At 36.9% G+C, this 72,089-nt stretch overlaps 1 long non-coding RNA gene across 2 annotated transcripts; it reads right to left on the bottom strand.

The window, feature by feature from the left end:
- Positions 1 to 37,616: 37,616 nt before the first annotated feature.
- Positions 37,617 to 52,611, bottom strand: LOC134486731 (uncharacterized). Of its 2 annotated transcripts, XR_010066103.1 has the most exons (5): positions 52,581 to 52,611; positions 48,210 to 48,322; positions 42,175 to 42,263; positions 41,820 to 41,883; positions 37,617 to 39,241 (listed from the first exon to the last, which is right to left on the bottom strand). It is a non-coding gene; the product is annotated as an uncharacterized LOC134486731 (long non-coding RNA). The 2 variants fall into 2 exon arrangements; XR_010066104.1 differs by lacking the exon at positions 37,617 to 39,241 and having other exon boundaries at positions 39,752 to 41,883; positions 52,557 to 52,610.
- Between the last annotated feature and the right edge of the window lie 19,478 nt (positions 52,612 to 72,089).

Here is a 72,089-nt window from a genome sequence, read left to right on the forward strand (position 1 = left end):
GGTCCATACCTAAACATAGTAAAAGCCTTATACAGCGAACCAGTAGCTAATACTAAACTAAAAGGAGAGAAACTTGAAGCAATCCCACTAAAATCAGGGACTAGACAAGGCTGCCCACTCTCTCCCTACTTATTCAATATAGTTCTCAAATCCTAGCCAGAACAATTAGACAACAGAAGGAGATCAAGGGGATACAGATTGGAAAGGAAGAAATCAAAATATCACTATTTGTAGATGATATGATTGTATAGTTAAGTGATCCCAAAAGTTATACCAGAGAACTACTAAACCTGATAAGCACCTTCAGCAAAGTGGCTGGGTACAAAATTAACTCAAATAAATCAGTATCATTCCTCTACATAAAAGAGAAACAAGTCAAGAAAGAAATTAGGGAAACGACACCCTTCATAATAGTCCCAAATAATATAAAATACCTCGGTGTGACTTTAATCAAGCAAGTGAAAGATCTCTATGATAAGAACTTCAAGCCTCTGAAGAAAGAAATTTAAGAAGATCTGACAAGATGGAAAGATCTCCCATGCTTATGGATTGGTAGGCTTAATATAGTAAAAATGGCCATTTTACCAAAAGTGATCTACAGATTCAATGCAATTCCCATCAAAATTCCAACCCAATTCTTCATAGAGTTAGACAGAACAATTTGAAAATTCATCTGGAATAACAAAAAACCCAGAATCACTAAAACTATCCTCAACAATAAAACGATTTCTGTAGGAATCACTGTCCCTGAACTCAAGGAGTATTATAGAGCAATAGTGATGTAAAATGTATGGTATTTGTACAGAGACAGACAGATAGACAAGTGGAATAGAATTGAAGACCCAGAACTGAACCCACACACCTATGGGCACTTGATTTTTGACAAAGGAGCCAAAACCATCCAATGGAAAAAAGACAGCACTTTCAGCAAATGGTGCTGATTCAACTGGAGGGCAACATGTAGAAGAATGCAGATCGATCCATCCTTATCACCCTGTACAGAGCTTAAGTCCAAGTGGATCAAGCACCTCCACATCAAACCAGATACACTCAAACTAATAGAAGAAAAAGTAGGAAAGAATTTAGAACACATGGACACTGTAGAAAATTTCCTGAACAAAACACCAATGGCTTATGCTATAAGATCTAGAATCGACAAATGGGATCTCATAAAACTGCAGAGCTTCTGTAAGGCAAAGGACACTGTTGTTAGGACAAAACAGCAACCAACAGATTGGGAAAAGATCTTTACCAATCCTACAACTGACAGAGGGCTTATATCCAAAATATACAAAGAACTCAAGAAGTTAGACTGCAGGGAGACAAATAACACTATTAAAAATGGGGTTCAGAGCTAAACAAAAAATTCACAGTTGAGGAATGCTGAATGGCTGAGAAACACCTAAAGAAATGTTCAACATCTTTAGTCATAATGGAAATGCAAATCAAAACAACCCTGAGATTCCACCTCACACCAGTCAAAATGGCTAAGATCAAAACTCAGGTGACAGTGGATGCTGGCGAGGATGTGGAGATAGAGGAACATTCCTCCATTTTTTGGTGGTATTGCAGACTGGTACAACCATTCTGGAAATCAGTCTGGAGGTTCCTCAGGAAATTGGACATTGAACTACCTGAAGACCCAGCTATACCTCTCTTGGGCATATACCCAAAAGATGCCCCAACATATAACAAAGCACATGCTCCACTATGTTCATAGCAGCCTTATTTATAATAGCCAGAAGCCGGAATGAATCCAGATGCCTTTCAACAGAGGAATGGATACAGAAAATGTGGTATATCTACACAATGGGATACTACTCAGCTATCAAAAATAATGACTTTATGAAATCATAGGCAAATGGATGGAACTGTAAAATATCCACCTGAGTGAGGTAACCCAATGACAGAAAAACAAAACATGGTATGCTCTCATTGATAAGTGGATATTAGCCTAGATGCTCGAATTACCCCAGATGCACCGAACACATGAAACTTAAGAAGGATGACCAAAATGCGATGCTTCACTCCTTCTTTAAAAGGGTAACAAGAATACCTTTATGAAGGGATAGGAAGGCAGAGTTTAGAACAGAGACTGAAGGAATGCCCATTCAGAGTCTGCCCCACATCTTGCTCATATGTGTGTGTGTGTGTGTGTGTGTGTGTGTGTGTGTGTGTGTGTGTGTGTGTGTATATATATATATATATATATATATATATATATATATATATATATATATACAGCCACAAAACTAGATAAGATGGATGAAACAAAGAAGTGCAGGCTGACAGGAATTGGATATAGATCTCTCCTAAGAGACACAGCCAGAATATGGAAAATACATAGGCGGAATGCCAACAGCGAACCACTGAACTGAGAATGGGACCCCCGTTGAAGGAATCAGAGAAAGAACTGGAAGAGCTCGAAGGGGCTCGAGACTTCATATGAACAACAATGCCATCCAACCAGAGTTTCCAGGGACTAAGCCACTACCCAAAGACTATACATTGACTGACCCTGGGCTCCAACTGCATAGGTAGCAATGAATAGCCTAGTAAGAGCACCAGTGGAAGGGGAAGCCCTTGGTCCTGCCAAGACTGAAACCCCCCCCCCCCGTGAACGTGATTGTTGGGGGGAGGGCGGGAGAGGGGAACACCCATATAGAAGGGGAGTTAGAGGGGTTAGGGGGATGTTAGCCTGGAAACCGGGAAAGGGAATAACAATTGAAATGTAAATAAGAAATACCCAAGTTAATAAAGATGGAGAAAAAAAATAGGGATTAGAGTACTTTAACAGTTTTCAATTAATGCCACTCAAGTAGATTCCAGTGGAGGCTTGGCGGGAGTATTGGCCCTCCTCACTCTCTGCCCCAATGTTCTGGGTTCCGGAATGAAAGACATATACACACAGTGTTTATATTTGTGTATGCCTTAAACAGCTCAATGACTGGGCTACTTCCTACCTCCACGTGGCATATTCAATCCCCTCTATATTCCTGAGTTATTAATTACTCAAATCTATTTCAGTAAGCCCTCTTGGGCTGTGTTCCCCTGGCTCCTACATGGTGATTTTGTTCTCTGTCCCCCATGTCTTAGCCATGACTCTTAGTTTTCCTTCTTTCTGCATGGCAGATCTCTTTCTCCCTTTCTGCCTCCTTGGTCCCTGGCCCTGGAATACTAAAAGTACTACCTCTGTCTTCCTGCCCAGGCACTGGCCTCCAGCAACTTTGTTTACCAATCAAAACCTGTTGGGGGCAGGGTTCCCTCAGTGTCTCATGTGAGGGCATGTGAATTCTCATGCAATTTTAGGGGACCCAAGTTAACATAATTCAAGTAATATGAGACCAAACACACACCAAGTACATTTCATAAAATTATGAAACCACAATGATGTGCTTTCTGTTCCACCAGGAGCCCTCTGTGTTTGTACACACTTCTCTAATGATATCCCTTGGAAGACAGCATCACCTACAGCATCTGGCAATGTTGTGATGTGCTCAGTTTCATGACCTTGTATTTCCTATATGATGGTGGCTGATTCCATTTTCATTGCTCAATGTCTTCATGATTTGCTTTTTCTTTCTCTCCCTTCACTTTGTGTACTAGATTCAAAGTACTAACTGTTTCCTACCCTTATAAAATCCAAGACTATTAAGTAGTGTGAAAAACAAGTTCAATATAAAGCAGTCACCAAGTTTGTTTGTATTTCTGTAAAAGAAATATAAACATTCTATTTCTTGTATTATGTTTCTGTCAAAGCTGCAGTTTAATATACACCCATTAGCATTTGTTTACAAAAATAAATTAACAGAATCATAAATTAAGGCTCATTAAAAATTTCTGTTCAGGAACCATATTCTCAAGGTTGGAGTTTCAGACATGGGACAAAGAGCCGAGTTTCCCATTTAACCTACGAAAGTTGACCTGGCCTCCAGGTTCTCCCAGGAAGTCCTTACCTGGAATACCATACCCTTTATCTTGAACTTTCCATCCCAGGTGCTGGGCTTCTCCTCCCCAAGAAGCTCTTTCCTATATAATCCAGACATATTTGTCTTTCCTTCCTTTTCTCTTCTCTGCCCCTCTTTCTCCCTTTCTTATTCCCTCCCTTCTGTCTCCCTCCCCATGGTGACTTCCTGGTCTTTTCCTTAGGACCAGTGAACGCAATTGAGATCTGTTTCCCATTATACCTACATTTATATACTCTAATTTGGCTTGAATTGATTTTACCAGGGAAGAAATAATATATCAGCCAGGTGACAAGGGCTAGTTCTTCACATGCATATTATTAGAGATATGCTAAATGCAAATATTACACATTATAAAGTAGTACCCAAGTTAAAAGATCATCTAGTATTAATCATTTTATTTCATGATTATGAAATATGCCACTCAGATACAAAATCATTTTTGTTGTTTTTTGTGTTATTTGCATTGGCTTGATATAATAAGAATAATGTTATCTGCTATGTTTGAACAACTTGTTTTACTAGTCAATATGTCAGCATTTATAGCTCTCTTTTCTCATTCTTCAAGCCAAGACTGGCAATGGACATGAGGTCTCTTTCTTGAATTAAACTGACTAAGCATGTTTCTAGCAAAGAAGGAACCACGAAAGGGGGAACGTAGATGTGTCGTCTATGAATTAAACCGCCCTTTTTAGGCTACGTGGATGCAAAAAGCAATGTCGAAGGGACTGAAGGAGAATTGCATGTCCTGAGAGCCAAGCATGTTGTTTCATAAGAAATGTCATGTTAGTATGATATGGCTAAAATAAAACTCAGTAAAAAAGACTTAACTAAGAAAATAAAATTATTTGATAGATTTCAAAAGTCAATGTATAATTTCAACTTAGTTTTGCTCTCAGTGTTTGAAATTACAAGCCTTAGGGACTGTGGAGGTAATTCAGTCAATCAAATATTTGCCACACATGCGTGATTTTGTATTCTCAGAACTCAGACAAAATCCCATGTACAGAAGCAAATGCAAGTATACCGAGTGTTTAGAATGCAGACAGGAAGTCTCCTGGGGTTTCATGACAAGACAGTATAGATATATTGGTGAAATCCAGACACAGGAAAATATTATGCCAGAATAAGTGAAGTGGTAGAAGAAGATAGTCAATGTGAGCTGCTGGCTTGTACACATATGCACACACACACACACACACACACACACACATGCACAAATACACAAAAACAGAGCAAAGCAAATTACAATATATAAAAAACAAAAGAATAAATAACATGCTATTTAGTGAAAACCTAATAAACTAAATATAATCACATATAGTTATATATAAATTTATGAAAATTTAAGGGTTGAATCAATAATTTGTATACATTTGTGTCTTTTGTCTTGATATTCATTACTGAATGATGACTAAGTTTCTATAATTAGTTATTGCTCTATTTAAAACTCATTTATCAAACCTTGACATCCTGAAGAGTAATTTTAAGAACTCAAAGGGTAAAATAAAGATTAATTTTTTGTCTGTAATATTAATTATTTTTCAGTAATGTTGGAAGCCTATGACAAGTATGAATTTTATAAAAGGATACATAGGCAAGCAGAAAGAATGTGTACATGTGCTTTGAATAGAAGTAGTATGAATGGTAAATGAAAGTAATATCTAGCTAATGTGGTCAATTAATAATCTGATGAAATACATTTGTCCTATGGGTTCATTTTAGACTGCATTAAATTAATATGCATTGCATTTCTCAGACAGTGGATTATACACTGGAAGATTTTACTCTTAGCATTACCTTTATAGTGAGATTCATGACTGCTGCAAAACTGTAATCCGATCCTTACATCTTAAGCCTCAATTTTTCTTGTGTGAATTAATAAAGATGCTTTTATATTTTTAGTACCAACTGTTGTGTTTTATAGAAAGATAAGGAACCAGAGTTGTGTTTGGTGGAGGCACTGTATGATGTGTGGGAAAGAGGAGCCTTTGTGGGCCTATGCTGAGGCATTTCCTCCCCCTCTGAGGTACCATCTACAAGAGAGTATAGTATACAATAGAGTTTATTCAGGGAAAGGAAAGGGGAGTTGAGAGGATAGTAGAGTCACACACACACACCACACACACACACACACTCTCTCTCTCTCTCTCTCTCTCACTCACTCACACACAGAGACAGAGACAGTCAGAGAGACAGAGAGATAGAGAGACAAAGAGACGAAGAAGAAGAAGAAGAAGAAGAAGAAGAAGAAGAAGAAGAAGAAGAAGAAGAAGAAGAAGAAGAAGAAGAAGAAGAAGAAGAAGAAGAAGTGCCAAGAACACATGGAGAGAGATGGAGAGAAATGGCAGGGGAGTGGGAAGAGAGAGGAGCAAGAACAAGAGGGCAATAGAAAGAGGGGGCAAGCAGTCCCTTTTATAGTGCGTCAGATACACCTGGATGTCACCATGTAACTTTGTGGTAAGGCCTAGACTAAATACCAACACCAACCTCCTATGAAAAGTGGTATTTGACTAGTCTAAGGTCAAGACCTGTTATTGCACCCAAAGGACAGATCCCAGAAGCCATGTTCATAAACCAGAAGTATGTTTTACTAAACAAAGATGCCCAGCTTCACGTGTGGGGATAGGCTTTTTCTACACTGAAGAGGCAGTTCTCATGAACTCTTGTTTCTAAATAGCATATTTCTAATAAGTCAAACTGTACTTTTTTCCATTTGAACACTAGCAGACTTGATATTCTCTCTCTCTTTGTCTCTGTCTCTGTCTCTGTCTCTCTCTGTCTCTCTCTGTCTCTGTCTCTCTCTCTCTCTCTCTCTCTCTCTCTCTCTCTCTCTCTCTGTCTGTTTTGTTTTTGGTTCCTCATATTTTGAGATTTCAAACCTAAGCTCATTTTCTTTAGATATTTATTTTAGAACTTCACTGAAGTACAATGTGCATAATATGAAATTAATGTCAATTTTAAATAGTTAATAAAATGACAAATATGTAAAGTATCTTGTCAGCATCTCAGATGAAAAAATAAGTTATTTGAAAATAAATAAACAACATCATTTTTTAAAAGAACATACTCCTTTTACTTACTTTGTAAGTACAATTAAGGAAGTTAAGGACCTGTATCTAAAAGATATTATGTTAAACAATGATAAATTGAAGGAAGCACAAATATCAGCAAGTTAATATGTTCATAAATGAAAATATTTCCTCTTTACAAAATTCTATCATAGAGAACAAACCATTGTTCCAATTTAACAATTAATAAAATTACATTTTTCACAAACATGAAAATAATATCCTTATATTCATGTGGAGCATTAGAACAGAGGATGCCGGTTAATAAATTGCCTCCTTAGAACAGGGTGTGGTGGACACACCTTTAATGTTAGCATTTGGGATTAAAGTTTCTGAGTTCTAGGCCAGCCTGTTCTACATAGAGAGTTCTAGTACATACAGCTGGGTTTACACAGAGAAATCCTGTCTCAAAAATATAATAAAATAAAAAATAAACAATTTGACTCATTTGAAAAAAATTTATGTGAAATGAAACAAAACTACAGCAACAAATAAAAGATGGCCAAGTAGCGAAAGCAGCTCAGAACAAAAAGAACAAAGCTCGAGACACTTTATTACTCTGCTTCAAATGTACTGCAGTGTCTTAGTCACCAAAGTGGCCTTTCAAAACCTTTAAAGCAATAGAATAGGACACAGAGCAAGGGAGGAAAACCTCCAAATTTACTGTTGGTCATTGTAAAAGTTTCAATTACTCACAATGGGAAAGCCAGGTAAAATTTTAAATACATGAGGTCAGGAAGATATGACATTGCATGTGGAGGCATGAAACTGGCATGAATGAAGATGGAAGTGACAGTTAAATGACATGAGACTGTGCGTGATTCCAGCTGAAGGCACATTAATACAAGTGTAGCTTCTGTCATTTGCAAATGATTTCATAGGTTCAATGTGAATCATGGTTAGTAAAGATACTGGGGCGGGTACACATATTTTTGCATGAGTTATTTTGTTGCTACTCTATGGTCATTAAGCCACAGTTTGGGAATGGGGATGGTGCTCAAGATCTTTTTGGAATAGTCAACGTCTGCATACCAGTTAATGTCTGCCTACTTCCATAAGAAATGTAAAATAGAGAGTAGAGATCATTTATTCTGATTTCTTCCTGTTTTTTCTTCTGTGTGTGTGTGTGTGTGTGTGTGTGTGTGTGTGTGTGTGTGTGTGTGTGTGTTTGCTTTAATGGATTAAAGACTGAAGTGATAAGGAATTTACAACATGAAATGCAATTAGTAGCTTTCCAGATAACCATGTCAGAACTGAAATACTGCAGAGAAAACTGACATCCAGTCTGTTCTGTTCTGATGAAATGGATGTTCTCAACTGGCATGGGACTGTGAGGTCCAGTTGCCTTTAATGAGACAGAAAATGGGGGCAGGAACTTGCGTGGCATACATCGTTCTGGGATCAAGGAACAAGGGCTGTTTTCATTTATCTTTCCTCCTAAATAAGTACAGCATATGAAATCAGCATGTGTCCCCCAGCTAAGCTCAGGAACTTTTACAGTCGTGCGTGTGTACATGCAGTTGTGTGTGTGCGTGAATGTGTACGTGTGTGTGTTTGTGCATGTGTATGTATGCTGTGTGTGTGTGTGTGTGTGTGTGTGTGTGTGTGTGTGTGTGAGATGGGGGGGGGCGCCAAGCTTTGAAATGTAATAACCAGGAGAAAACACCCACTGCCCATGGCATCATTTTAGAAATTGTTAAATGCACTAGAATTATTTTAAATTTATCAATGTATTTTAGTTCAATTTTGTCTTAAAATGGTTTAAAGCCTTTAAAGCCTTTAAAGTCCTTTTTTTCTACAAGTTTATGGATGGCCAGACCAGATGGATTGATTATCAGATCACAGACATTTTTTCTGCTTCATGCTTCAGGGATAATATTTTTAAAAACGCAGGTACTCAAGACATTCTTATAAATATAGTAGATAATACATTATAATCTTGAAACAAAGAGGAAAATGTTATCTAAGAAATCCTCAATTTTATCTAAAAAAAAACAAAAAACAAAAAAAACTCTTTCCACAGAGCAGAGATGACATGAGAGAATTCCTTTAAACACAATACTTTATGTGACCTGCCCTGCTCTGAGTTGGAATATTGACCAGAAGTTTTAGTTTCTGTGTAATTTTAATGTGGCTAAGTTGAAATTCTCATATGTGGTGATTGGCTACCATATTCTTATTCAAATGTGTGTATGAGAATAGTATAAGCATTCTGAAACCATGGGACATTTGCTTTTTTAGCCCTCCTTCATGATCTAAAATGTATTTGATCTTATACTTCTTTGTTTTAAAAAAATCGATTTTTTGTGAATTTTCCATCACACACCCTAGTTGAACTCATCTCCTTCTGGCAAAATAAAATAAAAATAAAAATAGAAAAAACAAAACAAATTGAAAACATATCTCACCATGGAAGCTGTAGTGTGCCATACTGTGTCACAGCATACACTTTTGTCCAAACAGCTTTGCTTGTCAATTGCAATGAGTTATTGGCCTGATTCAAGGCCTCTGGCTTCGCTCAATACTGTCAATACAGCCCCTCACCAGGACTTCTCTTGTATATCCTGTTGTTGCCTTGTGTCATAGAGATCCATAAGTTTTGGTTCTATAGATCCAGCCCCTTCGTGTATTCCAGTAGTTCATAGATGAGGTAGATGTTGGTGTGTGCAAATTTAAAGTCCTGGATCTCGACCTGGGTGGTAGCTGAATTGGTCATCCCATTATCTGTCCTGTGCCTGTGTCATATCGGTCTCTCTCCCACCCCAATGCCACCAGGGTCAGCTCCCTAGTTCTCATGTCTTAGGGCCTATTTCTTTGTGCCCACAACACCAGAATCAGCTCTTACCAAGAGCTGTCCAGGTAAAATGAGAGACCTGATCTCCCAAATACTGCAGCTGGTGACAGGCAAAGCCAGCTCTCTTGCACCAATCAGGAGATGGATGGGCCTAGTTCTTATGAACCCTAGCCATGAGGATTAGTGCTACTGTGCTACTCAGGCAGAGGACAGGGCCAGCTGTCCTTTACACGTGCCACTGGAACAGGCTTCTTGGAGGAACACACTCCACCACAGGCAGCTCTACTGTGCTGCCCAGGAAAGAGGTTTGCCCAGCTCTGTGCATCCCTCCGACATTAACATAGCACCAAGTTGTGGTAACATCTGCATGATGGTAACTTGGTCCACAGAAAAAAGCACAACATTTAATAAATTTGATGTTCTTTCAAGTTGGTTTGTTGCCTAGAATGCATATGGTAGCTAACCACTATAACTCCAGTCCTAGTAGGAACCATGCCCTCTTCTGGCCTCAAGGAGCTTCTACATGAATGTGGTATACATAAGTAGATATATAAAAACAAAAAGTGATAGTTTTAACACATAAAAAGATCTAACAATACCTTTATCACAAGTGAAGTAATAACATTTATTATGTAATAATTCTTTCTAAATTTTCCGGTTATCAAATTAATCTTTGTATAGTTTGATTTGAAAAATTTCAGCAAGATAGCAACTGCATTTGCCTTATTTGACTATTAATGTATCTTTTTAAAAAATAGCATGGCAACTCCCCCCAGCTTTTTTTTTAAAAAAATTAAAGCCCTTTTAATTTAAATTAAAATTGTAGGTACCAATTTAAACTCTAGGTACCATCTTGTACAATAGATTTGTAGGTTGAGTGTAGTAGAATGTTTTTATAACATATTCAACGTGCGTAATTTAAACTTCTTGCTACTGAATAGTATTTCCTCGTTTCTTCCTCTCTGGCAAGCCTTGATTCCATGTGTTTGATTCTCAAATATATATTAGAAATATGACTGTTAATTTATTCTTTTATTACTATACTATTTCCAGTAAGAGTGTCTTAAAACTTCAACCATGTTATATACCACATGACAAAATTTGCCTCTTTTCTTCAATGAGTGATAATTTTTTGTAATATGCCTTCCTTATTTATTTTCAGTGGATGGTTGATTGAGTGATTATGGTGCTAGGTATTGTACCCAGATGATGCTCACATGCTCTGCCGTGAGCTATATCCCCACCATACCCTTTCCTTTTAATTTAATGATATAGATCCCTCAAAGTAACTCATTTGTATGTGTTTAAGTGTCTGAGTAGTGAATTTGCTTAGTGATATTCCTTTTATGTTATTTAATATTTGCTTTTCTATCTTCTCCAGTTGTTTTATACTCACTGTAAGAAGGCATTTGTCTTACAAGTTCAACCTTTGTTTCATTTGTAAGATTTTCATAGTTCTAGAGAAAAATGAATTGAGACACCGCTACTATTTTAACAAGTGTCAGACTCAAAACATTTCTCAACATTGCCATATCCTTTACTTCAAACATGAATTTGTTATTTGACCTACTACATGATAATTACTGTGAGAAGAAGGAATTACAATGTTAGGAGTTTTATTTATCATATTACAGCATCATTAACTTATGGATGCTAGCACATCCTAGCCAGTGAGAGACTATCTTCCAAACTATAGAAAAGGGCTATTGATATGGTTTATTAGGTAAGGGCACCTTCCACTGAGCCTCATAATCTGTGCTTGATTCCCAGGACCCACATAGTGAACAGAAAGAATTGACTCCACAACGTTGTGTACTGCCCGCCATAATACTCAACCATAGCTATGTTACACCACACACACACACACACACACACACACACACACAAATGAATATTTGCCATTTCTTTTTAATAAGAGAAAATGCAAGTGGACAGCACTTGAGAAACAATGCTCAAAGCTGTGCTCCATCAACCCCATGCCACACAAGGCACGCACACATCTACAGAAGTGCAGAAGGTCCCCTAGATCAACATTGTGGATTCACCATTTTAAGAGTCCCACCTACTCCTAACATCTTTGAACGTAATAATGTTTGTTTGTTTGCTTTGCTTTGTTTTTATGTTTTTAAATTTTGTGTATATAAGAGTGGCCTAGTACTTATTTAGGGACACATTGGTAGGCAGCCCTTCCCCCCAGTGTCTAAACCAGCTGGTCCGATTCACTGTTCATGAAATGACCTGTCTAAGGGTTGCCGGGATGTGGTGATCTGCGATTGTCTTGTGAACCATAGCTGCATGCCTCTAAAGATGAGCTTGTATAGTACCCCTGAGTCAAGAATCTCAGTAGTGGTCTGTCTTCATTAGCTTTTGCAGTTGGACTCACCACAACTAGCACAGCAGAATACTGATTATATCACAGTACAAGCTCACTCCAAAACTGGTAGATGGTACAACCTCACTGTTCAAGTCTTGGCATTATAAAGACTTGAAATCCCTTCCTGTCATTTCTACAAAACAGCTCTGAAGCTCTGCAGATGTTGATTGCTTCTGACTCCACTGCCCACCTATAAAAAAGGCAGGAATATTATCAGTCGTAGAGCTGCTGCAACAATTAAGGAGATTAAGTATGGAAATGGTCCAGCAAGTATTTCAGTACCTTAACATCACATGATAGGCTGGTGCACGTCCTGACCTTGACAGTCCAGACTGTGTTTTAAGTGTCTGGTGACCTTGGTGGGTTCCTGGACAGTAGTGAAGTGCAAAAGCTTTACTAATTCTTTAGAAATTATCAGTACATTTGCTTTTATAATTTTCTGTGACTAGATAAAATGTAGGTTGTAAAAAGCTTTGGAGATCTTTGTGCAGGGACAAAAAATAACTATAAAATCACCTAAACTCCCATTGTGTGTCAGGACATAGAAGACCTTTTTTCAAAGCTCATATGGATTGAGGTAGATTTTTGCAGGGTGAACAAGTTCCCTTTGTCACCTGTATGCATCATTACAATCCAGTGCTGATGTGCCTGACCACCTGAGGACCATTTTAGTATTTATGTTTTAAAATAACTCTAATTAGGAAAATTGACTTGAGTGACATGTGGAAGAAATAATTGAATGGTTAGTAATACCATCTTGCAGCCAAGAGTTCTAGCATTTTGGCAGATTATGGGCATTTTCCCGTGTTGTCTTATATCATGAAATGAAACTGGAGTGTAGGATTTTTTTTTTTTTGTGCATTCTATTCCTCTGAATTTGTACTGCACTGCCCTCTGGAGGAGAGAACTTGCTATAGTATATATTGTAATTTTAAGAAAAATTTACACTCTACTTAGATAAACTGTGTGGATGTATGATTCATGATACTAGAATCAAAATGCAAAATAAATCTATTGTGTATGATTATAATATGTAATTTAAATTATTGAGAATAAATGAGTAGCATTCACATTGACTATTTTATCTTTAAATACTTAAATTTATCTCTTGGTTGGCTTTAAAATAAGTCTAAATATTTTAGGGATCTTATAGTAATATTATGAAGTATGAATTTTTAATATTTGCTTCACTGCTATTGAGTTTTCCCTTTATTTTGAATATACATTTGATTCTCCATTTAGGGAACAGTCATTTTTTTTAATTCACTTGCTTTTTCACACACATTCAAATTTTAATCGTTTACCACACATATTGTTCAAAGTATACAGTGTATATATGTCCTTAACAATGAACAGATAGGCATTGGTTAGGTTATAAAAATGAGCACTGACAATATTTCTGAAGGATATTGAGTTTGACTGGCTAAATAAAACCAGGAAAAAAGCATGGTGGTATACTTTAAACAGAGCTTATTGTAATATTCCTGCTACACATTGAAAGTTGATTCCATTTTAATGACCATTACAGAAATGTACTCTGGTTGACTTTCATGACACGAACCCTATGAAAGTGGAAGGTAGTGGCCCATCTCCTCTGTACCATTTGGTCACTAATTTATTGTAGCAGGGGAACTTAGGTAAAGTGACATTACTTGTCTTCCAAGGTTCTTTTATAAGCAATTTAAAAATAAATTTGAGATTACAGTGTAATTACAATATTCTCTCTTTTTTTTTCATTAATCCTCCTTCTGAACCCTCCCATAGGCCCCTCCCCATTCTCCTTCTAATACATGGACTCTTTAAAAACTAATTGTAATTGCACATATATTTACATATGTATATACATGTTTCTAAATATAACATGGTCAGTCTGTACAATGTTACTTGTATGTATATTTTCAGGGTTGACTGTTGTCATTGGACAACCAATGTGTGTTCATCCCTCGGAAGTACCATCGCTCCTTCACCTCGTTGTACTCAGTGGCCTATAGATTTTTGTGTGTGGATTTTCCACATCAAGTTTGGCAAGTTCATGGGTATCATCCTTGCTCAGCTCATATTGAGTAGTCATGTTAGTGAAACCTTCTGATATTACTAGAACACACAGTCTCACAGTAAATTCCCTAGTGCTCTGGCTCCTATGATCTTTCAGCCCCTTCTTCTGCAACACTAACTGAGCTCATAGCATGCACTATCTGTTCAAGGGTGTACCACACCGTCTATTGTCAGAGGCTAATAGCAAACAAGCCATACAGACACAGATCATACCGCTAGTTAGTAGAAACAAATAATAACATGAATTTCCAAATAACACTCTCTGGGCTTATGTTATAAAAGAAAGTGGGGTGGGAGGCAAAAAAGAAAAGTAGGGATACTTTTAGTAGTGCATATTTTACTAGAACAACCAAACCTTAAAACAATTTCTAAATAAACTGAAGTTTACAGAGCAGTGGTAGAAAAGGTCTCCACAGGTTTCTTCACTTGGTACTTTCTCTACCTACAGCTAGGGCTAAGCTGTAATACTGATCCCTTGGACTTTAATGTTGAAGTGAAAAATGCCGTAGTTCTGTGTCGTTGTTTCTAGTCAATACTTCTCTTTTTACTTCAAATTTCATCACACAACTAAAATGTGGATTTCAAGACTACAACCAAAATTACCATCTTATATAAATCAGAAGCAGATACAAAACTATATATTATGTTTAGACTTACTTTTACATGCCATGAAACCATTCTTTAGCAAACTTTCTGACAACATTTATCATATTTATTCTGGTTTCAGACCTTTTATTATAAATATCCACTCTACCTATCAGATTTAACAGTACCTTTATTGTGTGAGGAAGTCCTGGAGTCATTACTGTGTTGTGTAAATTAACTTTTAAGTACATTTAAGCTTTCTGAAAACAGATAATTTTAAACTTAGTATTATCTGCAAATTTGATTCATCCTATTCTGGGTACTGAAATATTTTAGTAGAGTGATGATTATAATTTTACAACTGATATTCATAGTAATTTCAATAATAAGAAATACCTGTATCATTTACTTAATGCTAGTTCTATGAAGGAGCTTGTCTTTTGACAATTACAGACAAGTCTATAGCATACTGTTTATTGTTTACTCTTACAGTCTATCATCTCTTGACTTTGTCTTACTCATCATCTTCTCATTAATACAAGTTCCCTTCCAACTTTCATGACTTTATGTTTTGTTTCATAACCCACTGATGTGAGCCAAGGGTGTCTATGTGCCACTCTGGAACAATATCTTGGTTGGGAAGACTCGTTTGATATATAACTGGATTCAACAAATGTCTCTTCTTCAGAATCCATTTGTTGCCATCAATTTAGCAGGCTGAGTTAAAGTCTCCCAAGTTCCTCATATGTTCATGACTGAATGTTGACAGGCCCACATTGGTCAGTACCATTGAGGGTAACTGAGATCATGTTTGCAAGGTAGCATTTTGCAACACTTCTTTCTATCTTCCAGATCTTATGTTCTTTGTATAGCCTTTACATCAATGTTCTCTGACCCTTAAGGGAGGGCAAAGGTCTATAAATGTCCTGAGGCTAATTCTTCAACATTATTTATTTTCATCATCTTGGGCAGCAATGAGTCTCTGCATTCACTGCTGTTTAATGCTAGGTAGAAGCCGTTCTGGTTAAGGAGGAGAATAGCCTTTGTCAATGGGTAGCAACATAGATATTGAGACTCCTGTGTCAAGTTATTTTAGCAGTGACAGTGAGCTATTTCATACAGTCTATGACCTCTCCAGCTATGGGGGTTTTATCAGTCTACAGTACCAGGTCTGCATTTCCTCCTGTGGAGTTACAGTCACATCCTATCTCAGAGCAGCTGGCTACCCCCACGAAGGTCACACTGTGATTGCATGTCGCTGTGAGCTTTGACTTTCTAGTTTGCAGGGTTCACAGCTGGATATCACCATTCATTTCATATCTTCTCTAGGAGCTAGCACAGCATCTCTGCCCTCATGAAAGGCAACCAGCAAGGAGAGAGGTTTGCAGTTAACCTTCAGATTTCTTTCTCTGCGGCTTGAAACCAAAGTTCTGTGGTATCTTCAGAAGCAAAGTCTTATTATCTAGTCCTGATGGGCAACCAATTCAAATGTTAATGGCTTCTAATATAGCTCTTGATCTAATAGAAGTTGCATAAGGTTTCTCAGTCTTATCTAGGTCCTCATTGAATTTTTATTTTGCTTAGAATTATCGTATGATTTTTTACTTTCTATGCTTAATTAAAATTAATTAATTTTATTTTATTTAAATTATGTGCATTCATGTGTACATGTGGATGAGTATGGGCACATGAGTGCAGGTACCTATGGAGTCCAGAAGAGAGTGCTGTATGCCTTGGATCTGGGGTTACACTAGCTGTTGGTCACCTGACTTGGGTGCTGGGAATCTGATCCAGCTATCATATTAACTGTTTAGCATGTGATTGCTATGAAAATACATATACAGGTAGATTGTACTGAACTTTAAATAGATCTAGACAGGAGCTTATTCAATACATGTTTAAAAATCTAAGCCACTGAAATAAAATACATGATTTTCCTTCAAAACTTTCTTTTCATTCTATTCAATGATAGGACCACTATGTATACAAAAGAAGAAATATGTTGTGGTACCATGTATTGAATTTTCTTAATTATAATATACTTGTTTAAAATTAGCAATCAAGCAATTCAGTTTACCCTTTAGGAACAGAATTACATGAGTATCCAGAGACCATAAACTATGGGGAATAAGATCTGGTGCTAAGCTTAGCTAAAAATGATATTCAAATATTTAAGAAGTTTATTTATTTGATTAATCTTACTTCTCCAATGCTCACATTTGGATTAATTTCAGGTTTGGACCAGTGGTTTTTAATACCTCTGCTAGACCTAGGCACAGTCAGAACAGAGAGCTGTGGCATCTATTAAATGTAGGAATTGTCCATCTCTTAAGTTGTTTAAGGACTTCAAGAATTGCCCACAGAGAGCATAGCCTATTAATGCATTATGGTAGCTTATGTAACGAATGGTGGAAGTTTTAGCAGATATCCATTAGAACAGGAAAACTACTCTGACTCTGCAAGGTTGATAGGATGTATTTGATTTTTAAAAAGCTTAATTGAAAAATACAAGTTAAAATATGACCTTATGCATTTTAGTTTGAATTTATCAATAATGACTTTAGAAAACACATGAAGAAGATTACTTGTAACTACTTTTGAAAAACTCAAATCTACGAATTTGATAATTCATTACACAACTGAAACAACTTTAAGCTATATATGATTTTCATTTTTATAGACATTGATCACTGCATGTAGTACTGATTTTTGTATAGTAATTTTTACAAAAGTATACAATGTTTTTCTCTTATAACTCCCCATAGTTTTAAACTTTTCCTCTCACTCCCTTACTCTTCTTTATTAGGCTATTTTCTTTCACATTGGGGCCGCATATACAGATATAATTAAGCCTATATAATTATTTTTGTTTATCAATGTAATACTCTTCATTATAGCTTTCATTCTTCTAGAAATAGTAGTATTTTACTTCTCAGCATTCGAATTTCTCACAACTAATTCTAGAAAAGGAAAGAGATTTAACATTAGTGCTAAGAAAACTAGATATCATATGCAAAAAATAGATGGGTCTTCACATTACCACACATTTTATAAAAATTAAAATTAATCAAAGAATTTTGTGGAAACACAAATGCTCTTAGTAGAAACCATGTTAGGAAGTCTTCATGGCATTTGATTTAATAATTATTTCCTTATGATACTGAAGATTAGATAACGTAAGAGACACAAGATAATTGGACTCCCTCAAAACTTGAAACATTTATGTGCCAAAAGAAACTTTAGAAGCAAAAATGTCAACTTACAAAAAGAATTTACAGATTATATAATTTATGAGCTTAGTATCTATGTTACTAAAAGTTGGAGGAAACTCAAGAGCAACAAAACTTTCTTGGGTTTTAAATAGTCAAAGATTTAAAGAGGCCTAACTCCACAAATGCAGAAGAATTTTCACAAATGAGGGCTAACATTACAGAGTCTTAGACACATCGAATGGACCGACTGAAAGATTGCTTCATGGCCACTAGAATGGCTGTTGTCAGACCAAATGAAAAGAGTAACAAGACTTGGTTAGCACTGTCAACTTAACGTAACCTAGAGTCTTTTGAGAGATGAGCCTCTGGTCATGCTTGTGGAGGATTGTTTTAATTATTGATAGGTTTAGGAAGAGCTCATCTTAGTTGTGGACAGGACCTGGGAAGTACCAGAGGAGAGAGCAAAATGAAAACTAGAAAGCAAGTATCTACTACTACTCTCCTCCTGAGGGCAGAGATAAAATTACCAGGAACCTGGTGCCCTGACTTCTCCTCTGTGACTGATGGTAATCTGGAACTCGAGGCTAAAATAATCTGTTAACCTGGATACTATTTTTGTCAGGGTACTTTTTCCATAGCAGCAGCAGCAGCAGCAGCAACAACAACAACAAACAACAGCAACAAAAACAATAACAACAACAACAACATCAGCAACAACAGCAACAACAAAAGAAACTGGGATAGATAACATATATTGGAAATTGGAACATTTTTGTACCTTTAATGGGGGCAAAACCACCAAAACCACCAACCACCTCACAGCTGCTGCTGAAAACAGTATGGCAGATCCTCAACAATTAACCAGGAGATTCACTACACCTTCTCTTTTCTGATGCAAAAGGGCTGAAAGCACAGGTTTCTGCATGTTTTAAGCAGCTTAGTTTCTAATAGAAGTATAGTTATAGGTGAACGTTCTCAGATGGTTGAGTGAACACAGGAGGAGTATTCTTACTGTGTTGATTCATTGTGTGTGTCGTTATAGAGAAGGTTTGCATTAAATGAGCACTAAACTGTTGAACCTTTAACAGATAATTCTTAATAATTGGGATGAGTCTCATCTAATCAGTCAAAGAGAAGAAGGAAACAAAAAGACTGGCTTCTTATACAAAGTCAGTTCAGCAGATCATCTCCTGGCTTCCTGTGTGCCACTAGCCCTCCTTGGACTTCAACCTGCTGGACACTGAGCTGTACCTGTTTACCATGATTATTTTTTTTAGGTATTAAATCCCCAACCATTGCTACATCTTGTGTCTCTCTCTGTCAATGATCATGTAAGCTAAGTTCGTATAATAAATGTTTTTTTTAATATGGAAAACCATTTTGTTTCTCTGAAGGACCCTGACTAACATATGAATATTACTAAATCTTTTAAAAAAATAGACTACTGTCTAAAATACAAAAGAACCTAAGAAACACAAAATGCAAAATGAACCAGCTCAGACTCCAAAGGATGAATATTGCAATGTTCCCTTTATATAAGTTACCAAAAGTAGCAATTTGCATAGCTATATAATAAAGTAGCAGACATCTATGACACAGATTTGGGGAGGTTGTAGAGTTAGTTAAACAATAATATGAATATATTTAATGCCTTAACAATAATGTGAAAATGTTTAACACATTTAAAATTATTTAAGTGGTAGGATATTTTTATACCATATTGTACTGAATTTTACCTGAATTATTGAAAACTAAAAATCCAGGCAACTAACCTTCTGTTTCGATGAACTACAACTATATATAGCACATTGTAATAAAATAATACATTTTAAAAAGTGGTCTTAGCAGCCATAGCAACCAATCTCTTATTTTATATTATATGTTTCTGCTCAAAGGTTCTGCTGAGATGATATTGAGGAAGAGCCTGTTCTTAGGCGGAATGGATTTGGGTCACCTGCAATCTTTAATACAAATCATATTTACCTCACCAAATGAATTGTACCTATGCATTTCTAGACTCTCAGGCCATGCCCTAAGCAAGACCAAGGCCTGACTCAACCTACAGTTGTTCATGAGGGAAAACAGTTATCAGGTGTCATATGTCATTTCTGTTCCTACTTATAAGCCCCTGGTTATTTTTCAGTCACCCAAATGGTCACATTCACCTTAAAGCAGGCTCCGGCTTCCCTTAGGCTAATATCTTTGTTCACTTCTCTTCAACCACTCTGACTTACCCTCTGATCTCACATTAAGAATACTACTCCTTAGGCATTCACACCCTCCTCCCAGAGAATCCATACCCCCACTATTCACATAATTCATATGTTTACCTCAATGTCATTTTCTTCGAAGCCAGCTTTACCTCTCTGTGGTAAACGGTAATGTGCCCTCATTTGCTCTGCTAAACTTGACCTTTTAACGCTACTGCATTTTCACCATAGTTCCTATTGCTTTCTAGATTCAATCTAATTATATAATGCACTGCACAATTAAATTATTTTATTTAACATATCGTAGTATCTCAACACCAAATATTAATACAAGCTCACCAGGCAGAGGTTTTACCTAATTTGTTCATAGAGCTGTCATTTGTATCTAAATAGGCACTGGCTGTAACATTTATATTATATTTTATGCTTTTATACATTTAAAATATGTATGAGGGTACACAGATGGCTCAGAGGTTAAGAACATTTGTTGCTCTTGTATTTGGGTCCTGGGCTCAGATCCCAGGTACCACATGATTATTCTAAACTATTTGTAACTCTAGCTTTAAAGGATCTGGCTCATTTTTCTGTGCTCCATGACAATGAGGCTTGCACAAGATACAAACATGGAGACAAAACACTCATACACATAAAATAAGTAAATCTTTTATAAAATTAAATATATGCATGAAATAAAAAAGAGATCATATTTTTATAAAAGTAATTATTTAAGAGTATAGATTTGGGGTTCCACTAAAGAAATTATCTAACCTTTGACCTTCAACTCGCACTTAGTTGAAGGTCACCTTTGAAAATGATGGATAAAAAAGGCTCACCTGGCTTTTCTCACAATGATGTATATTTCCCTACAAAATACCTCCTGGTAATCTTTCCAGCGGCAGAGTTGCCATTCTTGAGTAGCATTCTACACTCCAATTTACATGCAGATTCCCCAGCAGATTCCCTCTGACTCAACTGCAAGTAACACTCAGAAAGATCAAGGGATCTGAGAATTCTGACAAACATTGGGTGGATAAAATCAAATGCCTTTCTTTACAAACCATTAGCAATTCTCAAAGTCTTAATAGGTTAGTGGGCAATTTAATAACCCTCCAAGTTAAAAATACAATGGGCTGTGCTTTCCAAACTTAGTTTAGAAATGGGTCTGCTTCACTCAGCTTCTTAGATGAGCAGCTTTAAGAGAGAGAGAGTTAGACACTTGAGTAACTACACTGAGGGTGACCATGGGTAGAAAAGCAGTTGAACACTTGTTCCTTGTTTCCTAATTCTTGGGTCCTGTGTGCCTGTGTCTCTGACCTTTCTCACTTGCTATTAGCTGAAAATATCATCCTCAGGAGAGCCTAATGGCCATTGCTGTTATCCATCCCTTTCCTTGCAGTCAGCCAGTGCTGAATTTGTAGCTCTGTTGCTCTGATATTCCAATACCCCACGCTTCTACTAAAATGTTCATAATCATTATGGTGTGTCTCATTTCAGGGACCAGCCACCCATCACATGTACTTTTAATTGGCCACTAGAACATCACACTCCTCTATCTTGCCCGCATGCTTTCATTCCTCCACCGGCGCTGGGGCAATCCCGTAACCTCACCACTCAGTGTACATCTGCCAACTTGAGATCTTTCAAGTCTCCTGTAAAAAAGGAGTAGTGGCTCTCCAGCTGTTACAGAGGTTAGAGCGCAGTGCATGTGGGGTAAGGGAGAACAGAGTTCCTCTATGGTACTGCCCCATACTGTGTTCGGGCTTAGAGGCCAGGAAGGCATGGAGGTGTCCATCTGGAATAGATTACAGGCACCAGAAGCTGGAGTGTGGGCACACAAGAGGTTTGTAAGTTATGTTACTAAAACTTGGTGACATGCCATTGATCTTTAATTTTATGAGGTCTGATGATCATCATTATGATAAAATGTATTAATATGAATTGAATTCTAGGATGCCATACTTCTTCAGTATTGCACACTATCTCTCTCTTGAAAATATTACCACTGTGTCTTTTGAGGAGTGAACAGCCATCTCCTTCTCACGTGCTCAGCCTTAGAACATAAGGACACAGTTTAGCCATTAAACATAAATTTCAGGTAGATTAAAAAGTATGATTTTACTGCAAGTAAGGCCTGAAGAACTACAACATTAGCTATTATTATTAATTAGACATTCTGTCAGTGTCCGCATCTGTTTGGCAACCTTTTGTATACCTTCCAGTTTTGCCAACTGAGCCTATCTGGGACTTTTAAGTACATTTGTGAAAATCCTCATCAAAGGCATGAGTGGCCTCTGCTTCTCAAACCTGCTAGTAGCCTGTGTCCTCAGCCTCCTGTTTTTGATTCAGCCAACTGACAGATGTTTGTGTTCTGATCCAAAAACTTTTGATGCTGCGTACTATTGGAAATGAATACAGTACTCTGCTTGAGATGGGATTGAACAAAATGGCAGACTATGCTTGCGTTACTGGAACCTAAAGCCAATGACAGATTATTTGTTGCTTCAGCACCTCTTTCACTGATATGAATTTTTACAGAATTAATACTTTTACATTTAGTATACCCCACTGAATGTGTTACACGTGATCTTCCTAACGAGCCTTGCTTTGTTCTTGGTCTTCCGTAAAGATCATACAATTGCCCAGGTTAAATCTCCTTCATTACTTCTAATGAGATTTCGATGAAATAGTGTCATCAGAATTTAAAAGTACCTGGCTGTCATTGTATGCTATGCCACACTCTAATTGAGGTGGTTTTGGCCTGTTAATTCTTAGATACCTTCAGATCCCTGTAGAAGTTTGATTCTTTTTTATGCATTTCCTCAAACAGAATTACAAACAATAGCACTGGGTATTTTGCTTTGAATTTTGTTTTGAACTCAGTTCTTCATTTTAGAGGATCGGGAAGACCCGGGTTGTGACATGGCTTATCTATAATCATATACACAGCACAGCAAAAAGTCAAGGACCTACATTCTCCAATGAAGTATCACTTAGACTACTTCAGCATTATTTGGCAAATGGGCACCCTGCCATCTAGTGGTCTACAACCTGAATTGCAGTCAGAAGTCCCTAGGCATGCTAGCAGGATGGATGAACAGATGAGCTGTTTTGTCCCCCCCCCCCCATCAAAAACAAAAGCAAACAAAGGAAACCAACAAAAAGGGAAAAATATGAATGGAGAGTTCAACTTTCTATTTTCCTTTATGTTTTAATCACGCACTGTATACTCGATTTTTCCAAACTAAGTGATAAGTACTATTTCCTAGAAGCCAAAACAAGTTTTAAAGCACTGAAGACATGAAATCATACCATGCTCTTTCATAATAATTTCTGACCAGGCAATAATTTAAAATTGATCACGAACATGGAGGCAGTCTTTGAGGGTAACAGGCAGATTCTGCAGAATTACACCTAATATCCAGACATTGGCTGTTTGAACTCATGGACAAGTTCTCGTTGCCTTTGTATGCTATGAAGATGGTTGACGATCTTGTTACCATTCGCCTTAAAGTTGACTTCCACTGAATTAACACAGTGGTATAAATTTTCAGTTGGTTGAAATGTCCGGGTAACTCTTGTCATCCCGATGTTCTTAGCGTTGCAGTTAAGCTGCGCAGTCATTCTCCTTGAGCGGAACTAGACAAAACATAAACCTTTCAGAAGATCTATGTACCAGTCCAGTTGTACTGCAGTGATCACTGGACTTATTTCTAGCACCTTCTTTTACTTACTTTTTTCGTCGATATTTCACTTAATTTTTACTCGAGACTTCTAATTTTCATTATCACCTAGTGGTTTAGAAATATTTTATATATTGTTTTCAGCATTTATATTTTTCATTTTTTAGCATTTAATAGAATTTATTTAGGACCTGGGGAGGGGAGTTGAGAGAAAGGCAAAGAGAGAGGAGGGAGATAGAAGAGGGGATGGGAGGGAAGGGAAGGGGAGGAGAGGAAAAGAGAAGAGAAGAGAAGAGAAGAGAAGAGAAGAGAAGAGAAGAGAAGAGAAGAGAGGAGGGGAGGGGAGGGGAGGGGAGGGGAGGGGAGGGGAGGGGAGGGGAGGAGAGGAGAGGAGAGGAGAGAAGAGAAGAGAAGAGAAGAGAAGAGAAGAGAAGAGAAGAGAAGAGAAGAGAAGAGAAGAGAAGAGAAGAAGAGGCTGGCCATGAGCATATGGAGAGAGGGGGGAGGGGAATGGGGAGAGAGGGAGAGCAGGAGAGATCTTTTTCATTTTTAATGCCATTTCTTTCCATAAGTGAAACAATAAATATCTGTCATCTTAAAACATAAAAATAATGCTTAAAAATCCTTCTCCTGTTTTATGATTGTTACTAATATTTTACATAAAGGATTTATAATTTTAAGACTATATCTCTATAAAACATTAAAAATTTCTATAGGGTTAACTTTATATCACTTGTATAAAGGAAAGCTACTGACTTATTTGGGTTAATTTTGAGTCAGGGGCAGACACTTAGACCCAACCAATGGGCAGAAGCTGGGGACCCCTGTGGTTGAATTAGGGAAAAGCTGAAATAAACTAAGGAAGAGAGCAAAACCATAAAAAGACCAGCAGTCTCAACTAACCAGGATCCCAGAGATCTCTCAGACCCTGAAGCACCATCCCGGCAGCATACACAAGCTAATATAACACTCCTGACACATATACAGCAGAGGACCCCCTGGTTTGGCCTCAGTGAGGGAAGATGTACCTAACTTGGTACATCTAGGTCCCTAGGGAGTGGGGACATCTGATGGGATGGGGTGAGGGGATGGGGACATCCTATTGGAGATAAGGGAGGAGGTATGAGATAGGGAGCAGTCAGGGTCCTAACCAGAAGGGTGTTGCTGTAAAAATTTAAAAGGAACATATTCTATCAGTTCCTACGAGCCAGATCTGCTTGCTCCAGCAGCTACTCTGCCAGTCAGCAATGTCCCCACTCAGAGCTGTCTCCCTTTTAGCCTCCCTATCCACGCAGTCCCATAGGTGGTAGTACCACACCTGACTCTCACACACACATACCTAGTTCTGTGGACCATGTGCATTCTCAGTCTGTGCAGCCATCAAAAGCAGATCCGCATGCTACAATGGCCTGTCGGCCATTTCTTTCATACTGTCCTCTTTAGCCTTGTAAAATCAAAGTTACAGAAACTTGTAAATTAGCAATTACATGTACATGTTAAATTCTCAATCCACAATTCATCCATACAATAAATTTACTGCCAATTGATAGCGATATTAACCGCCTAACTAGACAAGATAAAAATCGATCTAGTTCACCTAAATCTGAAGCATCTTCCTCTGTAGACTTTTGTCTTGATCCCCCTCTTTCCTCCTCTCTCCTGCCTTACAAAACCTTTGTCCCTGCCCTACTCTCTACTGTCCAATCATGTATCACCTTGACATCAACCTACACATTTCCCTTTCTGTTTAATTAAAAAAAAAACTTTTCTCTCAAATGTAAGTTGTGCACAACTATCACCATTTGAAAATCATCTAAAGGACTGTTTTCTCAAAATTAATTAGTTTGGGTAGGCTATAAGACTAAATTAGTCTTTACCTCCTTCAGAAATCTGAAAACGATTAACATTACCTGAAATTGTGAGAAGCACAAAAATTAGTTTCTTAAACTTAGCCAATTTATAAAGACTGCTGATCACCAGAACAGTCCTTCATTCCTCAAAACATAGGAGCATCAATCTTCAGTCTTCTGGCCCATGATCATCTGACAGAGCTTTGTAATGCAGAATTTTCAAAGGCAGATAATTCAGGCTTGGAAAAGATCAGTTGACTATTCCGCATAATGCGCCCCTTTCTTCTTAATTAAAAAAATCTTTTTTCATCAAATGTAAGCTGTACACAACTATTACAACTAGAAAATCATCTAGACAACTATGTTTTCTCAAAGTTAATTAGCTTGGGCCAGCTATGAGACTAATTAGTCTTCAACTCCATCAGAAATCTGAGGATGACCAAATATCTACAGACATAGGAAGCCTAACACAGCTTCTAGAACTGAGACAGGATTTAGAGACAAATTTTCACTAGCACAGTCCCCTGTTAGCAACAACAGTTCAGAAATGCTTTGCATAAATCAAGTCTTCAAAGACATCAGAAGTATACAGAATATGCCTATAGATATTTCTTTATTAAAGATCATTTGACTAAAGAGCTATGGAGTTGCTCCAATTGTAGTGAGACAGCCACTAGGCAAGAATTGCCTCAATTCATCTAGAGACAAAATACTGTCCAGAAATAGGACAAACTATGCAGAATAGTTGACTGATAATCTCTGCCAAGACAGGGTAATCAGCTCATCAAAATTCTGCATTACAAAGGTCTGTCAGATGATTCTGGGCCAGAAGACTGAAGACTGATGCTCCAACATTTTGAGAATGAGGCAATCAGTGGTCTCTATAATTGGGAGCTATGTTATGTGCTTCTCATATTTCCATGTAATACTAGTCCTTTTTGGATTCCTGATGGAGTTGAAGATTGGTTGAAAACCAAGCTGTTTAGCATTGAGAAATATGATATAGACTTAAGAAGATGGTTTTCAGGAGCCATACAATCTAAACCAGTACATATGTCAGGTATAGAATTATAACTCTTTTAAGTTAGGATAGATGGCAGAGTGCTTTATTGGTGGACTGGGTGTTAAGTGTATCTTATACTTTATAAGTTGTAAAATGGTACTAATGGTATTCAACTTATATCTGAGGGGAAAAGCCTTTTAACTGGACAAAAGAGGGAAGTTTGGGGTACACTAATGTTGTTTGTATTTGGTGCAAATTATGCTTCCCCAAGAGGAGCTGCCTAGGACAAGGAGTGAATCACCCATTCAGGTGACTTCATCAGAACTTTCTCTCCATTTTAACTTGTAAAATAAAGACAAGAGCTGGTGATTGGGCAGGGAAAGGGAAGGTGGAGCTGAAGCATTGGGGAGAGGGGGGGAAAGAAGAGGAGAGGAGGAGGAAGTAGAAGGAAAATGGAACTGATGCATGTGGCCTGAAAAAACCACAAGTTGTAAGGAATCTCATAGCTGGGCAACAGAATAGTGTAGTGGTAGATCTGCCCATAATGTTTTCTTAATTGTGTTGTTTAATATGCCCTTCAGAAAAAAATAATCACAGCATTATCAGATTTGAAAAATGTTATCATTTTCACTTTTTTTCTTTTTCACTAAATTTTAGTAATGTACTAATTACTTAGCTGGATATGAACATCTATTTTACTTATTCACGTCTCTTGATGCTTTGAAAGCATCTTGTAATGACTGTGAGGCAGGTTGTTTTGTTTCTTTGTTCCATTTTGCTTGTAACAGGATCTCACTCTGTTGCTCCGGCGGTTGGCCTTGAATTTATGAAGGGGTGCCCTGGTCTCTAAAGTCCTGGAATTATCACTATGGTCTTTTTAACCTTATGATCTACTACACTCTCTTTATAGAGGTTCTTGGGAATACTCAGTGTTCAGTTCTCAGTCTAATTGTCTTTCTTTAGAAAAAGACTGTTTTTTCCCTTGGAACTTTGGTTTGTTTGTTTTTGTTTTTTTGGGGGAGGGAGTTTTATAGTATTGGCTGTGTATTTAATTATATTCTTATTCATTCAGCTGGACATGTATCACACTTCAGTATGTAATCTATTTTTCATCTGAATTTGACAAACATTCATTCAGACAGTGTTGCTAAAAATACTGATTCCCTTCTGGTCTCTATCTTTCAAATCATCTTGTACATTGGTATAGGACCCTTCATATAGTTTTTAGATTATATTTTACAATATTTATTCATTACAATGATTAAATTTCTTTACCCATTTTACTATGTTAAGCAAACCAGTTATGTTTTTAAACACTAGTTGTCATGCTGCTGGAGTATCCAGTAATATTATTAAATACTAGTCAACCCATTGCTGTGACTGTTTTGTGGAATGTTTAACATTTAAATCAGTAGACTTCCCACAAGACATCATACATTACTATGAAGGTAGGCTTTGTCCAATGAACTGAAGACCTTAAGAGAAAAGACAATACTTCTGTCCTGGGGAATCCTCGCTCCAGAGTGTTCTATCTTGAGACAGCAAGCTGACTTCCTCTCAAGCTCATCAGTTTATCAGATTTGGGGTTTGTTTGAGTGCATGCCACAAATCAAACCTTTCATTACCTATCCATCTATATATTTGAGTAGGTATGTTTTTCTATAACATAGATATTTAGCATATCCATATATTCATATATATATGTACATATATATATTAGTCAATGTCATGCAATGTGATATTAATTTATCATTTAAAATACTTTATATATTTATTTAAAATATCTAACTTATGGTATTGGGTTATTTACTACATGCAGATTTGAGGGAATGGAGCCAAATCTTTTGGCTGGTGGCCCCTCTAATCTTTCCCACGATGGTTCTATTATTGATGACAGTGAGGCTACCTATGTACAGGTTCTGAGTTTTAAGTGCTGAAGTTGTAGTAGGAGTTCTTTTCTTGGAGTCTTTGGCATTTCTCTGATTCTAGGATAATGGTCTCATTCTTGTTTCCTTTCTGAGAACCACCTCCTATATTCTTGTGCTATCCATTGAAATCACTCACTCTAATGGATAATACTGATTGTCAAGTCGAGAACCGACATAATCACCCAGGAAACAAACTTCTGCTCATGTTTGCAAGGAACTTTATAGATTGAGGTTATTGACTTTGGGAGATCTAACTTAAATGTGGTCAACTTTTTTTCATAGTTTGGGGTCCTGGGCAACATAAAAAGAAGAAAAAGTGGTAGCATCCATTTCTGTCTGTTCTCTGCTTGTGTATTCAATGCCTCATGCTCCTATTGCCATGAGGGCCTTATCATAATGCACTGTACCTGCACACTGCGAATCAAGTAGCCTTTAAGGGGCTTCTTGTCAGGTATTTGATTTCATCAATAACAAATCTAAGAAGTAAACCTACTATTTATATAGGGTACATTTTCATTATCTTCTTTTAGAATATTTTTTTTGATATTGGTTGTCTGGGTTCATAATCATACTACTAAAATTATTTGAAAAATATTATATAATTCCATCACGTTTTATGAGCACACACACACACACACACACACACACACACACACACACACACATAGGGCATAGTACTAAACACAAAATTCTTACCCATTAGAATAAAGAACCATTCTGCTATAACATGAATGTCAATGTAAATCACTCTCTTTTATCTTGCTTTTACCAAGCAAATCTCTTGGGGAAGTTTTTCATTTAGGTTCTGAATGGATCATATTTACTGAAATTAATATTTCATCTTATGACTAGTTGGTGACTGAAACATATATGTATAGAATCCTGACCTTTTATGGAATTTCTAAGTTCTTGACATTTTAAATTTAAGTTTAAATTTAAATTTAAATTTGGTACAATAACCAAAGCTTTCTATTACAAGTTCACAGAGGAAACCATCCTCCATTTATAGAAATGCTAAATCAGAGAAAAGAATATGAAGCAATCACCACAGAAGCCAAGTGCAAACTCGTGGTCACTTCTCCACGTGGGAGACTGCAGTACAGAACCATTTTACTGCTTGAGTCTGTTCTTGGATTCCAGGAAGTTTTTGAGCTTTTGAACACTTGTATAGGAAGCATTTCTTTAAAGTGGATTAATATTGTTTTTATTTGACAATTTAGTGGGCCTCCTAACTTTGGAGTTTAAATCAAATTTGAATTCATTTTCTCATATTTTTAATATCCCTGTGTACTGAAATCCTCACTAAGTGGTATAAATTTAGCCATCAAACACTACAGTGACTAGAGGGCACTCCATACTGGAACTCTCTCTCTCTCTCTCTCTCTCTCTCTCTCTCTCTCTCTCTCTCTCTCTCTGTGTGTGTGTGTGTGTGTGTGTGTGTGTGTGTGTGTGTGCGTGTGTGCTTGTGCTCACATGTGCGCACTTCTGCAAGTGTATATGTATATATACTTGTGTTGGCCCCATAATTTTGATCTAAGTATTTTCCATAGTAGTAACTCTTTGACTATTCCTTTGGGCATCTCTAATGAATAATTGGTGCCATCACTAAATCAGTCATTAAATCACTTAGTTGTTGAATATTTATGTTTCACTATAGATGTGAGAGTGTGTGGATGAGTGGATAAACACTTGCTGTATGGATACAGATGATAGATTTAGTCTATATGTAGCTGATCATTAGTGACTTCTGAGCAATAAGTAAATTTTTTTTAAATATTCAGACTTTGACATTAAAACTAACCAAGTCTGTAGACCCTATTATATAGTCTCATTTGTAGAGAACTTGAATAAATTTTATTTTATAACTTAACTACTTTAACTTATCATAAGATATAAGTATAGCTTTAATCAAAAGCATGATTTAACTATTGCAAATTTAATGGTGGTCAATTGTAAATGGTCAGTAAATTTTTTCTCTTTCTTTCTTTTATGTTTTTTTTCTCTCCTAGCCTCATAAATAGTCATCTGGCATTAAATATTTGTGATCTAGGCCAGTAACCTTTTTCAATCTCACAGGACCTTTTTTAATTAAACTATATCTTTGTCCCATGTCTGTAATCCGCTCACTGACATTTTATATACAAGACACCTTGCTGAAAAAGGTCAAGCAGTACAGTTATAAATGGAAAAGAGATTAAAAGAATTCTCAAGCCATGAGGTGATCTAACAGTGAGATAAATATGGAGCAGTTCTGAGTAGGGTAGGCATGCTCAACAGACAAGGCAGAGTCCTCTGGGTAGATTTTAATGATTGGGGAAACAAAGCAAATGAAAATTATTTTAATGGCAAAAATAAAAAATACAGCACGTTTTTTAAAGAGGCCACAGCAATTATTATGAATGACTTCAAGGCTGTCACCGGCACCAAATGTGATGGGAAATAATAGCAAAACTCATGGTGTTTGTCCAATTCTTGCCTAGAAAGACACTTTCGTTGCTCCAGTAAACCTCGCAAATGTCAGGTTAAGGTTAATTAGCTATAAGTAAAAGGAAGGCATTGAAACTTACGTACATCAATGAAGAGTAAGAAAGGAATGTGAAACTGAATAAGAAAGAATGGATCCGAAATGACCACGTTCCTGGAAATTCTCTTTTAGCAGCTACATACTGAGCAGTAGTTGTGCCACTCAGAAGGTAAATATCTTCACAGATGTGACTAGGATTATTTTCACCAGAACATTAAGCAGAAATTGAAAACGGATTTTCCCCCCTTAATATTCTCCAGCTGGCATGTTATGACTAAAACTTGCTGAATCCGTGCCATACTGTGATGCATTTAATGGTGAACATGGGTGCAACTAAACAACACATTACTTGTAACGTCTGAAATAACCCAACAAAGCATGGTGTTCAAGTATTGAAGTACACTGTCTGATTGTCAGGGGTCATTTAGTTATATCCGAGAGGCCACACTTTTCTAAAAAGCCTTTACTGCTAATTTCTTCCTGTCACTTTTATACGGCCAGTCATAAAAAGGTTCCCTTTCATCCCCATGTCATCAGGATGCTGTTGCTTAGATTTTCTGCAGGTGGCAAAACCGTTGACTTGGTGTTTTAATCTTAGGAGCGTCCACGGTTATTAGTGCTTGTAAACAGTGTGCTGGCTACAGTCAGCTATCTTTCCAGTTCCGTTTTGATATTTTTAAGCACAATGTTTAATACGTACAAATTAAACCACACCTAAATCTTGGACCTAAGTGAAACCCTCTCCGGTGTTTCCCAAGCTTTGGGTTTCAGGCAGTCTTTTTCAATGCTAAACGAAAAGGTTACTCTTCGAATCCTTTAGCTATTATAAGATTGCTGGCAGTGATGGAGCTGTCAACATCCAACAGGCCAGCCCTGCCTGGAGTAACCGACGCTGCCCTGGAGAAATGTGATAGTTGACAGGAGGATACAATGATGCTTCTGACCCGGCCACATCATAAGCCTCAAACCAGCGAGCAATCCAGCCCCCGAGGACTGCTTCTATATTAAAAGAGAAATTGTTGGTTTGTGATTTGGCTTTGTGGGGAAATTCTTTAACTGGATAAAGTTGGTTAAATTTCTAGAACACAGGCAACTCAAATCCATCAAATTGTATCTGTCTTTTTGACCATGTGCTGTTGTAATTCAGTTTTTTTTATTCTTAATATGATTTTTTTTCTAGGTACCATAGTCAACTTAGTAAATGGAGAAATTTAAATATTCAGTTAATAAGGTGCTTGTTTTTCTAAATAAAAACTAATTTTCCGGAGTGACAGAAAGGATTAATTTACCATCGATTTTGCTAGAATATTGAAACACAGAAGTGTGATTTCTTTTCCAGAAATCAGACAATATGAATCAGTCTCCATCAATTGGGAATTTTTAAAGCGTTATTTTTACTTTATATTCTTAAAATGTTTACCCGCCAGAAAGAAAACAAGTTGAGTGGTAAATAGATCATGAAAAATAATGTTCTGAGTTGTATTCTGAACTAACATATCTTCTTAATGACCCTGCTGCTGTTGTTGTCATTGCTGACATGTTGATGCCCAGGAAACTAAGACTCGGGGACAGTGTATAATTTACCTAGAGTTATAAATATCGTACATTGGTTTATCTCCAAACTCACGCTTCTCTGCATACAATGCTCTCTTCCATTTAATAAGCTGTCTGCCCTGCCGTCAGAGATATTGTTATAGAATAAGACCTTCTCAGACATGGTGGCACATGCCTATAAGCCTATCACTCAAGTGAGGGCAGAAAACACACATATTTGGTGTCAGCTTGAGCCACATAGTAAAATTCTACCTGAAAATAAAAACTAATTAAAGAGTAATTAGAAAGTGGATTCACTAATTTCTAATTTTACCACAATGCCTGCCTATAAGACAGAGGGCTATAACATGTATCCATAAACCAATGAGATAGAAGTAAATGGGGATCCCAAATGCTACTACACAATATTACAACGCTACTCTAGGAGCTTTGTCAAAAAGAAAAAAATAGCACATTTTCTCTTAATGCATAGGGACATAAAAATAAGCTGAATTTAACAGTATAAATATAGAATTACTTCTTATTAGTGACCTTTAGGAGGTTATAAACTGTAATTTCTATGCCTGGATAAATTTTGCAAAACATATTCACTACTACATACAGAACAAACTGTTTGTGATGTAAATACACTAGGCTTTTGCTAGATGGTGCTGCAACATACTTTTGCAAAGCTCTTGTGAGTGCGTTTTCTAATAGAAAATTTTCTTACAGTTAAGAATATTCAGATCCGCCTTGATATATGAAGATGTCTGATATATGTATTATTTTTAAAAAAGAAATGTTATGCTAGGTCCCATGACTTTATCTAGATTTCACCTAACTTCTTGAATTTGGCCTATATTTTGAAACATAACTTTGTCTTCTCAAGAATTGCAGACATTAAAAGGCACTTCTCTAAAGAATACATTGATATTCCAGCTATTATGGGAAAAAATGTCCTGCCTCAATAATCATCAAAGAAATAGAAATCAAAACCACGATGAGTTAACTGCTCCAGTTCAAAGAACTATCATCAAAAATACCAAAAGCAAAATGTTCCGGTGAGATGTAGAAAACCAGAAATCACACACCAACTAAACTACTTCTTCCCATAGTAAACAGTACACAGTGCTTTTAAAAATTAAGAACAAAACCACCACGTGATTCTGTGCAGCGTGTGAGACCTTGTTACCAGACAGGCATAAGAACTGGTAAGGTTAGAAAGACTCAGACTCTGAGGGATTTCAGAGACTTGAGATCAGCATGAGCCCAGCCGCTCCTTTTCTGTACCTTCTTGGTACAAATAAGGACACCCCGTTGAGAGGACCCTGGCATTCAGTCACATAACAAAAACACCCGGAGTCCTTCCCCTTGCAAATAAAACATCATTAATATCCTGGACTGGGCCAGGAGGAAACAACTACCTCTAAATCCCATCCCACTCTTAATGTTTATAAAGTCCCTGTCCACATGAAATAAAGCACGTGTTACTTCACTGAGGATCATCTGTGAGTGGCTGCTTTCACTGTACTGTAACAACTGGGGAAGAGTTCCCTCTCCCCAAGCATTTATCAGTGGACCTTGGACCCTCCTGGCTGTCCAGGCTCATGCCACTGCTCTGTTGCCGCCAAAAAGGCAGAAGATGAGAGATCCTGGCTGCCCGCCCTGCCCAGGACTTCCAAAACTCCCTTGCTTCTTTTCTAAGAGCTGTAACACTTTATGGCATTCCTGGAGGGACACAAGCCCCTTGGAATCTATTCAGACGGTTTGCTTCCGGCTTTAGGTGGACAGAAGATGCCAGGAGTCAGCGATCCAAGTGTAGATACATTTTTAAAACCAATTGTGATCAGTATATCAGCGACACTTCTTTCATTTGTTTTATAACACTACTGTAAATAATGCAACGAAGGGAAAACTGCTTACATAGTCATCATCTGATGCATATGGAAAAATGTGATAGAATATGTAAATGAATAGGGGACTGACAAAGAACTACGAAAAGATTATCACCCGTTAGTAAACTCACAAGCAAAAACTGATGTCACAGAAGTTACAATAGTAGTAGTTACCAAAGCTTAAGAGAGAGCAAGGATATAAAAGTGGGAAAAACTTGACCGAGAGGTATTAAGTTATAGCTAGATATGAAATTTGAGATCCGGTGTTCTTATTCTAGAGTAACTACACACATTAACAACATGCTATGTGTTTTAATAAAGTAGAAGAAAAATTGCTTTCACCACAAAGAATTGAAAATGGAAGTGGGAATATAAAATCCTTTTCTTTTAGTTTTAATAATAATGAAAATGACCTAAAGAAGAAATGACTTTTGTACATCATAGATTTACTTGCTTAGAAGCTTTATAATAAAGTCTATAAAATTAAAAAGGCAAATAAAATTTGAACATGATACATATACTTAATATCTTCAGTTGATCATTACCCAATACATTATGGATTTAACCATCACGTTATACCAAATATGCATGTGGATATGGTAGCTAATGGAAATAAGATTGCTTATGTACGATTCTGGAGATCCAGCACAATGCTTGCAAATATTAGAGAGGTGTTCTCTCTCACTCAGTCAAAAATCCAAATACATGCTAACTGAATTTTAAACATGATAATTCAGAACCTGGTCAAGCAACTTCGAGATTAACTTGAAACACTAAATTATTCATTATTTATCAGTTTTCTCCCTTAGCAAAGCAAGTGTGTTATCCTTTCAGAAGCCCAGATTTTCAGAATAGCAATAACATGTATGCCACAGCAATTAGCTTTACTCATGCATTTGTGATGCTCAGCCTGCATCTTAGGCAATGTTCTGCGAAATTTTCTTTTCGTAGAGAAAAAGATGCCATATATAAATAATTAGTGGTGATATATATTTGCTAACCCAAATTAATGCAGATATCAAAATTATAACTGTTCAAAACTTCAAAGCACTTGGGATCCCTCTGACCTAAAAATAAGAAATTTGTAGAGTAATGAATTCCTTCAGGCTCTTAGATTCATCACTCAGAAAATCTTCCCAATCAGGATAACCTCCCGTGCTCTCTCTTAAATCCAGGGCTTCTTTTTCTATAAGTGCAAATGGCTCAGTCCTTAAACCACTATTTGGATATATGTGATTTTAGGACTGACCTCTTAATATCAAATGACAAAGAGGGAGAGGTCTTCTCTGTGGAAGACCTATTTATTGATTTTAGCATTCCTTAACTCACTGTATTCTAAAGTAAAACATTAGAGTAAAGTCTAACATTAGAGCCTCATGAGCTTTGTCCCTTCCTTGGTAACCTGTCTATTGGTGTAGTCCTTATGAGCTTTGTCCCTTCCTTGGTAATGTGTCTATTGGTGTAGTCCTTGTCCACTCCTTGTTTAGACAAGGTACTGAAACTGCCTTCGTGCAATTTGTAGGAATGCAACTTGAAAGCAGAAACTCCCATACATATACAGCCACCCAATTAGACAAGATGGATGAAGCAAAGAAGTGCAGGCCGACAGGAGCTGGATGTAGATCGCTGCAGCCAGAATACAGCAAATACAGAGGCGAATGCCAGCAGCAAACCACTGAACTGAGAATAGGACCCCCGTTGAAGGAATCAGAGAAAGAACTGGAAGAGCTTGAAGGGGCTCGAGACCCCATATGAACAACAATGCCAAGCAATCAGAGCTTCCAGGGACTAAGCCACTACCTAAAGACTATACATGGACTGACCCTGGACTCTGACCTCATAGGTAGCAATGAATATCCTAGTAAGAGCACCAGTGGAAGGGGAAGCCCTGGGTCCTGCTAAGACTGAACCCCCAGTGAACTAGACTGTTGGGGGGAGGGCGGCAATGGGGGGAGGGTTGGGAGGGGAACACCCATAAGGAAGGGGAGGGGGGAGGGGGATGTTTGCCCGGATACCGGGAAAGGGAATAACACTCGAAATGTATATAAGAAATACTCAAGTTAATAAAAAAAAAAAAGAAGAAGAAAGAAAGCAGAAACTCTGATTCTCTGGGTCATGGACTCTTTCTGCTTCTACTGTGCTGTTCCCTGAGACTTCAGTGCATGGTTTGTGTCATACAGATTTACTAGCTGAGGCTGGGAACAAACCATCACCTTTTACATTTTGATAGTTTGTCATTGTTTGAAATAGTTTGTCTTTGATCCAAGGAGATGATCCTTTTCCTCAGGTGTGAGAGACACACTTACCTGTGAGCATAAGAATGAACATTAAGGCTCTGCTCCAAGATCCATGACGTCATTAGTACCAGACATCATTTTCCTCTTGATGAGTTGGCATTGAGCCCAAGTTGAGAGTTATTGGTCATAGCTCAGATATGAATGCTGCTACTGCACCCTTGGGATTCAGGTGCCATGCTGGTATTTGTGGTGGGTCAAACGCGTCATGTTTGGGTACGAGTATTACTTGCTTTCATTCCTTGGAAGCTTACGTGTCACTTTAGAGTACCGTGAAAGCTACTCCTCAAGGAAGGCGTTTTCAAGTCAAGTGTCGCTTAATTCTTCTAAGTCCTGTGTCCTTCGTTAAAAAACTCAAGCAGGAGATTCCCATGCCTGATACAGGGGAATTTGTTGGACACTCTATGGCTCTTGACTTGAGATTATCAACCAGGATGGAACTTTTCATTTAAACTACACAGACACAGATACACACACACACACACACACACACACACACACACACACACACACACACACACACACACGGTTCAGAAAGACAGAGCGAGGGAGAGGGAGGGGAGAGAGAGAGAGAGGAGAGATTGTATTTACTTTTAGGCATATAGTTATGTTTAAGATCGCCTCTTTTTTGAATTTTTTTATTAGATACATTTCTTTATTTCCATTTCAAATGTTATTCCCTTTCCTGGTTTCCTGTCAAAGACCCCATCCCCTCCCCGTCTCCCATAAGGGTGTTCTTCCCCATCCACCCCCACTTACCACCACCCCTCTGACATTCCCCTGCACTGGGGGGTCCAACCTTGGCAGGACCAAGGACTTCTCCTTCCACTGGTGTCCAAACAAGGCTATTCTCTGCTCCATATGTAGTTGGAGTTATGGGTCAGTCCATGTACAGTCTTTGGGTAGTGGTTTAGACCCTGGAAGCTCTGGTTGATTGGCATTGTTGCTCTTATGAGGTTGCAAGTCCCTTCAGCTCTTTCACTCCTTTCTCTAATTCCCCCCAAGGGGGTCCTATTCTCAGTTCAGTGATTTGCTGTCAGCATTGACCTTTGTATTTGACATGCTCTGGATATGTCTCTCAGGAGAGATCTGTATCCAGTCCCTTTCAGCATACACTTTTTAGCTTCATTAATCTTACCTAATCTTGGTGGCTGTATATATATGGGCCACATGTGGGGCAGGCTCTGAATGGCAATTCCTTCAGCCTCTGCTCTAATCTTTGCCTCCATATCCCCTCCTATGGATATTTTTGTTCCCCCTTTTAAGAAGGGGTGGGAGCATCTCCATTTTGGTCATCCTTCTTGTTGAGCTTCCTATGGTCTGTGAATTGCACCTTGGGTAATTCAATCTTTTCGGCTAATATCCACTTATTAATGAGTGAATACCAAGTGTGTTTTTCTGTGACTGCATTACCTCATTCAGGATGATATTTTCTAGTTCATTCCATTACCTATGAATTTCATGAAGTCATTGTTTTTGATTGCTGAGTAATATTCCATTGTGTAGATGTACCACATTTTCTGTATCCATTCCTCTGTTGAAGGGCATCTGGGTTCTTTCCAGCTTCTGGCTATTATAAATAAGGCTGCTATGAACATATGGGAACATGTGTCTTTGTTATAAGTTGGAACATCTTTTGGGTATATGCCCAGGAGAAGTATAGCTAAGTCCTCAGGTAGTGCAATGTCCAATTTTCTGAGGAACCTCCAGACTGATTTCCAGAGTGGTTGTACTAGCATACAATCCCACCAACAATGGAGGAGTGTTCCTCTTTCTCCACATCCATCTGCTGTCACATGAGTTTTTTATCTTAGCCATTCTGACTGGTTTGAGGTGGCATCTCAGGGTTGTTTTGATTTGCATTTCTCTGATGACAAAGGATGTTGAACATTTCTTTAGGTGCTTTTCAGCCATTCAATATTCCTCGCTGAGAATGTTTGGTTTAGCTCTGTATCCCATTTTTTAATAGGATCATTTGGTTTTCTGGAGTATAACTTCTTGAGTTCTTTGTATATTTTGGATATGAGCCCTCTATCAGATGTAGTATTGGTAAAGATCTTTTCCCATTCTCTTGGTTGCCATTTTGTCCAAATGACCACATCCTTTGCTATACAGAAGCTTTGCAGTTTTATGAGGTCCCATTTGTCAATTCTTGATCTTAGAGCATAAGCCATTGGAGTTTTGTCCTCTTAAGCTTTCTTATTGTTATTTTACCCTTCTCTCCTTCTGTGAAATTGATTTTCTTGCAACGTTTGTGCTGGTCAAAAACTGTTGAAAATATAAATGTTCATTACATATTTATAATATGCCAAATATTGGGACAAATAGCAATGATGAAAAATGGGTAATTGAGGTCAAGGTTTTAATTCCTTGTCTGTTCTGATAGTTGGTAACAATTTTTACCAGAAACAAAACATCAAGAGGATTCTCTAGGCTAGCTACTTAAAGGAGAGTAAAAAGGAAGAAGGTTTATGTTTTCTTTTACTATGATGTAGTAAGAATTCTGAATTTGTCGGTGTTTCACAATTGTTTCAAAATATGAAACACAAAATAATTGGTTTAAAGCAAGATAAGTCAAATCCATAGTCACATGAAGACAGATTATAAAATCTTCCTTACTAATTGAAAAAAAATTGAAAGACACAACACCAAACATGATAGGCAACTGACATTGATGATGTGGTAGAGATCACAGAATATAGTTGCAGAATATTTTAGAATATGTAAAAATTACATGGAATTCTATTACCCCTTCCCACAGAGGTTCATACATTCCACCTTAGACTCCTTCTCTTTACTTAACATCTCTGGGTCTACAGACTATAGTATGGTTTTCATTTACTTAATGGGTAATATTTACTTATAAATGATGACATATCATGTTTGTTCTTCTAGGTCTGGGTTACCTCACTTAGAATATTGTTTTGTTTTACCTAGTTGTATCCATGTCCCTGCAGATTTCTTAATGTCATTTTAAAAGCTGGTCTATACTTCATTTGTATAGATATACCACATTTTCTTTATCCCATTCTTTAGTTGAGGAACATTGAGGTTTGTTGCAGAAAAATTATATAAAAAATGTTTTCCTTTACCCCTCACTAGATATGGCACAATAGTGCCCTGAGACATATGTTAAATATCTTCATCTCAGTCAGCAATCCATCTCACTCATTTTGCTCTATCCCATATCACACTGCCAATGGCTACTCTCTGAGCCTGGCAACAATCTCTCTACCTATCTAGTTCCCAAGGCAGGTTACCACCATACCAGACAGATACATCCCAATTCTGTGATGGCCCAGTGTCTCCAGCCACCACACACACTCTTGAATTCAATTAAATGGCCACATGAAAGAACACACAACACAATAACCTCTGATCCAATTAATAAGATATAATTGCCCATCTCAATAAGATACAGTTGCTCATCAAGATACACAAAATCCTGTACACATCTAACCCTTAAGAATATTCATAACAGGGGTTGGGAATTTAGCTCAGTGGTAGAGCGCTTGCCTAGCAAGCCCAGGGCCCTGGGTTCTGTCCCCAGCTCCGAAAAAAAAGAAAAAAAGAAAAAAAAAGAATATTCATAACAATCTGTAAATGTGTAGAGATGAATCATAACATCTGTCTCCATGTTCTCTTGGCTGCTTCTCCCCCCACTCCAGTCTTCTCCTCCTCTCTAAAACTTTTCTCCCGCCCTTCCTTCCTTCTCATCTAATGACAGGCCTCGTTTTATCTTGTACCTGCCTACACCTGTATAATGACATCATCCTACAGAGGTGTTTCCAGTTTCTAGCTATTGTGAATAAAGCTGAAATGAACATAGTTGAGTTAGTGTTCTTTTAGTAAGATATAGTGTCCTTTGGGTATATACTCAAGAGTAGTATAGCTGGGTCTTGAGGTAGGTTGATACCCAGTTTTCTCAGGAATCATCATATTGATATATCCATAAAGTCTATTCAAGTTTCACTTCCACCAGTTATGAAGGAGTGTTCCCATTATTGCTCATTCTCACTAGCATAAGCTGTCACTTATGTCATTAAGTTTAACCATTCTGACAGGTGTAGGGTAGGCTGAGGTAAGGTGGGAACGGGAGTGGGAAGGATGGGGGGAGGGTAGTGGAAGGGAGTTCAGAGACAGGCAGCTGGAATTGAGCATTGTGGAGCTGTAGGGAACCCTAGAAGAGTGGAAACCACCTGAAATCTATAGCAGTTACTCTAGTGAGGACTCATAATGGAGGATGAAGAATCTGGTACCGAGGCAAGGCTTCTGGTAGTGGGAATGGGTTACATTCTTTTATTGTTGTTGGCCAAGGGAGCCCTAGGTGATCCCTAAAAAATTAGACCCATCCTACGACAAAGGTTAGTCTCTTAAAACTGACAGTGTGAACTCCATTGCCAACTCCATCTACACAGCCATTGGATGGTGAGAGGAAGAACCTATGTGGGCATGGAGCTCCGCCCCTATACTCTAATTCTTTGGCACAAGAAGGTACTTTACACATGACAGGAAGAGACACCCAAACACCAATTTAGTCATAAAACCCTTCACAATTTTTCCTGCATGTAAGGTGTGTTGGGACAATGGAGGCTCAAAATTTGTGGGAATGACCAACCAATATTTGGTTTAAAATGAGACTGACACCACAGGAAGCCCATGTCTTCTGCTGCCGGGATGACAAAAAAACTGGAAATATGAAAGCCAAAGACTTAGGTTAGAACCAACTAGAACAAGTCAAAAAAATCAATGAAATGATTCCTAGTGATATTCTGCTATACTCATAGATCACTGAGTACTTTCCCCAGTCATCATCAGATGGGAGCAGATTGAAGATGGTGCAGACCTGAAGCCAGACAGAATCTCAATGAGTTCTCCATCAGGTCCCTCCCCTTGGAGACTGAAGAACACTGTGGAAGAGAGGTAGGAAACATTATAAAAGTCAGAGACAATGGAGGAAAGCAAGAGAATGTTGCCTAAAAAATCAACTAAGTAGGGCTGACATGGACTCACAGAGACTAAAATAGCAAGCATGGGATTTGCATATGCCTGTACCAGGTCCTTTGTGTATACGGTGTGGCTCTTAGCTTGGTGTTTTGTGGGACTCCTAATAGTAGGAATGGATGTTTCTCTGAATCTTTTGCCAGATCTTTTTCCTCCTGTTGAGTTGCCTTGTCCAGCCTCAGTAACACGGTTTTTACCTTGTCTAATTTTATCTTGTTTTGTGCTATTTGGCTTTGATCTCTTGGAGAACTGCTCCTTTGTGAAGAAGAAACTGAGGAGGCCAGTTCTAGGGAAAAAAGGGGAAAGTGAGGCTGAAAGGAGTGGAGGGAAAGAAAACTTAATCAATCAATCAATAAAAATTAATTGCATGATAAAATTACCGTATTCTGAATATCAACTAGAACAAAGAACTAAATCACACAGTGAAATTAAATTAAATTATTAATAACAAAAACAAAATAAAAATAAAAGAGAAATGTGGATATTAAGTTATCACTTCTGTATAATCACTAGATAAAATAAGTTATATTGAAAGATAGGAAATGATATAAAAGCAATATATTAGACATGGATTACATTTAAAATGACAACTGGTATGCATTTATATTAATAAATATGATCAATTGTAAAGGAAGAACTCATGAAATATATAATTTATGAAAACTGATAGAAAAAAGGAAATATAAACAATTCAACACCCAATTTTAATTTATTGACTTTTCAATATCATTATCTCATTTCTTTCTTCCCTTTCTCCATTCAAACCTTACAATATATCCCTTCTTGTTCTTAAACAAATTGACTCCTTCTTTTTTATTGTTGTTAATTGTTATTACATGGAAATATATATATATGTATACATATGATATTATATAACCAGTCTATATAGTGTTCCTCATATGAATGTTCTTAGGGCTCAAAATTTGGCACTGAACAACCTATTGTTCTGTCCTTTCCTGGTGAGGACCACCTCTCCTGTTCCAATCATTTCTCAGTTGCCTATAACACTTTCACTTTGCTTGTGAATTTTACTCCACGAAGAAGTCTGGCATGTCCCTTAATGTTGGCCTTGTTGAGCTCACATTCCTGCAGTTATGGTGGTGGTAAGATTCTATGAGTATAGGTTTCTTCTGATGTAGTTAGGAGACATAGTCTCCCAGCAAACTTCCTAATCCTTTGACTCACACTCCTATCCATGGGCACTACCGCTCTGATTTTTAATTGATTGTAGTTTCTCTAATGTTTTCTGTTACAGAAAGAAGTTCTTTCCTGAAGACTATACTCAATTGTGGATAAAGGTTAAATGTTTAGATTTTTGTTATAGGGACTATGCTATATCTAACTTTTTAAAAAATGTGTGATTAAAAATCTTTCTTAAAATATAACTTAATCACTGAGCCAACTTTCTAGTCCCAGGTTATGATTTTCTGTCCTTTAGAATGTAACTACTTTTCTGTTGAGATAATTAAACTATTAGCAAAAAGTTGAAAGTTGATATAAAGTATCTTGCTCTCCTATAAATGGGTAAAGCATAAAATTGAAAATTTAATGATCATGGATAGGAAGCTTTATGTTCATGGATAAGAAATGTTATTGTAAAACTATAAAAAATAAAACAGTGTTTTTACCCGCTCTTGATCCAGAACCATAATGCCCCAAGATATCTGGTAGATATCTTGACAGAACCACACACCCCAACTCCGTGCTGGCCCAGACTAGCTGCCGCACACTCTCTTACACATAAACTTGCACATAAAAGAACACACAACACAATGACCTCTGATCTAATTGATAAGATATAATTGCCTACCTAAACATACAATGCCTGGTACACATCCATCCCGTAAGAACGTTTATAACAACCTGTAAAGGCACAGTGTGGAATCTTAACGTCAGCTTCCATTTTGTCTCTGCCGCTTCTCTGTCTCCTCCTGTCTGTTCCTCCTTTCCGTTCCAGTATTCTCCCCTTCCCTCAAACTTTTCTCCCGCCCATTCTTCCTTCTCGTCCAATGACAGGCCTCATTCTATCTTGTACCTGCCTCACCTGTGACATCATCCCACATAGAAATGTCAATATTTTTAAAATGTCATTTTTAACAATGTGATTTCAATATTTCATCTCATTCACATGAGCAATCTGCAGTCATTTTGTTGACATTTAAAAACAGATTCTGAAGTTTGTATTAGCTTGGAAAAGAACTGGACCTATTCAGTATGGGAGTGGAACATACTCAAGTTAGTGACACAGCTATAGTTCAAGACTTACTACAGAGCTATGGGCAAGTCAGTGGTGCAGTTGAGAGAGAAGATGAGTAGGTAGGTAAAGAGCCTAGAATAGCTAGCTAGACCTGAAGTAAACCAAGGCAAGGTTAGTCAAATAATTTTTGGCACAAGAATGATGACAGTACAATGTTTAAAATATTTTTCCACGTGGTTTAAGGTGACGTGGACATTGGCATTCCTCATCAAAGAAAATATAGTCATGATTGTAATGTAAGACGTGAACGACTGCAAATAACAAAGAGAGACAACCAAGAGAAATTAGAGCTGTCTCTCCTGTGCAGAGCCTTAAACAGAATCGTATTAGTATATGCAAACAAATACAATTCCAGAACCCTTTTGTCTGCTCAATGTCTTGTAACCTTAAATGTTAGACTACATGTATTTAGTCAGAGCTGATAATTCTGATGCGAGGTAAAGAGCTTACATAACTCATTTAAAATATCAGTAGCCCATGTTATTTTCACTGTTCCAATTCCCACATCAAATGTAAAGCCTCTTTAGAGGATTTCTGAAGCTCTGCTTGGCTTGTGCAATGTACTAGGAGGACACATTGAGATGGTGCCGGAAAGGGAGGGGCTGAGAGACGTAGGCTCACAGCAGTGCTGTGCAAACCCAAATGAGTTATGCAGTGTCTCCCTTTGCTGAATCTGTGCTTTGCATGTCATAGTTAAAGTGTCCATTCATTTCAAAATGGCCAAGGAAGTGAGCACTCCATGGTTTGGTTAGTAAATCCAAAGTGAAAGCAGACTATTGTGGAAGTCTGGCTCTCTTTTACAAGGTTTTCTGAAGCTGTCTCCATATTTTTCCCTAATCCCATTTTTATTTATTTTTATTTAAACCCCCTTTCTCATAGAATATATTCTGATCCTATTCTTTGCTCTCTCTTATTTTATCTCTGTCCCCATCTCACTCTACCCAACTTCATATTATTTCTTTTTATTTCTTAATAAAAGTAATAAAAAGAAAGCACCCAAAATCAAAACAAAAAGAAAACAATCAATAAGACCATAAGACAAAAATATGAAAATGAAACTCTCTCTCTCTCTCTCTCTCTCTCTCTCTCTCTCTCTCTCTCTCTCTCTCTCTCATACACACACACACACACACACACACACACACACTGTAGTCTGCTTTGTGTTGGCCAACTATTTCTAGACATTTTACCTGCCTTGAAGTGTGGTGTCAAGCCACAGGTGGGAGGCAACTTTCATTGCTGAAATTTTGTCTGGTAAGAACCTGTACAGATCTTGTACATACCTTCACAGTCTTGCTGGATTCATATGTGCATCAGTCCTATTATATCTACAAGATGCTGCTTTCCGTGGAGACATCTACCACCTTGGTTTTTACCATCTTTCCACCTTCTTTCCAGCTCAGATTCCTAAGCCTTGAGAGATAGGGTTTGGAGATGAATACTCCAAAGCCTCTAACTCTGTACACTTTCCAGTTGTGGATCTGTCTTTATTACTTACACTTCTATTGCTATAAAGAAACCCATGAGCAAGACAACTTAAAAGGGAAGAATGTAATTGATAGTTTCAGAGGGGGAGTCCATGACCATTATGGAAGGAGCAAGGCAGCAGGCAAGTAGGGAGCTCCTGGAACTGTAAGGGGGTGCAAGAGAATTAACTGGGAACAGCACGGGCTTTTTGGAACTCCAATGCCATGCCTTTTGGAGGATACTCACATCCTTTGAGACCACATCTCCTAATCCTTCCCAAACAGTGCCACCAACTGGGACCAAGCAAGAACTCAAACATTTGAACCTATAGAAATATTATTATCAAATCCACCACAGGATCTCTCTGTTAATTTCCATGTACCACAAGAAGAACCTTTGTCTGGCTTGGTGGTAGGCATGTTGATGGACTATTAATGATAAATTATTACAATAAGGTCATTATAATTATTTAATTAAAGTCTGCACATGGGTGGAGATTATGAGTCTTTCAAGTTGCTACCCCATTTAGATGATTCTATTCATTAACCAGTGTAGTTGGTGTCAGCACTGAACTGTACCACAAGAAGAACCTTTGTCTGGCTTGGTGGTAGGTATGTTGACCGACTGAGCTACCTTACCAACCCAATAGCATCAGGTTTTTAAATGTCATTCTTTGAAGGATTTAATTGTCATAAAATTAAGTTAGTAGTCAGGAACCATACTTTCTGGTCTTATTGTTGAAAGCTCTCAGAGATACTGATTTGTGATCATTAGAAAATAAGTACTGTGCATCACGGGAACTCACATCTTACCACAGATGAGGAAACTAGAATGTCCTTATATCATTGTATAAAGTTGTAACTGAAAAGCCTAGAATCCTGCCTTGCTGCTGCAATTCTTCAAGTGTTATATTGCTGTGAACAAGAATCATTCCTTTCCCCTTTGTGTTGGCCAAGTGCATGTTACGTTGCTCAGGCGAGCTGACAGAACAGATGAAGGCAATACTCAGGAGCACAGTTACTGATAAATAATTACAACAAGGGCATTATAATTATTTAATTAAAGTCTGCGCATGGGGGGAGATTATGAGTCTTTCAAGTTGCTACCCCATTTAGACGATTTCACTCATTAACCAGGGTAGCTGGTGTCAGCACTGAACTGTCCACACGCTCCATTTTATCTTTGAAAGCTGTGCAGTCAGCAGCAAGGCGGCATGCTCTGTATACCACTACAAGTGAACACAGGCACACTACCTAATAGCTTTGGGAGACTCATGGGTGTCTTAACTACCAACAACCCTCTCGTAAACCTTCCTGGACTGTGGAAGCATTCCTGTGAAACATACTGTCCAGAGATTGCACTTGTATCTATTCTTATTATAGCATAAAAGCCTGTATAATTGACTTAGACACACAATGCTACACAATGCATATGTGTCAAAGCATCACCTGGAAAACCACGGATATACACAGATGTGATGTTTTCATATTATCATTATTTAAACAAATTTAAATTTAAAACCTCTGACAAAAGTGAGTCAAAAGATTTAGCTGTCTGAAAGTTTTCTTTTCTGAGGTATATAAGCGCATTTTTTTTCAGTTGGATATTTATTTATGTTACTTCTATGCCCACCAACCCCAAAGCAGACTCCATAGCATAATGTCAGAATATCCCTGTTTAATCATATATGTAAATATATGTAAATTTAATTATCATATCTTCAATTTTTTCTATTCAAACATATACACATATATATTCTTGTGTACCCAAAGTGAGAAGGGGAGGGGAGGAGGGAGAAGGAGAGGGAGAATGATAAAGAGAGGGAGAATTAGACTCTTACCACTCACTCCAAAAGAGACATTTGAATTTGAGAGCCATGATCTTAATTTGTGACTTGGTCCCTCTGTTCTTATACTTTGGTGTCCTATTGATAAGCCATTTTGTTTTATTCTGCTCTGGCCCAATTTTCTAATTTACCTAGTTTCTAAAAATGTATGAAATTACTCTGCTTCTAAAATCAGCTTGAAATAGGACATCAATAAACTCCCATAGGCACAGTACCTATGAAAAATAAGACAATTAGAACTGTGGGAAAGCAGTATTTTAATAATAATTTAAATCCTACTTCCTTGACTCTGGGACACTTCTTTTTATTTAAAAACTTTCCATTTTATTATATTTTAACTGTTTTTAAATTTTATTTATGAGCACAGTTTGATTACATAAGACAATGGATTTTATTGTGACATTTTCATACATACATTATGTACATTGTCACCATTTAATTAACTTTTCATGCATCCCAGGGATCTGGTGGATCCCCTTTGGGAATAGTATCTATGCCACATTGCCTCAAGCTTATATTTTAGTATTTGGGTGTTTTATTAGCTAATGTTAATTGTACTGGTTATAATTTTCAGAGTGATATTTCAATACAATCCTCTACTGTGTAGTGAACAAGTCTACCCCACCCTCCCTGTTTCTGTGATCTTCCCATCCCACCTTTACCTTTCTTTAGTAAGCACTCTTTCCATCTGCTGTTTTTGTTAGAATATGATATATCTCCCACAGGTTCCTGCATTTATCAGTCGGTCCAGGGCTGGGGACATGGTTTGGGAAGCCTGTGGGAATTATAGGAGGGAAAAATCTCACAAAAGAGGTGAACTCCCCAGGAGAGCTCTGGGAAATTTACAGTCTAGCCATATGTCTTCAGTGTCTGCTTGCTGGCTGTAGACACAATACAACTACCCAGCATCTGGTTCCCATTGTTTGCCTTCTCATGCCATGTCTTGTCCGTCATAAAGGACTGATCCTGTCCATGTATAAGCAGAAAAAAATCACTACTTTACTTATTGATTTTTGTCAATAATTTGGTTATAGCAACAAGAAAAGAACTGTAAAACTCTACCCAAGTATCCTATGCCTTTTACTCTCATTATCGTTCTTTAGAAATGTGCCCTTCTGTTGTTTTCTACTTATTTTCATAGTATATATATAAAGTGGAAGACAAAAGGACAAATTACTTTACATGTAAGCACAGATTCTGCACACAAGAGAAAGCATATAATGTTTGTCTTTCTGAACATGACGTGGTTTTCTCTTAATATGACAGTTTCCAGCTTCATATATTTTCTTGCCACCTCACAGTTTCATTCTTCTTCATACCTGAATAAAGATCTATGTGTGTATGGACCACAGTTTCTCTATTCTTCTGGTCACTAGCTTCAAGGTTGTTTCCAAAACTTGGATATAATCAGTTCATAGGTCTGAAAATATCTTTGCACTATGTTGACTTAGAATCTCTTGCATACATGCCCACCAGGATTGTTATGGCCCAATTATATGGCATCTATACGTTTGCTCTTTTAGAAACCTGCCTATTGATTTCCATAGTTGCTATGCCAGTTCATATTGCTCCAAACAAGCCTCTCTTTTTAAATATAATGGGCAGCATTGTTTTCTTCATGATGAACTCTTAGACTAAAATTTGTTGGTATCTAAAAACAGTTTCCATTATTCATTTCCCAGTTTGCTAAAAAAGCCAAACATTTTTCTGTACATTTATCAGTCATTTGTATTTCTTCTTTTTAATGACACTTATTTGCTCATTTACTGATTGAATTGTTTGCTTCTTAAGTTCATCAATACTTTATAGATAATCCCACCTCACGTAGGGAATTTCCCCCAATCCTTAACTGACTTTTCACTCTGTGATGTTCCCTTTGCTGTGCAAAAACTTCTTAGTATCACGAAGGTCTATTTATTATGACTTGTTTCGTGGCTATCAATGTCCTTTTCATAAAGCCTTTGTTATGGCCACCTACATATTGAAGTGTTTCTTTCTCTGTTTTCCTCTAGAATTTTTAAATTTCTCTGTTTATATTAAAATCATTTTCTACACTTTGAATGGAATACTTTCTTGAAAGTATTGGATTACCACTCCCACCACCCCCATCTGCTCCCATTGGCATTCTCCTACACTGGGAGTTGGGGGGTCTAGCCTTGGCAGGACCAAGGTTTCGCCTTCTAGAGGTGGCCATCCTCTGCTGCATATGCATCTGGAGCCATGGGTCAGTCCATGTATAGTCTTTGGGCAGTGGTTTAGTCCCTGGAATCTCTGATTTGTTGGAATACTTCCTTGAAAGTATTGGATTACCATGCAGACTGGTGATTCATCTCTCAGAAATCTGAAGATGAACATACATTGTTATCTATTATGTAACTTGAAGATTTATAAACATTCAATGGGTACTAGAGAGATGACTGAAGAGTTAAGAGCATTTTCTGATCTTGCAGAGGACCAGAATTGAATTGTTGGCACTCATGTGGCAGCTTGTATCTATTTATGCTTCCAATTCCAGAGCATCTGACACCTTCCTCTGGTCAGATTCCAGAAATACACGTGATACAGAGACCTACTGCTGGCAAAACACCTTTACACATAAAAGATAACAAAACAAAGTTGAAATGATAGAAAAATGTTTTGTAATTATAAAAATATGACTAAGATGTCTTTTGTTCCCTAATAAAGTCATTCTGCCTTAGAAGTATCCCACTAGTAAGTTATCAATGCTCCTGTGGATACACCTACACCCATGTACATATTGGCAATGTTGATTGGATATAGTATTTTCATTTGTTCGTTTTTGTTTGTTCTAAGATGAAGAGTGCATGGAGTTGGGAAAAATACATGGCAGGGGATCTGGGGGAAGTTGAAAGGGGAAAATGGGGGTGGATATGATTCTATTTCATTGATACACATAGAAAAATTTCAAAGACTATGATTTTCTGAAAAGATATAGAACAGATCTTTCAATTCCTTTCCTTTTTTCTTTTTTCTTTTTTTCTTTTTTACTTTTTTTCTTTTTGTTCCCACTCATAAGCCCCTTATCCTATCCCCATCCCCTTTTTCTATAAGGGTGTTCCCCCTCCCTAACCACCCCGCATCTGCCCCCATTGACATTTCCCTATACTGGGGAGGGGGCGGTGTCCAGCCTTGGCAGAATCAAGAGCTTCTCCTTCCATTGGTGTCCAACAAGGCCATCCTCTGCTACATATGCAACTGGAGCCATGGGTCAGTCCATGTATAGTCTTTGGATAGTGGTTTAGTCCCTGGGATCTCTGATTGGTTGGTATTGTTCTTATGGGGTTGCAAGCCCCTTTATCTCCTACAATCCTTTCTCTAACTCCTCCAACGAGGACCTCATTCTCAGTTCAATGGTTTGCTGCTAGCATTCACCTCTGTATTTGACATTCTCAATTCCTTTCTAAAACATAAGCATTTAGGAGTACTGAGTGTTTCAGGCATAGTACAGAAAACCAAACAAATCAATATTATCTTGAAATATGTCTTTTTTCTAAAGCAAACCAAGGAATCACATCTAAGTAATTATATATAGGTTAAGTAGGAAATAAATCTATTGATAATATATCCTTATTTTAATAATTATTTGTTGCTCTATAATGCCATTAGTCTTTTCCAATAGATTCACTCATATTAACCTTCTTCCTCTGTCACTAAATTTATATAGTAACTCCCCTTCCTCCTGAGGCTTTGTACATTTTGGGAGGGTGATTTTGAACTTTTTCTTCTCTCACATGATATTCCCTCTTTGCATTCTTAGATCTTTACAATTCTAGCCCCATATCTTTTATATCACAAATAAATACCACAAATAAAGATGCTTTTCCTTAGCCCAACTTAAATTAGAATCTGTCTGCTATTTTCCATCATTATACATTGTTTGTTACATGCAAATTTCAACTACTTATTAACTATTCTTGAGTTAACTATTTCCTCCTTTAGAACTTAAGCTACAGGAGTAGAACTACTTGGGTCTTACCTACTACTAGAGTCCCCTCATCTGGGAAAGTGTAGGAACAAACAAACTGAGACTTAACGTGCTGGGAAGTTTAAAAGGTTTCCCACACATAACTTAGCTCTTTCTAGTATTTTCCTTTTTGTTCTGAGTCTGCTAAACTATTGAGTGGTAAACAGTTAAGCTAACTGGGAGAGCTTGAAAGTGTTTGTAATATCTTAAGGGCATGATATTTATATGGCTTTATTATTTTGCTTATGATTTCATCATTCTTGAGGCAAATATGAAATGGCAATTAGTACATAACAACAGAGATCATTCTATAGCAAGATAGAAAGGGTTCTTTAATTATGCATTATTTTGAATTTCTTATACAATTCTCTCTGGGCAGCGATATGAGTAATTGTATTTGCTGAAATATTCTATTTTGTACTTCTGAAAATGCATTAAATGTAAATTAACAAACTCCCTAGGAAATAGTAAAGCAAATAAAATATTAGAAGATCAAATATTGTAATTTTATTATAGGTACATCGACTTTATCTTTGTCTCCTGCCTCTGAAACTGGTGACTATTTTAAAATAAACAATTGTTCTCACTTGTATTTATATCTTTTGGGTTATTCTATATGACCTCTGTGCTCATAATCACTTGCTTTGTAATTTTTGAAAGTAATAGAACCAAAATTTCTTGCATTATGACTGGAGTACTATATAAAAATTATAATTAAACAAATTATAATTTAAAAAAGGAATCTCATGAAGCACTTAAAGCCTAAAATATGAAAAAATACATATGTATGTAAAAATTGTTGTAAGAACATCTATGCTTGTGTGCATAAATTATAACCCAATTGCATGAAAAAAACAAAAGCTTTCCTTCCAGACAACACTATCAGAACCTGACCTAAACAACACAACCGTGAAAATCTGTTAGAGCCAATAACATCTAAGATATTAAGGGAACTAGAAAGAGCCCACAACATTATTAAAACTCTTTAAAGCAAATAAGCAGAAGAAAGAATGGGAAAAGGTACCTAATAGCAAAGGAAATCTCTTACATAAGGATCTGGAGTTACAGCTTCTGAAATGTTTCAGCTTTGGATTGACTCTTTATAAATGTAATCCCAGAATGACATTATTACATCACCTCCTACGTGCAGATATGCACACAGTTGTTAAAGACCTTTAAATCTGATGTTCACTGACCTCTTGCACATTTGCTCTCGCTGTCGGTTTCCAATTTCTTCTGTGTCAAATGGTGACCTTAACATTCTACCTCAGGGATACAACTATTAGAATAGAGCGAACATGATGAATGACTTTTCTTGTAATCCCAGGCCGTGGTTTGTTTTTCTCAGATGCTCAGTTGATATTTTAGCCTTTTCAGTTTGCTCCCCCCCCCCCAATTCTCTTCATGAATGATCATTTCATTTAACTTTCCATTCCTTTTCATAGGAAAAGAAGGAACCAAATAATTCAGTGAGGACATGCAACTTCTGCATTTGGATTCCGTACTATTGACCAACTTCTTTGCCATTTTTCGAACTTAATTTAAGAAAACAACATGGGCTTGTTTCTCCTCTTATAATTTGAAATTTTCCCTATTTATGCAATGAGATGTTTATAGTTCAAGCTTCCTAACCAATTTTTAACTTAGTCCCAATCACTTAACAAATTATTTTATATTTAGATGACTGAATCTTTCTCCTAACATTGCTCCAGGTTGGCTACCCAAGTTCATATTTACTTTTCGAGCATCGGATACTATGTATGAAACCAAGGGGTTCTCTCCCAGCATTGTTAACCTCAAACTGACCTGACTATCAGCTATGACATATCAAGCTAGACAAATCTCATGGCATTAAAAATACTGAAAATTATGCCTAATTTTGTTTATAAAACTTTTATACATGCCTAAATGTTCATTTTTATTTACTAATATTTTTCTCAACTTTAACATTTTCTATTTGTTCTTATTATCCATCAAATAGCTTTGCGAAGTTATGTGTTTACCTAAATAAATTTAATATAAAGCTGGGAGATACTCAGATAAGAATTTCTGATGTTAATGAGGATTTATCTCATGGATACTAAATTTTGTTATTTAAACACTAAAAGGATAAGCACTACAGTCAATGTGTAAACTAAGATATATCCTAAATTATTAATCTGTGTCTATTTGGGTATCATCTTAAGAACATCTGAGAAAGAAAAACAACTGGGAATTGTCACAAATGTTCATTACATCTTACTGAATCAAAGTAATGTCTATGTTTCTAATACTTCTCTGAAAAATACTTTGTTCAATGTGACAAACACTCATCTAAGCAATTTGGAAAATAATGGAAAAAAATTCTATTAAGTGAATGTTTTCTCTCGTGAGGTGTGGTTAATAGAAATTTAGGGCAGGTGAGAACTAAGCAATTTAACGAGTCCCTTGTGGATTACCTTGACCTACTATCTTGGAGGTCTTGCAACATCCTTGATAAAAGTTACAGCTGCTAAGACTTCCACAAAGGTTCTACATTACTCTAAGTGTATACCTTCATCTCTTTTCAGCCATTTATTTTTGTAATCTTCCTGTCTCCCAGAAAAGGAAAGATATAGAAACAGATGGATATATAGCTGTACATTCACATTAGTTTCTATTTCAAATTACATCACATAGAAATAATCTCTCAGCTGAAGCTAAGGCTGCTTAAAGGTGTTCTCTTGGGTAACTTGGTTTGACAGATCTTCATGTCTCATAATGAAACAATACATTGTCTTTGTGTTAAATGTCTGTCTATGGCTTTTCAATCACCATTATGACACAACTCCCACAATTAAACCCATCCCGTTGTCTTCCCAACATTCTCTATTACCTGGCCGATAGAATATACACACATAAGTAAGTTTTAGAGGAAATCAATTAGATATCTACTATAATTAGATATTAACATGAAATTAAAATTTGATTTTCTTTAAAGCTTTCTGAATTCTTTGCTGTTCTAGATCTGTGCCTGTACATTTTCATAACTCAGATACAAAATTAAGTAAGTACAGTCTAATAAATGTTGCTCTCAGTTAGGATCAGCCAACATTGAGTGCAATTTTAGCTCTAATACTCTGTAACTGGGAATATGTATAATCCATGGAATTTACTGGATTTGATTCCCTTATCTGTGTAAGTGATAAGTGACTTTATTAGACTAGGTTATTAAAGAATGTCTCCCTGTCCCAGAAGCCCAATGATTGAAAAAAATTCTCAAGTGAACTGAGGAAAATAATTTGACATCAATAAATTTCCATTCCCAGCTTTGCTCTTTCCTGGAGTTTCAGATGAATTCATGCTATCCAAAGGTAATAGGACACATAAATTACAAACACTACTCCTGACAGGGGTGACCTGCTGAGTGCTGAGTTTGGGTAATGAATACTTTGTCTTGAAATAATCACAATTGCCATTAAGTACAACCTTCAAGCCATCTTCTGGCATCTATCCTTCCTTATTGTCATATTGTCCTTTTGGATATCCTTCACTACTTTCAGTGTTATGGGTAAAAGGGGCATGCCTATGTGATCCAACACTCTGAAGACAGAGGCAGGAAGACTGAGAGTTGGAGGTCAATCTAGAGTAACAGTGAGACTGTAAGAACAGTGAGAAGTCTGTGATTGTATATATATATATAAATATATCAGAAAAATTTTTAATGTTTTTTATTTAGATGACACTATATTCCTTTCTCATTTAAGTGTTTACAAAAAGACTAGCCTATGTCATCTCCATACAGCTACAAGAGCAAAATGATTAGAACGCTGTTTAAAAAAAACATCAGCTTTACTAGTTATGATCATAATGTTTTACAAAATGGTCACATCAATGCCTACTTTCGTGATGAACGCTTGACTACTTCAGATTTTTGCTCTGTCTACAAATGGTAGATATTTAATTTCTAACAATCTTTGAATGTGAAAATCTGCCATTTAAATATTTGCATTCCTCTGAATACTGTTAGCTGAGTGTATTTAAATAGCATCCACTTTTCCCAGTCCTTCCTTTGTATCATGCCTTAGTGTCACATTCCAATCTTAACTCTGTTTGCCTTTTTTTTTTATTTTTTATTTTTAGTGATAACAGACATTCTTTAGCTACTGAGGATGGCAACCTTCTTCCTTTCTTCCCCCCCTTCACTGTTGCAGTTAACAAAATAAAAACTTAAATTATCTATTATCTCTATCTGTCTCTGATGTTTTATACCCACTCTCACTATTTTCTTTGGCATTTAAGCATAATTCCAAACATTTTATCTCATATCATCAGAAGTTCATTTGAACTAGGATTATTTCTGAGACCCTCTGTGTTCCTTTTTTTAAATTGGGTTTTCCTTTTATTTACATTTTAAATATTATTCCCTTTCCCTGTTTCACAAACATAAGCCCCCTATCCCATCACTCTCCCCTTCTTATATAAGGGTGTTCTCCATCCCATCTCCCTCCTTATTGCCCCCTGACGTTCACCTACACTGGGGTTCCGACCTTGGCAGGACCAAGGACTTCTTCTTCCATTGGTGCCCAACAAGCCCATCCTCTGCTACATATGTAGTTGGAGCCACGGGTCAGTCCATGTATAGTCTTTAGATAGTAGTTTAGTCCCTGGGAGCTCTGGTTGGTGGCCACTGTTGTTCTTATGGGTTTGCAAGCTCCCTCAGCTCTTTCAATATTTTTCTCTAATTCCTCCAGTGGGGGTCCAGTTCTGAGTTTATTGTTTTGCTGCTATCATTCACCTCTGTATTTGACCTGCTCTGGCTGTGTCTCTCAGGAGATATCTATATTCGGTTCCTGTCAGCATGCACTTCTTAGGTTCATAAATCTTATCTAGTTTTGGTGGCTGTATATACATGGGGCATATGTAGGGCAGGCTCAAAATGGCTGTTCCTTCAGTCTCTGCTCCAAACTTTGCCTCAATATCCTCTCCTATGAATATTTTTGTACCCCCATTTAAGAAGGAGTGAAGCATTTACATTTTTGTCATCCTTCCTCTTGAATCTTCTTCATGTGGTCTGGAGATTGTATTTTGGGTACTTTGAACTTTTGGGCTAATACCCACTTAACAGTGAGTGCATACCATGTGTGTTTTTCTGTGATTGGGTTACATCACTCAGGATAATGTTTTCTAATTCAATCCATTTGTCTATGAATATCATGAAGCCATTGTTTTTGATAGCTGAGTTGGGTATATGCACCACCTTTTCTGTATCCATTCCTCTGTTGAAGGGCATCTTAGTTCTTTCCAGCTTCTGGCTATTATAAACAAGGCTGCTGTGAACATAGTGGAGCGTGTATCTTTGTTGTATGTTGGAACATTGTTTGTGTATATGCCCAGGAGTAGTACAGCTGGTTATTCAGGTAGTGCAATGTCCAATTTTCTGAGGAACCTCCAGACTGATTTCCAGAGTGGTTGTACCAGCTTGCAATTCCACCAACAATGGAGGAGTGTTCCTCTTTCTATACATCCTCCCCAGCATCTGTTGTCATCTGAGTTTTTGATCTTAGTCATTCTGACTGGTGTGAGGTGGAATCTCAGGGTTGTTTTGATTTGCATTTCCCTAATGACTAAGGATGTTGAACATTTCTTTAGGTACTGCTCAGCCATTCGATATCATCCACCTGAGAATTCTTTGTTTAGCTCTGTACGCCGTTTTCAATAGGGTTATATGGCTCTCTGGAATATATTAGCCCTCTATCAGATGTAGGATTGGTAAAGAGCTTTTCCCAATCTGTAGGTTGTCGTTGTGTCCTACTGACAGTGTTATTTGCCTTACAGAAGCTTTGTAGTTTTATGAGGTCCCATATGTTGATTCTTGATCTTAGAGCATAAACCATTGGTGTTTTGTTCAGGAAAATTTCCCCAGGGCCCATGTGTTTGAGACTCTTCCCCACATTTTTTCTATTAGTTTGAGTGTATCTGGTTTGATGTGGAGGTCCTTGATCCATGTGGACTGAAACTTTGTACAAGGCAATGAAAATGGATCGATCTGCATTCTTCTACATGCTGATCTCCAGTTGAACCAGCACCATTTCTTGAAAATGCTATCATTTTTCCATTGGATGGTTTTAGCTCCTTTGTCAAAGATCAAATGACCATAGGTTTGTGGGTTCATTTCTGGGTCTTCAATTCTATTCCACTGTTCTACCTGTCTGTCTCTGTACCAATACCGTACAGTGTTTTTTTATCACTGTTGCTCTGTAAATACTGCTTGAGGTCAGGGATGGTGATTCCCCAAGAAGTTCTTTTATTTTTGAGGATAGTTTTTGCTAACCTTGGCTTTTTGTTATTCTAAATGAATTTGCAAATTGCTTTATCTAACTCTATAAAGAATTGAGTCAGAGTTTTGATGGGGATACGATTGAACCTGTAGATTGCTTTTGACAAAATGGCCATTTTTACCATATAAATTCTGCCAATCTATGTGCATGGGAGGTCTTTCCATCTTCTGATTCTTTTCAATTTCTTTCTTCAGAGATTTGAAGTTCTTATTATACAGATCTTTCACTTACTTGGTTAAAGTCACACCTAGGTATTTTATATTATTTGGGATTACTGTAAAGGGTGTCATTTCCCTAATTTCTTTCTCAGCCTCTTTTTCCTTTGAGTAGAAGAAGGCTACTGATTTGTTTGTGTCAATTTTATACCCAGTCACTTTGCTGAAGTTGTTTATCAGGCTTAGTAGTTCTCTGTTGGAACTTTTGGAGTTACTAAAATATATTATACTATCATCTGCAAACAGTAATTTTTTGATTTCTTCCTTTCCAATTTGTATCCCCTTGACATCCTTTTGTTGTCTGATTGCTCTGGCTAGGATTTCAAGTTCTATATTGAATAAGTAGGGAGAGAGTGGGCAGCCTTGTCTAGTCCCCAATTTTAGTGGGGTTGCTCTTTAAATTTTTTTTCCATTTAGGTTAATGTTAGCTACTGGTTTGCGGTATATTGCTTTTATTATATTTAGGTATGGGCCTTGAAGTATTGATTTTTCCTGGTCTTTTGTCATGAAGGGGTGTTGAATTTTGTAAAATGCTTTCACAGCATCTAATGAAATGATCATGTGATTTTTTTCTTTGAGTTTGTTTATATAGTGGATTATGTTGAAAGATTTCCATTATTGAATTACCCCTGCCTCCCTGGCATGAAGCCTACTTTATCATGGTGGATGATCATTTTGATATGTTTCTGGATTCAGTTTGTGAGAATTTTATTGATTATTTTTGTGTCAGTGTTCATAAGGGAAATTGGTCTGAAGTTCTCTTTCTTTTTTGGTCTTTGTGTGGTTTAAGTATAAGAGTAATTGTGACTTCATAGAAGGAATTTTGTAGTGTCCCATCACTCTGTGGAATAGTTTGGACAGTATTGGTATGAGGTCTTCTATGTAGGTCTGGTAAAATTCTGCACTAAATCCCTCTGGTCCTGGGCTGTTTTTGGTTGGGAGACTTTTAATAACTGCTTCTATTTTTTTTAGGAGTTATGAGGTTGTTTAGATGGTTTATCTGTTCCTGATTTGACTTTCATAGCTGATATTTGTCTAGAAAATTGTCCATTTCCTCCAGATTATCCAGTTTTGTTGAACATAGACTTTCGTAGTAGGATCTGATGATTTTTTTTTTAATTTCCACAGATTCTGTTGTTATGTCTCCATTTTCATTTCTGATTTTGTTAATTTGGATAAGCTCTCTGTGCCCTCTGGTTAGTCTGGCTAAGGAATCATCTATCTTTTTGATTTTCTCAAAGAACCAGGTCCAGTTTTTGTTGATTCTTTGTATAGGCCTTTTAGTTTCTACCTGGTTGATTTCAGCCCTCAGTTGGATTATTTCCTGCCTTCTACTCCTCTTGGGTGTACTCTTTTTTTCTAGAGCTTTTAGGTGTGCTGTCAAGAAGCTGATGCATGCTCTCTTCTGTTTCTCTTACAGGCATTAAGAGCTATAAGTTTTGCTCTTAGCACTGCTTCCATAAGTTTGGGTATGTTATGCCTTCATTTTCATTAAATTCTAAGAAGTCTTTAATTTCTTTCTAAATTTCTTCCTTGATCAAGTTATCATTGAATAGAGCGTTGTTCAACTTCCATGTATATGTAGGACTTCTATCACTTTTGTTGTTATTGAAGACCAGTCTTAGTCCATGGTGATCCTGTAGGATGCATGGGATGATTTCTATCTTCCTGTATCTGTGTCCAACTCTATGGTCAATTTTGGAGAAGGTACCATGAGGTGAAGAAGGTATATCCTTTTATTTTAGGATGAAATGTTCTGTAATTGTCTCTTAAATCCATTTGGTTCATAACTTCTGTTAGTTTCTCTATGTCTTTGTTTAATTTCTGTTTCCATGATCTGTCCATTGATGAGATTCGGGTGTTGAACTCTTCCACTATTATTGTGTGAGGTGCAATGTAGAATTTGAGGTTTAGTAAGGTTTCTTTTATGAATGTAGGTGTCCTTGCATTTGGAGAATAGATATTAAAGACTGAGAGTTCATCTTGATGAATTTTTCCTTTGATAAATATAAAGTGTCCTTCCTTATTTTTTTTGATGACTTTTGGTTGAAAGTCGATTTTATTCTTCAGATCATTTGCTTGGAAGGTTGTTTTCCAGCCTTTTACTCTGAGGTAGTGTCTGTCTTTGGCTCTGATGTATGTTCCCTGTATGCAGCAAAATGTGGGGGTCCTTTTTATGTATGCAGTCTGTTAGTCTATGACTTTTATTGGGGAGTTTGGTCTATTGATGTTAAGAGATATTAAGGAATAGTTGCTTCTTGTTATTTTTGTTGTTCGAGGTAGAATTATGTTTGTGTCTCTCTCTTCTTTTGGTTTCTTTGTAAAGAGATTACTTTCTTACTTTTTCTGGGGTGCATTTTCCCTCCTTGTGTTGGAGTTTTCCATCTATTCTTCTTTGTAGGGCTGGATTTGTAGAAAGGTATTATGTAAATTTGGTATTGTCATGGAATATCTTGGTTTCTCCATCTATGTTAATGAGACTTTTGCTGGATACTAGTAGACTGGACTGGCATTTGTGTTCTCTTAGGGTATGTATGACAATTGTCTAGGATCTTCTGGCTTTCACAGACTCTGGTGAGAAGTCTGGTCTAATTCTTATAGGTCTGCCTTTATATGTCACTTGACCTTTTTCCCTTACTGCTTTTAATATTCTTTGTTTTGTGCATTTGGTGTTTTGACTACTATGTGATGTGAGGAATTTCTTTTTTGGTCCAATCTCTTTGGAGTTCTGTAGGCTTCTTGTATGTTTATGGGCACCTCTTTGTTTAGGTTAGGGAAGTTTTCTTCTATAATTTGTTGAAAATATTTACTGGCCCTTTAAGTTGGGAGTCTTCACTTTCTTCTATACCTATTATTCTTAGGTTTGATCTTCTCATTTTGTTTTTATTTCCTGGATGTTTTGGGCTAGGAGCTTTTGCGTTTTACATTATCTTTGATGGTTGTCTCAATGTTTTCTATGGTATTCTCTGCTCCTGAGATTCTCTCTTCTATCTCTTGTATTCTGTTGGTGATGCTTGCATCTAGGACTCCCAATCTCTTCCCTAGGATTTCTATCTCCAGGGTTGTCTTCCTTTGTGCTTTCTTTATTGTTTCTATTTCCATTTTTAATCCTGGACTGTTTTGTTCAATTCCTTCACCTGTTTGGTTATGTTTTCCTGTATCTCTAAGGGATTTTTATGTTTCTTCTTTAAAGGCTTCTACTTATTTACTTGAGTTATCCTGTATTTCTTTAATGGAGTTATTTATATCCTTCTTAAAGTCCTCCACCATCATCATAAAATGTGATTTTATATCTAAATCTTGCTTTTCCGGTGTGTTTGGATATCCAATATTTGCTTTGGTGGGGAAACTGGCTCTGATGATGCAAGTAGTCTTGGTTTCTGTTGCTTAGGTTCCTGCACTTGCCTCTCACCATCAGGTTGTCTCCGGTGTTCTCTTGTCTTGGCTGTCTCTGATAGTGGCTTGACCGTCCTGTAGGCCTGTGTGTCAGCATTCCTGTATACCTGGTTTCTTTCCACTGGATCTCAGAACAGAGAGCTCTGCTCTCAGGTGTGTAGGTGCTCCTGGTGACTGTCTTTCATCTCTTGGAGCAGACAGAATCCCGAAGGGTCCTTCCCCTGAATGCTCCTAGTTCCCTTTGCCAAGGGGGCACAGATATCACTAGGCGATTTCCTCTTGGGTCAGAAATGTGGGCAAAGAGTAGTCCCCTCTAAGTTCTCAGGAGTGTCTATACTTCTCAAAGTCTGGCTCTCTCCCTCACAGGGTTTGGATGCAGGGAGCTGTGTAAATGGTTCAGTTCAGTTCTGGGTCCAGGCTGGAACCCTGATGGCAACCTTCTTATGTGTGTGCTTTTACCCTTTGTTTTTTGTTAATACACGTGTGTTCTTTATTTTAATGTAGTCCAATTACCAGTATTTCCCATTACAGTTTGCACTGTAGGGATGTTCTTAAAGAAATTTGACTATACATTCTTCCCTGAAATGGAAACAGTGCAGCATGAAAGTTTTAGATCGACTGAATATAAATCATAGCTTTTATGATCAGAGCTTCTGTGATCTAAGATGATATGGATGTTTTTACTTCATTTACCTTGCTGTAAAATGGGGATGTACTTAAAAGCCCATAATTCTTGGGGTTGTTATGAGCATTAAGTTGGGTAACATAAAGAAGTTTAATATACTACTTTTCTTAAATTACACAAGTAAGCATTTGGTGCTGGAAGACAGAGGTGGTTAATCTGCTATGACCCAAGGGTCAAGAGCTATTTTTATTAGTTTGGAAACAAGAATGCTGAAAACCACCCTAACAGTAGAAGCCTTCCTAATGATGTTTTAGAAGGAAAGAGGACTATATGGGGACTGGACATTTGTGTTATATTGTGGCAAAAATTCTCAATGCCATGAGAAATACAGAGGTGAATGTTCACAGCCAGACACTGAACTGAGAACTGTTTCCCCATTGGAAGAGTTAGAGAAAGGATTGAAGAAGCTTAAGGGACTTGTAACCCTGTAAGAACAACAATACCAACCAACCAGAACTCACAGGGACAAAACCACTATCCAAAGCATACACACAGACAGACCCATGGCTCCAGCTGCGTATATAGCAGAGGATGGCCTTGTTGGGCACCAAAGGGAGGAGAAACTCTTGGTCCTGCCAAGGCTGGACTACCCAGTGAAGGAGTATGCCAGGGCAAGAAGGTAGGAAGGTGTTGGTGGTTGGTTGGAGGATAGGGATAACATTTGAAATATAACTAAAAAGTATCCAATAAAATATATGAAAAAATTCTACCTATATGTTTGAAGGTTTGACTGACTGAGGCTGAACTCAAAAGTAAGTTGCTTGAGGGAGACTTCAAGATAGTTCATCATCCAGGCTGCAACATGGCTACTGATCACTGTTCTTCATTAGCTTTATTGTGAGAGATAACAGGAAGATATAAAAATATGTAATATGGTAAGTAAAGAAATATGGTCAAATGTTTACACACTGTGGGTTTGTTCAGAGAAAGATGCCATCGTTTGTGAAGAGATAAGCTCCATTAAAGAAAAACCTGTGCTCTGCACAAGGGCAATAGCAAAGGTGACATGATGAAATGTTTAAACCCATTAAAGGCTTTAAGTTTTAGAATAATGAGACTGTCTCTGAAGAGGTTCTATGCTGAAAAGCAGCCATCTAGGATATTGTTTCCCTTGGTTCAGGCAAAGTACACAGAAGCCACTAAGGATGTGGTAGAGGGGATGCAAACATTTGTAGAAGGCAGAAGGAGTTGGCGACATTACCCATGCAAAATGCAAAAATGCGTTATGGGGTTATGAGGCTATGGATGCTTACACTGTGAATCCAGAAAGTAACCAAGGCCAAAGAATGTATGACTGGATGAATGCCTTGAAATTAGGCTCTTAAGGAATATTACATAAAATGAAAATATTACATAAATTGAAAATGAAGACTAATTTTGTAAATAAAGTTAGCCTACCATTATGTTATTAAGTTTTGTGGAATATATTGACTATGTTCAATATTGACTTCAAATTTCTTTTAAAATGTCACTACTTAGTAATCTATAAAAAATAAGATACTTCAAAAATTGATTTCAGTTAATATTAGAATCAGAGAATAAAAAGTAATATCAACTACTAAACAAATGTACACCATCAGAAATTAATTGGAACTTTGATGGAGGGGTTGTCTACCTGATGCTGTGTTTCTATGTGGCATTATGTATGGTTGTTTTAGGCAATACCCACTCATCCTCCCTATAGTTCATGTACAAGATAGTAGGTTGACACTAACATAGAATTTTTCATAGTATCAAACTCATAAAATTCCTGATCCATTAATACAACATGTGCCTTCAAATGACAATGACTTCAAGCAAAAAGAAAAGCTTATTAAAATTAATTTTCCCCTTAGGACTTATTCTGGGTTTTCACACACATTACATAAGCAAAATGACTTTTAAAAACTCCTGCTTTAGTCACACTAATTGTATTACACATCTTGGCAACTTTCACACCCTGCATAATACAAAGGTTCATTATAAGTCATTGGAAGAAAATAATATTTTTCTTAGGAGTGCATTAGAGCATTTGCAAGTAACTCTATGCCATTTTCAAAAAACGAGATGTCATTTGTGAGTAACCACGAAGCAAAAAGCATCATTTAATGATAATGCAAGACTCTCGCTCAGTGACAGCATTCCAGAAGTGAGACTTTGATGGGCTTGGAAATTGGACCATTATTCCCTTATAATAAATGTTTAATGTTATATTTTATTTTATTGACTTTAGCTGTTAAATGATCAGTAAATACTTTATTTTACTATATTAAAAATAAATCTATAAAAATTAGTAATGGTAGCAAAGGTCAAATTGTAATATTCCTAGTTTATTCTTGTCAAATGGTCCTTATACAAATAACACAGATCTGGCTGGAATGTGAGTCATAGTGGGAAAAAGTAAGAGAAAAATGTGTGTTTATTTGGTATGTTAGATAAGCAAATAACAGGCTTGCATTTTAATATTACCATCCGTATAGCATATAACTCATTGTATAGGTATATTATAGCCACTGAATCATCACCACTAGATTCCCTAAAAACAACAATGAAATCATGTACAAATTTTAAAATTCAAATGAAAACTCTTCCATAATTTTTGTTTTCAGAACAGCCTATTTTAAAATCATACTTATTCATAAAGTTTTCATTAGATAAAAATTGCACTCTGGCCACATATATAGTATTTCGACTTTGAGCTACATACACACTGTAAGTTTACCAAATGAATTTTCTAATCATAATATATAAAGCAATCAATACTTACATTTAAAAATACTATAAAATTAATGAGATTAAATGTATCTGAGTAAGTTGAAAAATAAAAACTGGAGACATATTTTTCAGGTTGAATTAAAAAATTGGCTCCCAGAATAAAACCTTTCTATCTCATAAACTTTCAAATAGAAATTTAATGAAGTTTAAAGTAGTTTATGTTTTTAAAAATTGTCATAAACGGAACTAGGAAATGTGTGAACGAGTGGCTCTCTGATTTTTGTGTCTACTCTTGTGAATCTTTTTCTTCATTGGATTACCTTGTCCAATCTTTTTTTTTTTCTTTTTCTTTTTTTCCGGAGCTGGGGACCGAACCCAAGGCCTTGTGTTTGCTAGGCAAGCGCTCTACCACTGAGCTAAATCCCCAACCCCTACCTTGTCCAATCTTGATGTGATAGTTTTTATTTTAACTTATTTTATTTTATTTTGTCATATTTGGCTATTTTATCTTAGAAGCCTTCTCTTTTCTAGTGAAAGACAGAAAGAGAGAAAATCTGGAGGGGAGGGGAGTTGGGGAGGAACTGAGAAGACTGGGAAAAGGAAACGTAATCAAGATATACTGGATGGAAAAAGATCTAAGTTCTGCAAAAGAGAAAAATAAAAGAGTAAATAAATATTTTACTTTAAAAAAGAAAGAAAAATAAGGTCTAGTTTCTAAATACTACAGGAACTCTGAGCAATTCAAATTTTGCAGATGTACAAAAGGATTGTGTCAAAAATTAGCAGAAAATCTAAATATGTATAAGAAATGGAGGCTGATTTGCGATAAATAACCCAATATTTTAGTTTTCAGAGTAATTTTCAAGTTCAGAGGGAATTGGTTAACTAATAATCATGTCTGTTATGAAAAATTCCTATATTCAGTATCCATTCAGCATCCATCAATTGCACCAACACGATTAGAGGAACACTTCATATGACATATTACTGGCAAAAGCCACTGCCTTTTTTCCCAGTCACCCCCGCTCCATTGAAGGCTGGACACCATTGTAGGTTGAAGCATTTGCTGCTGGGCTGGTGTTTCTCTTTCTCCTTTGGTAGCATGCAGAGTATCTCTGGGCAGCAAAGCATGGGGGACGGTGGCTCTGGAGAGGCAGCAACTTGATTTCTCCATGCTCAGTGAGTTATGTAGTTGTTATCTAAATAATGTGGATTTGCTGGCAGTTTGTGGAGAAGAACCTATAGTCTTTGCTTCAGCCTAGTTGTTTGGGGTTTCCATTGGACTCCAGTGGTCAATAACACAATTATATGTAACCAATGACCAATTGATACTGGCACCTTCCTTTGGTGATAAGAGATATTCATTTGAGGCACTGTCTTCCATGTTTTTTATTTAGATCATCTTCATGTCTGTTTATAGGAAGCTGCTGTTTTAGTAGGTCTCTTTACTAGCCCTTTAATTGCTCTTCATTTTAGTTGTCTCTCCTAATACTCACTGTGATCATATGGGTGATAGAAAATTATTTCATAATTGTGACAAGTGTTCCATCATTCCCACCACTGTATGTAAGCTAAATTAACACAAAAATTTCAAGTCTTTGTGGACATTAGCAAGCTGAATCCTCCTTGTTTGGAAAGAGATATTAAGGGTATATTTATCTTACCTATTTATGATCTATTCATTATTATGTTATGCAGATAACTTTGCTAATAGTATTTTGCAGGCAATTTTGCCAGGAATTTTGCCAATAGTATCATATAGCAATCATCTAACACACATGCACAAGCACACACACACACACACACACACACACACACACACATTCACACACACACACACTATATATATATATATATATATATATATATATATATGTATATTTTTTGTCATCTGGGCTACTGATGTTGCCTTCAAGAACCAAAGATTCAAAAAGAAAAATACCAGATATGATAAATCCTCTTTGTAGTTGTTAGATAGGGCTGTCTAAAGGACTCCCATTGCTATTTTCTTTGGTTAGATCCCATAGTTAGAAGGTAAGTCTCTTTTGCTGAAGACACTATGCACTTTATAAACAGAGCCCAGAGACCCCTGAGCTGTAACAGATCGGAATGCCCCCTTTTGGGAGACTAGATTTCATGGCACCAGGGGTACTATGCAAGCTTCCAAAGGAGGGAGACAATCAACAATTCTAACAAGCTATGACACCCATGAACCATGTTTACCACTATCATACAACTATAGCCGTTAGGGTACAGTAGTGGCATGTATACCTTGGCAATAATCAACATCTTTCTAATTGGTCTCATGAACCACTCAATAAGAGAACTATTCCTGGTACTGGAAACCTAGCTAACCATTCAGTACTAGTGTAGTGTAGTCATGACTATTGGAAGTGAATCTACAACCTATAATTTACTATTCACACATTTCCTAACAATCTACAAACATTTGTCTTTCTATCTACAGACATCTGTAGTCTGTACCTGTCATCAAGGAAATGTCTCTGCAACAGAGACTATTAGAGAAAACCACGACCGAGCAAAATACATAGTTGCAAAGGCCAGTCTTAATGGACACATCTTCAAAACACTCCCACAACAAAGGTTCAGGGTACTCTGTAGAAGAAGTGGTGAGAGAACTCTAAGAGCCAGAGGAACAGGGATTTTGTTGTGAGATGATTCTCGTCATAATATCAGAAGCAACACCTATGAACCCTAAATGACCACCCAAATGTGAGTTCAACAAGGATACCATTCATCCATGTTACAAATTGGATGTGAAAAGCACCATGCTGCTTCAACCCTACACAAAGATCGGTAGAAAACTGAAGAAATCTGGGGAGGAGGTGGGGAGGAGAGGTAATCTTCTTCATGGCCAATTGGTGAGCCCTGAAAACATGCATACAAGAGTACACAGACTGTCTTAGTTAGGATTTTACTACTGTGAACAGATACCATGACCAAGGCAACTCTTATAAGGACAACATTTAATTGGGGTTGACTTACAGGTTCATAGGTTCAAGGTGGGAACATGGTAGCATCCAGAACAATGTGGTGCAGAAGGAGCTGAGCTTTCTACATCTTCATTTGAAAGCTGCTAGCAGAATACTCACCTCCAGGCAGCTAGTACTAGGGTAATAAAGCCCATGCCCACAGTAACACACCTACTATTACAAGGGCACCCCTACTAATAGTGCCATTCCCTGGGCCAAGCATATGCAAACCTAAACATCACACAGACTAAACAAGTTATATTTAGGGACACACACACACACACACACATATACACACACCACACACACACACACACACACACACACACACACACACATATATATATATATATATATTCTTATATGTATGCAAAAGAGCCTATGAATTTGAGGAAGAGTTAGAGTGGTATTGGAAGGGTTTGGATGAAGAAAAGGGAAGGGAGAAATGTAATTAAATTATAATCTCAAAAAAACCCATTGAAAAAAATGGGAGATGTATTCTCAGAAATCTCTACCAAATTCTCTATAAAATCTATTGGGCCATATGCTCATTGTTGTCTCATTGACCAATAGGGCTACTAATTGAAGCATTGTCCCAGATTTATCTGACAAAATTATCTCAGGGACAAGAAACAGCTTCTGAACTCTGTTAAGAAGGAAGATCGGTGATATTCATTAAAAGTGTTTTATGATGATAAATTAGATATACATTAGTGAAACATTCCTAACAGTATAGACTAGTGGCTTATATAAAATAAACAGCCCTGGTTTATTATTAATGTAAGTAATAGATTTTAAAATTATAGAGTATTCATTTAAATATTCAAATAATTATAAAATATTTCTGCCTCAGTTTGAACCTTGATCATCTTCCAAAGTCCCATGTGGGAAAAGGTTTCTCTGGGGTGGAGCTGTTTGAAAGGTTTTGGACCTTTGAGAGGTCAGTTATACTGGGGCATCTTCAGGTCATTTGGGGTTTTCCCACAAATAAGATTGTGGCCCTCAGGTAACCCAGTATTTTCTTTATTTTCTTCTTTGTTTCTTATCCATAAGACTTAGGTTTTAACATGGCTTATGCTGTTATCAGGCTAAAGCAACACAGACAACTTACAGTGGAATAAACTGAGACAAAACTCAATATTCTCCCATTCAAAATATACTGTCTGGGACCTTGGCTATAATAATTTTAGGCTGATAAAATAATTGGTCTTCCATGAATTGTCTTCTAACAATTGCATCTGTATCTATTCTACAATGCATCATTTTCTAATTTTAGAGAGTTCACACCTTTACGTATAAACAAAATTTCACAATGGCACTGTAGGGATGATAGGCATTACTGCCAGGGTTCTGAGATATTCAAAACATCCAGGTTGGCCGGGAAGCATTCTAAATGAAAAACTTTGTCATGGCCTGTACCATAAGTCAGAGGTAACTGTATTCTTTCCACCATTCCAGCTGTCAGCTCCATCCTCCTCCTGCATAAAAATAAACATTCTCCCACAATAAAGACCTCTATGAAAGCAATGGAACAACTCAAGGAAGCATTGTTATCATGAGCTAATCATACCCTTGGGGAATTAGAGACACTTAGCTGCACCCAGTGTCTCCCAGCACCCGAGGGCTATGATTATTTCCTGATAACCTCCCAGGCTGTCAGGCCTTGAAGGTTAATTAGATAATATTCCACTTGGTAATAGTGTGTTTGGAGGTTATTTTGGAAGTTTCCTCCACAAACACGGTTTATGAAACCTACACAGACACAAGCACACATATTCCATTAGCATACATTTAATGATGAGCAGTTTCTCCAAATGAACTTGGGTTTTAATAACTGGAAAAAAAAACATAGAGTCCAAGAATTAAAGCCTGAGGCATTACTTTAACAATGGGAAATTCTGATGAATTTGACCCTGGAAAACTTTGTGAGAAGTGGTGAAAATTACATACTGTACCTCCTTTGTACCCAATAACTAAATACAACATATCAATCTTTCATATAACATTCCTGTTATTAAAAAAAGGATAATTATAAGCACATAAAAATAAACAAGAAGGCCAGAAAAATATACATTAGTTTGGAAAACTTTATCATCATAAAACTTTTAATTAGATAAAACAGAAAATCTTAGAAACGCACATAAAAACTGAGGACTACTTGGCAGTTCAGCATTTTGAATTATTTTAAATATTTCAAAAAATAAAATATTTTGTTCCTACTTCTATTCCATATTCCAAACACAATTTATTCCAACAAGTAAATTTATCTACCAATAGATTGAATATCTAGAATCCCATGAATAAGAATTATATTAATACATGAATGAATTTTTTATAAAATTTCAGGAAAACTGAAAATATTCATGACTATCATTTTCACAAATACCAGAAAATTAAGAGAAGTGAATAGAATGGATTTCTTTGATGTCTTGTGTTAACAAATACGAACAAATTAGATGCACCTGATTGATAATGGATATTATTAGATTTTAGAGTTTTAAAGTAAAGTTTATAATATAATAATTTGAGCAATAGCCTAATTTGGTAGGGAGGCTAAACAGGAAGGATTAAGAATTTATACCAATAAGCCAAACATGAGAAAAAGGAAGAAGAATTTGAATTAATTTATGGGAGAAAGTATACAGAGTTTTATTTTTGTTAGCATCATTAAAATGACAACAAAGCAGGATTTATGGAGTAATCATCATACACAGAGAGATGCACATGCAGAGACAAAGTCTCAGACCCCAAGAGATTCTAACTCAGCAGAAGTGTACAGGGATGGTTTTAAAGTCACATCTGTGTCACATACTAAAAAATAGGAAATACTATATATTTTTTTAAACTAGCACCAAAAATAAAACCTTCTAAGCCTAGAAGTTCCTATGGAGGTAGGAAAGAAGGAAAACAAGTTTGATTTTTAATTAGTACTAACTCTAAATATGATGCCCTCTAGTAACACTCACCAGAATATGAGAGACCAAAAGATATATCTAGATTTCCCATTCTACTTACATGCTCAAGGTAAACAATGGTTTGTAAGAGAACTTGACAGTACCATTTTTCATGTGAAGTTTATCATAATTCTGCCTAGTAATTAGAGTCATAAAAGTTAAGGCAAATATATCTCTATGACAGGAGGGAGTGTTGAACTTGGAGTACTGCACCCTCTGGTTAGATTCCCATACTCCCACAGAACCTTGGAAGGAGGATTTCTATCTCCCTTGATATTTACTTGTCAAGAGATGCTTCCCAAATCAGGGAAATACATTTCTGGGTTATGAAACTGGCAAGGGGCTTTTAAAATGACTTGGATAGATCTTGAAGAGGCAGAGAATGAATTACAAATCAAGCTTACAAGGAAAAAAATGTTCAAAGAAGTGATAGAGAAAAATGTCTACTGTAACTTTTTGCAGTAAGAATATTCTTAGTTTCAAATTGTTGATTCTTGAAATCACATGATGCAATCTGATAATGTAATATCTTCTGAAAAGGATACAACCTGTAAGGTCCCTGCAATGTTTTATAAACCATATATATAGATAGATAGACAGACAGACAGACAGACAGACAGACAGACAGATAGATAGATAGATAGATAGATAGAGATATACATTGTAGAAAACAAAGGGAAGAAAAGAAGAGACAAGAGAGAGACAGAGAGAGACAGAGAGAGAGAGACAGAGACAGAGACAGAGAAAAGAGGGAGAGAGGAATGAGTGAAGATCAATCTGAAGGATGTACTCTTCACTTCTCTTCCATAAACGCTGAAGAGAGATTTCAGCCTTGGAGACCGATAAAGCTGTCCATAAGCTCCTTCCACCAATGACATTCTTGCAGTCACAGTGAACTCTCTTCCAATTGGAAACGCTTGCCAAGCAAAAACTATTCCAGTATTTAAGAGAAAATACTACTGTATTGAAGTGAGATATCATGCTATTATTATGGTCTAAACTAGATTTTAAGATACAGATAACTATTCACAGCTATTTTGTTCTCTCTTAATTATCAGAAATGCAGAGTATCCATAAATGTAAATGATACTTTAATGTTAGATTATTTTAAAAACAATCAAAGCCACTATGAAATTATTGAATAACGTAACACTATCAGAAACTAAAGTCCCACATTTGTTCTGTCTGGGTTTCAAGATATAATACTACATTGTGCATGAAACATTTTTATAGACTTCAGAGAAAGTACTAAGTATTCTGAAATAACATACTTCTAAGGTTATGTTATGAGCCTTTTATAAAGATTTAACATTTTTAATCC

The sequence above is a fragment of the Rattus norvegicus genome, chromosome 4 (assembly GCF_036323735.1).
Source record: "Rattus norvegicus strain BN/NHsdMcwi chromosome 4, GRCr8, whole genome shotgun sequence".
In the NCBI taxonomy this organism is placed as follows: Eukaryota; Metazoa; Chordata; class Mammalia; order Rodentia; family Muridae; genus Rattus; species Rattus norvegicus.